Source organism: Micromys minutus (genome assembly GCF_963924665.1).
Source record: "Micromys minutus genome assembly, chromosome: X".
In the NCBI taxonomy this organism is placed as follows: Eukaryota; Metazoa; Chordata; class Mammalia; order Rodentia; family Muridae; genus Micromys; species Micromys minutus.
In genome coordinates, this window is record NC_137970.1 from 120,193,952 (window position 1) to 120,266,040 (window position 72,089).

The 72,089-nt window shown below is 36.2% G+C and overlaps 1 protein-coding gene across 1 annotated transcript; it reads left to right on the forward strand.

Annotated features, from left to right (window-relative positions):
• Positions 1-17,592: 17,592 nt before the first annotated feature.
• LOC308416079 (adapter SH3BGRL-like) lies at positions 17,593-17,922 on the forward strand (the record flags this gene model as incomplete). The annotated part of the gene is made up of 1 exon (XM_080911102.1): positions 17,593-17,922. The coding sequence occupies one exon, from the start codon at positions 17,593-17,595 to the stop codon at positions 17,920-17,922; it is 330 nt and encodes a 109-aa protein (XP_080767228.1).
• Positions 17,923-72,089: the final 54,167 nt, after the last annotated feature.

The window sequence follows — 72,089 nt, forward strand, 5'->3', positions numbered from 1 at the left end:
AACAAGGGCAAGCACAGACAGGGCTCATTTTAGTTTGAGCTGCCAGGAAAAGCCACTCCAAAGATAGGATATTTGATCAGCTCATGGAAGGATGAGAGAGGACAGCCAAGTAAAAATCTGAGGACACTATCCCAGTCTGAGAGAATGACACACACAAAATCTGGGAAGAGCTTGGCATGATCAGGTCAATAATGCTGAAGGCAATGAATAAGAAAAGGGATGGAAAGACACAAGGTCACAGATGTCCTAGAGATGCAGACTTGGCCTGAATTTAAGAGTAAATAACAAGACCACTTCATTGGTATCTATTACTGAGCACCTGTAATGGTTCCATAAGTGCTCAGAGACTGGGGATATTGTAAATATAAATTCTGGAGGTTTGAGTGATAATCCACAAGTAACTAAAATTAGATGAACAAGAAACAAATTCTCTGTATGAGGGATGAGATCAGAAGAGTCAAGGGTAACTTTCTATGAAGCAACCAAAATGGCTTCCTGGAAAATGTAAAATTTGTTGGAAACCTGAAAATAAGGGAAAGATTAAATTCAGTGGGAAAATAAATCCCAATAGCAATGGCATAAACATTGTGCTGGCTAGTGTTACAAATTATGCACTGGTAGCTGTTCATATTCAAAATGACATTGTTTTCCTACACATTCTTATTACTAGAATTTTAATATATTCATATTTTAAATATAAGATGTGTTGCCTGATAAAATCTATTTGCTCCTAGTAGTTACAAGTCAGGTTCTGGACATGGAAGGAATATCTCAACCATGAACTCTACAGGACCTGTTAAAAACAATATCAGTCAACTTTCCAGCAAGGACATGGGAAGGTCTCACATGGCAAGATCACACCTCTAATTATGGAACTGTAGGTTCACAAAGGTTACTGAGTCAGTACTCATTTGAGAGGAGCTCTCTGGTGTTTTGTCCATGCTGCTAATGGTAATGTCAGAAATTCAGACCTAAATGCATGACTGAATAATATATACATACATGCATATATATATATATATATATATATATATATATAAAGCATATACATATGTGGGTAGCCATATACATATAAGCAACACTAGATTCAGCAGGGTACATAGATATATAACAAAATCAATTAAACTAAGGAAGAGTAATGAATTTGAGACAGAGTTGAAGGTATGGAAGCAATTGCATGGAAAGTTGGAAAAGTAGAAATGGTGCAACTATGAGCGAAACCTTAGGATGACAATTTTTACCCTAGTGCAGGAAATTAGTTACTAAGTGGAAATATTAGAGACACATTTCAAGTTCAAGTGTGCATCACAACTTCTAGATCTTTCACAAAAGTCATTTTCTCTGTCTTCGAGGACTTATCTGTCAAATGGGCATGATATTAGAACCCATCTTTTATTTATGTTATTAGTACCAAATGCTTTTCCAATGTTATAATAAGTATCAGAATTTAGTGTCCATAAAATCATCATTTTGTTTGGTACAAAAAAGTGAAAAGTTTTTTTTTTTTTTTTGTTTTGTTTTTCTTCTTTTTTGTTTTATTTTTGTTTTTGTTTTTATTTTTTGGGGTTTTTTGGGGGATTTTTTGTTTTGTTTTGTTTTTTTTTTTTTTGTAAAGTGTAGGTAGTCTTCTTTTCATTCAGGTCATTGAAAAATTAAGATATTTATGACTTTGCCTAGTGAAATGATAGGAGTAACAGTAATTTTTCAAAATGAAAAAGAAACAAGTTTGATTGTTTCTTTACTTCTCAACATTTTACTACACTGCAGCAACTAAGAGATTTTAGGTTTAGAGAGCATATCCTGATATCTGTTACCCAGAAGTTGGAGTTAAGCAATCTGATACTTTGGCTCCCACCAGAGATGTTAAATTCATCTTTGATGGCCTTGTTTCACATTCTTGAGAACAGGGTGTTCTTCTATTGACTCAATTTTGTGATCAACAGTTGGTTTTTGGAATCTGCTCAGAAAAATAAGTAGAAGAAACAAGCTAACAGGGATGTTGATTTAATGAGAATGAGAACATGAAGAATAGGAGAAGACTCAGTCAGTGATTACAAAAACCCTGTGACATACTTAATCAGGCCCTGTCCTTCCTTGTGTCCTTGTATAAGATTAAAAAAAAATCTTGCTGCAGAAGTACAACCTAGAAAAAAAGTTAAATGTCTATAATTAATGAAAACTCTAACTAATTATAACAGAGTTATTATAAGTTGGTATATGATTAGGTATCTATGAGGCATGAAAATATTTAAGATTTCATTGGATTTAGAGGAGAGAACATAAAAACCTGAGAATCTGAGCAAAAATTACACTGGTAATTTGATTACTCTGAGTCTTTGGCTTTGATATTTCAAGAATACTGAAAGGAAAGCTGGGGGTAGTATCACATGCCTTTAATCCAGCACTCAGGAGGCGGCAGAGGCAGGCAGTTAGATCTCTGTGAACTGACATCCTGACTGGTCTACACAATGAGTTCCAGAAAAACTAGGTCTATGGAGAAAAACCCTGCCCCTCCCCCCCCCAAAAAAAACAAACAGAGAGGGAGAATGAGGGAGGGGATGAAGCTAAAGGACATGAAAAGTGGAAGCCTGCCCTCTCACAGACAAAGTTAAGAAAGATTTAGCTGCTGAGGACTAATTCAATACAAGTAAAAAGAAAGAAGATGGAGGTATGTTGAGTATTAAGTAACTAAGTAATGGTAGAGGAATGGGGATGGGTAAGAAAAAAAAGTTCGTGTTTGGGTTATTAAGAGCAGATGAAATCCTGAGTGAATGAGTATTATTGTCATAACTATGATCATGCCAAGAACAATAGTGCCCCAGATCAATAAGAATGATAAGTCTTCTTCTTGGTCAGATTCAGACAAATGACAAAGTCATCACCTGGTCTGATATATAGATCAAATCTATAGATGTTTTTATGTATGCATAAGTAATCATCTTCAGCCTCCTAATCCAGGACGACTATAGCCTGATACTGCTCCCCTCCAAAGACCCCACACTGAGGTTGGCATACCCTCCTCCTCTTCCTTGTCTATACTGTATATAATAAATGTGCCAAAATTCTGGGCTGCAGATGAAAACCACACAGCTCACCTGATACCAGCTTTTTGGTTTGTGTGTCCCCCTTTCTTCATTTCTCATAGCTCCAATGAGGTCAACCTGAAAGACATGTGAGTCATGATAGTGAATCATTTAAAACTAATGATATTAGAAAAATATTTATGAAAATCTACTAGTCAGCAAAGTTAATTTCAAAATATAACAAAAAAAAGTTCAAAGGGCATTACTCTGCATTGTTGAACACTGTACCTCCAAGAATAAATGGGTTATTAAATAAAACGTGTAGTGTAAATCATGGGATACCTCTGAGCATGGAGAACACTAGGATCTCAAAAACAATACAGGTTATTGCCATTGACTTTGACTATCTACCATAACTGTATGTTATTGCTGAAAATACCATACTCTGGCTGCAGGACAGAGAACAATAAGTCTTAAATTGACAAGAAAACTTCTTCCCTGCTGGCTAGCTTCCCTAGTGCTTGAAGTCACTGTTGGTCTGCAGCATATAAAAGGACTTGAAATATGGTAGATCCCATTGTTGGATCCTGGATATCACGAAACCAACTTTCCTCCCAACGTGTGCTTATTGGACTGTTATTCAGTAACCAATGAATTTCTGATTGGATTTGAGACATGCTTCCACAGGAAGGAATGTTATGCCTGGTATTATAATTCTATTAAAAATTCATTGCTGGGGAGGACATAGGCCCTAGGATAGAGCCCGTTACTGTTATTTTGCTAAATAGTCATGTTGTCAAAGTGCCTTTTAAATATTTATGCTGTCTTAGTCAGTCAGTGTTCTATTACTATGAAGAGACACCATGATCGTGGCAATTTTACTCTTATAAAGTAAAGCATTTAATTGGGGTATGATTACAGTTTCAGAGGCTTGATCTATTGTTGTCATGGCAGGAACTTAGCATCATATAGACAGACAAGGTGCTAAAAAGCAAATTTAAGAGTTCTATATCCAAATGTATGATCAGCAGGACAAGATAGACACTGGAGCTGACTTGGGTTTTTTGAGCTTGCACTCATTCACATACTTTCTCCAACTTCACACACTTTCTCCAACAAGGGCACACCTACTCCAACACAATTGCAACTCCTAATCCCTCTCAAGTAGTGCCACTCTCTAATGACCAAGCATTCAAATATATAAGTATATGGTAGGACATTCTTATAAAAATACCACATATGCATATACCTATAGACATGTACTGCTATTGTCTTTAGTCAGAGTTTTTTTTTTTTTTTTTTTTTTTTGGCACTGGTTAACAACATACAATATGTTTCTGGAACAAAGTGCTGGGAACAAGACTTAAATAAGACTTAAACCATAAATAAGACATTTTTATCAACGCTTAGCCTCTTAACCAATACTGTTGGTATAGTGCAGAAGAGAAAGTATAAAGAATGTAAGTGCTGGCAGATGGGGAAGAATGATGTGAAATGATATGTTCTGGGCATGACATACCCATCACATTCATGAAGTCACAGAAGCTGTGATGACCTGCAAGATACCTATGCAATATTCAGTCAAATAAAATCCTGACATAAAGTAGATTACCTCTGAGGTCCCATTCCTTGTAGGGGATGTATGGTGTGAATAATCCTTGGGTAAGTGAGATGGTTTATAGAAGGCATGCTCACTAGTAGGTTTCATATACTCCATTGGATAATCATACACTTGTGCATATATAAACATGAACCTAATTGGGCTATAAAAATATAAACAACAAGCCTGGAGAGTTGTGCTTGCAGACCACACACACAGGCTCTTTTATACCTGGACCAGCAGAGAGCCTGGGGAACAGTCCTGGTAAGGTTCTGCCATGAATACTCAGAGCACAGATAGTGTTTTGCTGTGATCCCTGGAAAAGGTTTCTTTCCAGCCCACAATGAGGGCTGAGCCTCTGTCAGCAAGAATCAGGATCTGCCCAGAAAGGCTGTGCATCCAGACCACAGGCTCAAAACATAGTGAGAGACTTCCACACCCTACTCTCATCAATGGACAGTTCGTGGAAAGAGAAACTGAACAAACACACAGTGAAACTGGAAGAGGTTATGAATAAATTGGAATTAACAGACATCTACAGAACATTTCATCCTAAAACTCCCATGTATCCTTTCAGATCACCATGGACTAAGGCTGGTCTTTAACAACAACAAAGACAACAAAATGCCCACATACACATGGAACCTGAACAAAACTCTACTCAACTATAAGAAGATCAAAGAGGAAATAAATAAAGAAATTAAGGATGCTTTACAATTTAATGAAAATGAAAACACCATATACCCAATCCTATGGGATGCAATGGAAACAGTACTAAGAGGAAAACTCATAGCTCTGAGTACCTCCAAAAAGAAACTGGAGAGAGCATACACTAGCAACCTGACAGCACAGCTGAAAGCTCTAAAAAAAAAAAAGAAGAAGCAGATACACCAAAGAGGAGTAGATGTCAGGAAATAAACTCAGAGCAGAAATCAACCAAGTTGAAACAAAAGAACCATACAAAGATTCAACAAAACCGGGATCTGGTACTTTGAGAAAATTAACAAGTTCAAAATAACCTAGGACAGTCTAAAGAGAGGGCACAGAGTAAGTATCCAAATTAACAAAATCAGAAATGAAAGTGGAGACATAACACAAGAAACTGAGAAAATTCAAGAAATCATCATATCCTACTACAAAAGCCTATATTCAACAAAACTGGAAAATCTGGAGGAAATGGGTAAATTTCTAGATACCAGATACCAAAGTTAAATCAAGAACAGATAAACCATCTAAACAGTCCCATAATACCAAAAGAAATAAAAACAATCACCATAAGCTTCTCAAACAAAAAAGCCCCGAACCAGATGGGTTCAGTGCAGAATTCTGTTAGAAATTCATTGATGACCTAATACCAACACTCTCCAAACTATTCCACAAAATAGAGTCAGATGGAACACTACCTAACTCATTTTTTGAAGCCACAATTACTCTCATACCTAAACCACACAAAGACACTATAAAAAAGAGAACTTCAAACTAATTTGTCTCATGAATAGTGATGTAAAAAATACTCAAAATTCTTGCAAATCAAATTCAAGAACAAATCAAAACAATCATCCACCATGACCAAGTAAGCTTTATCCCAGGGATGCAAGGATGGTTCAATGTATGGAAATCATTCAAAGTAATCCACCATATAAACAAACTCAAAGAAAAAAATACAAAAAACACATGATCCCCTCACTAGATGCTGAGAAAGCATTCCATAAAATTCAACACCCTTTCACCATAAAAGTCTTGGAAATATCTGGAATGTATGGCCTATACCTAAACATAGTAAAAGCAATATACAGCAAACATGTAGTCAATATAAAACTAAGTGGAGAGAAACTTGAAGCAATCCCATTAAAATCAGGGACTAGACAAGGCTGCCCACTGTCACCCTACCTACTCAATATAGTACTGGAAATTCCTGGCCAGAGCAATTAGGCAACAAAAAGAAATCAAAGTGATTCACATTGGAAAAGAAGTAGTCAAAATATCACTATTTGCAGATGTTATGATAGTATACTTAAGTGACCCCCCAAAAATTCCACCAGAAAACTTTTACAATGAATAAGCAACTTCAGTAATGTGGCTGGCCATAAAATTAACTCAAACAATAACCTTCCTCTATTCAAAGGATAAACAGGCTGAGAAAGGAATTATAGAATCGACACCCTTCACAATAGTCACAAATACTATAAAATACCTTGGGATGTTCCTAACCAAGCAAGTGAAGGATTTGTATGACAAGAACTTCAAGATTCTGAAGAAGGAAATTGAAGGAGATCTCAGAAGATGGAAAGATCTTCCATGCTCATGGATTGGCAGGATAAACATTATAAAAATGGCCATCTTCCCAAAAGTAATCTACAAATTCAATGCAATCCCCATCAAAATTCCAACTCTATGAATAATTGAGTTGATGCCCTTCCAGATGTGGCTGGGCCGGGTCTGGCCTTGGGCTGGAAGTGTGCACCCCTGTTCAGTTCTGCTGCTTGAACCACAAGAGCTCTGGGCAGCTTTTCCTGAGGTAGAATGTGGGTAAAAGAAGTTGACTCATCCTTCCTTTTAGGATAGAAAGTGTTCCTGCCAATCTTCTGAGCTCCCAGGTACCTTCCCACTTAGGATGGAAAGCATTCCTGCTGCTTTTCTGAGCTCTCAAGGACCTGTGCATGGGCAGGCCGCCCTTCCAGATGTGGCTGTGCCATGTCTGGCCTTGGCCTGGAAGTGTGTACTCCAGTTCAGTTTTGCTGCTTGAACTGTGAGAGCTCTATGTAGCTTTTCCCAAGGTAGAACGTGGGTAAAAGCTTTCATATTTGTTCTGATCCCCATTCTGAAATGTTTTGTGAGCCTTGGATGGGGTGGCATAGCTGTCATAGTTACAGCCCAGTATTCTACAATCAAATACTCTCATTACTTTGGCTAGTTGTGGGTTTACATATTAACCACTGCAATGAGAAGCTTCTCTAATGAAGATACCAATCTACAGGCATAGACTCAAGGATTTTAAGATATAAGATGATCATTTAACAAAATAATTAACAGGTTTCTCCTGACCGTGACTTAACCTATGATAGGCCATTGGCAACACTTACAGAGTTAGGTGTGAGTTCCCTTTTATAGGGTAACCATGGAATACAACCAAAAAAACAGTTTGTTAAATCTATAACAGTGGTGCCACTATAGCATTAGCAAGCATGTCAGGCCTAGTAGGTCATTATTCTAAGTCATAGGATTCATAGCTGCATAAGACTGTTTTGACAGTCCTCCATCTGAAACCTACATAGAACCAGTGGAAATATAAAGATTAGTTGTAGAGAAGACTCTAGTTATATTTAACTATGGCCTCCTCCTGCTTCTTCCTCTTGACTTCTGAGGTTTTATATACATGAGGTCATCCTTTGTAAAATAAATGGATGTGAGATTTTAATATATCGTTCTACATACATCAAGTACTAAAACCCTTTGACAAATTTTGACGTTTTGTCATCTTCAAATCAGACATTAAAAGCATTTTTTAAAAAACTGAAAGCTGACTTTTATAGTTTTCTATGTGGGCCTGGGAAATCAAAACACTTTGTTCTTTCACCTTATTAGAAGAGACACTAATAGCAAAATAATTAAAAATTTATTATGAAGTGCATGAAAATTGCAGCCAAATTTTAAAAGATACTTAGTCCTATTTATGTGATTTTTTTATTAATAAATGTTACCCATATAAATATTGTTACAGTTATATAAAACAGTTAGGACTTTTTTGACCTTACTGCTCTCCATGAGGCATTTCTATTTTTAGATTCCTGGCATAACATCTACTAATCCTTTTGTCCAAACTACCTCATGCCAAGAAGTGTCTTAGTCTTCCAGAGCCAACATCACTAATATTGAGTCACTCTAAATGGGCCCATATAAAGCCCGTTTACCATTTGTTAAACTGTGTTAGGACTGTATAACAACCACACATTTTTTTTTCTTCTAAACTGAATATGATAACATGTCTTTGAAAAAAATCCCATGTATAGCTCGAAATAAAATCTGTAGACAATTATTTCTATGAAAGCTGAATAGCCCCTAAGGAACCTTCATCTTAATTTCTAGGTACTCTAAATACCATGCATCAAATACTATGTACTCTGTTCATGTGTATATGTGTTTGTATGATCATTTATTCATTTTTTTTTTCTGTGGATCAAAGCTAAGTCCTCAGAAGTACTAGGCAAGCTTTTTATACTGGGCCAAATCTCTAGTCACCAATTACCAAATCTTTATCAAGATTGTGTTGACTAATCTTGTTTGTTAACTTGTAAAACTTTTAAAGAGGAAAGAAAAAAATCCTTATTCCTACTACTTGCTTTATCTTAGACCTCAGTTCTAGCAATAATTCCCTGGAAATCACCAGGTCACTTTAGTCAGGACAGCAGGTAGGCTAGTTGCCAATATTCACTTCCCATACTCCTCTCAATCCAATCCTCCTATCTTACCCCAGATCTGCAGCAGAATACCTCCTGCAGCCTAACTTCTGCCTTCAGTGGATCAGACAGATCTTCCCCTCCAATCTCCCTCACTGCCCTGCATCCCAATCACTGCAGACACACAAACTCATTGTTTATCCCAAATTCAGGAAAATACTCCGTGGGAACCCTCAGGCCACTGTAGCAGGGAAAGCAGGTAGGCTAACTGCATGTCTTTCACCTCTCCCTCAGCTACTCCAAATGCAATATGCTAGTCTCACGCTCAGCTCCATAGTAGACCACTGAATGATTCATGCCTCCTTTCTACACAAATTTCTAGTTATCTCACAGATATTTTTTCCTTTTTCCCACCTGTCATTCCTTTATCTCATCCCCCAAGCCCAGCCATCATTAACTTTAAATTTAATTTTCCATAGAAAAGAATAATGTTCCATGAATTAAATGCTCCAAGATGTGTACTAAAATTAGTTAAGTCTTTATGGACAGAGACAGAATCTCAACACCAGATGGATTTGTAAACTTTTCTCACTGTAATCTTGAAGAACTGCAGAAGAGGCTAAGATAAGGAGGATAAATCTGTAAACGACTACCATAATAAGTTATTCTTGGCCAATCTTTAAGCCTGAAGCTGCTGTCAAATGGACTATTTATGAAATTTACTAAAATTACAATATTTTATATATTTTTCCTCGGTAATTAAACAAAAACGGTACATACTCTTACTAAAGCCAACAATATGACTAGAAAGCTATACACATTCTATTATTACAACAGAAAAAATGAGTAAAGCAAATGCTTACAAAGCTCCTGTAGGCTTTCTTTGTATCATCCTACAAAACCACTGCTGTTTAATTGTGACTTATTTCTGTCCATTGAGGTCAACATTCTCCCTCTATCAGTATTCATTTTGAGAATGTTTTTTAATCATCTAAGTTTTAGGTTGTTATCATTCACTGATAAAACTTAGTACTGGATGTGAGATATAATATCTGTCTTAGTTACTTTTAAGGTGCTGTGATGAAACACTTCTGCTATAAGCAAATTGGGGAGGAAAGAGTTCACATATCCAGAATCACAGGCCACTAAGGGAAATTAGGGTAGGAAAGTAGACGTAGGAGCTGTAATACAGGGGCCATGGAGGAGCGCTGCTTATTGGTTTGCCCATCATGGCTTGTTTAGCTTGCTTTCTTTTGTTTTTAACTGGTTATTTTTATTTACATTTCAAATGTTATCCCTTGTCCCAGGTTTCCCCTATCCAAATTCCCTATCCCATCCCTTTTTCCTCCGGCTTCTATGAGGATGCTCCCCCATCTTCCCACCTCACAGCCCTAGCATCTCCCTATTCTGGGGCATTATCCTCCACAGGACCAAAGGCCTCTACTCCCATTGATGCAGGATAAGGCAGTCCTTATGCAGCTGGAGCCATGGGTACCTCCATGTGTACTCTGGTTGGTGGTTTAGGACCTGGAAACTCTGGGTGGTCCAGTTGGTTGATATTGGTTTTTCTTATGGGGTTGCAATCCCCTTCAGTTTCTATAGTTTTTCCTCTAGCTCTTTCATTGGGGTCCTTGGGGTCAGTCCAATGATTGGCTCTATGTTTTTGCATCTGTATTGGTCAGGTGCTGGTAGAACCTATCTGAGAACAGGCATATAAGACTCCTGTCAGCAAGTGTTTCTTGGCATCAGCAATGGTGTAGGGTATGGTGACTTCAGATGGAATGGATCCCTAGGTGAAGCAGTCTCTGGATGCCCTTTCCTTCAGTCTCTGCTCCCCTCTTTGTCTGTGCATTTCCTTTAGGCAGGAGCAAATCTGGGTTAGTATTTTGGAGATGGGCATGTGGCCCAATCCCTCAACCAGGAGCCATGCCTAAACTCCAGATATGGTCTCTACAGAGATACCTTTGTTTAATCTTTCAGTTAATCTCATCCCCATTGGGTCCAGGAAGACTCTTGCACCCCTGGCATCTGGGACTTTCCAGTGGCTACCCCCAGTACCCCTTCCCCACTGCTACACACCTCCTTTCAAACTCCTGACACTCCGTACATCTCCCATGTCTCCTCCCACACCTAATCCCGCACTCCTTTGTCCCTCTCCTTTTTTAATCCCTAACAGGTCCCTCTCTCTCTCTACCATCAGCAGACAATAGGACAAGATAATAACTAGCAGGCAATCGTCCTGAGATGGCCTGCCTCAGATTATTATATAATCTGAGACCAATTTGCTCTTATTAAAATAGGCTGTGAGCGATTCATTTTAGGAAAGACTCCTGCTATTAAAATACTTTTCTGTTATTATTAAACATATATAACAATCATTAAATAATAGCACACCACTTTGGAGCATATCTATGAAAATGTACTGTCTTGTAGTGATGCTATATAGAAAAATAGATGACTTCTTAAGTCTTAATGATTATCCTATAATAATTTCTAAAATTATATCAGTGATTATTAAATTCTCTTATAGTAGGACTGCTATTAGATCATTTCTGATAGTCAAAACTGCAATGAGAATTCTGTCAGTCTCCCAAGTGTCATTAGTTAATTGCTTTTAGATGATGACCACACTCCTTCCTACTCAGAACATACTCCAAGAGGTTATAAAAAGATTAACCAAGGTTCATAAAAAGGGAACTAATGATTTATTATAGGTGCTACGACAGAAGATAAAATATTGACTGGATTTATTTATACAAAACTTGGTCTATGAGTTGTATCTTGGGTGTTCTGAATTTTCTCCTAATATCAACTTATCAGTGACTACATACCACGTGTGTTCTTTTGTGACTAGGTTACTTCACTCAGGATGATAGCTTCAAGTTTTATCCAGTTATCTGGAATTTTAATGAAGTCATTGTTTTTTTTAACAGCTCAGTAGTACTTTATTGCATAAATGTACCACATTTTCTGTATCCATTTCTCTGTTGAAGGACGTCTGGGTTCTTTCCAGCTTCTGGCTATTATATATAAGGCAGCTATGAATCTCTAGTGAAACATGCGTCCTTGTTATATGCTGGAGCATCTTTTGGGTATATGCCTAGGAGTGGTATAGTGGGTCCTCAGGTAGCACTATGTCCAATTTTCTGAAGAATCACCAGACTGATTTTCAGAGTGGTTGTATCAGCATGCAATCTGACCAGCAAGAGAGGAGTGTTCCTCTTTCTTCCATATCCTCACCAGCATCTGCAGTTACCCGTGTTTTTGATCCTAGCCATTCTAACTGGCATGAGGTGGAATCTCAGGGTCATTTTGGTTTGTATTTCCCTGATGACTAAGGATGTTGAATATTTTTTTAGCTACTTCTTGGTCATTCAAGATTTCTCAGCTGAGAATTTTTGGTTAGCTCTGTACCCCTTTTATATTTTTTTTCATTTTCTTTTACAGTTACACTCAATATTTATTCCCCTACCAGTCCACTCTCTTATTGTCCCAACATCCCGTAACTCCTCCCCACCCCTGTGTCCAAGAGGATTCCCAACCATACCCACCCAAAGGATATCCATAGCTCTCCACCTCTGCCAGACACTTAAACTTCCTGAGGCCTACAGTTTCTGAAGGGTTAGATGCATCTTCTCTCACAGAACCCAGACTTGAGAGTCCTCTACTGTATATGTGTTGGGGACCCCATATCAGCTAGTGTATGCTGCTTGGTTGGCAATCCAGTGTCTGTGAGATCTCAGGAGTCCTGGATAATTGAAACTGTTGGTCATCCTGCAAGGTTACCCTCCTCCTCAGCTTCCTCCAGCTTTTTGATAATTCAACCATAGGGGTCAGGAGCTTCTGTTGATTGGTTGAATGCAGATATATGCACCTGTCTCTTTCAGCTGCTTGTTGTGTTTTTCAGAAGGCAGTTATGATAGGTCCCTTTTCATGAGTGTCCCATAGCCTCAGGAATGGTGTCAGGACTTGGGGCCTCCCCTTGAGTTGGAGCAACATTGGGGCATTTCCCTGGACCTTCTTTTTCTCAGACTATTCTACATTGCCATCCCCACAATTCTTTCAGACAAGAACAATTATGGGTCAATGTTTTGACAGTGCATAGCAACACTATCCCTTACTCAATGCCCAGTCTTTCTGCTTGAGGTGGACCCATCAAGTTCCCTCTCCCCACTGTAGGACATTTCATCTCCCCATTCCCACTTTGATTCCTGAGGGTCTCTCACCTCCCATATCATTGGCACATTCTGGAGGGTCCTCTTCACCACCTACCTCCCAAGAATGCCTGTTTTCATTCTTTCTGTTGGTTCTCTGGTGTCTAACTTCTTGAATTATTTATTTGTAGTAGATATTAACCCTCTATCAGATAATGGGTTGGTAAAGACCTTTTTTCAATCTGTAGGTTGCTGTTTTTTTTCCTATTACCAGTGTCTTTTGCCTTACAGAAGCTTTTCAATTTTATGAAATTCCATTCATCTATAGTTGATCTTAGAGCCTGAGTCATTGGTGTCCTGTTCAGGAAAATTTCCCTCATGCTAATGTGTTCAAGGCTCTTTCTCATTTTCTCTCTCTTCTATTAGATTTAGTGTATCTTATAATATGTGGAAGTCCTTTGTCCACTTCGACTTGAGCTTTGTACAAGGAAATAAGAATGAATCAAATTGCACACTTCTACATGCCAACCTCCACTTGAAGCAGCACCATTTGTTGAATATGATGGCTTTGTTCTACTGGATGGTTTTGGCTTCTTTGTCAAAGATCAAGTAGCATAGGTGTGTGGGTGAATTTTTGGGTCTTCAATTCTATTCCACTGATCTACCTGTTTTTCTCTATACCAATAGCATATGATTTTTATCACTATTGCTCTATGGTACAGCTTGAGATAAGGGATGGTGATTCCCACAGAAGTTCTATTATTGTTGAGAATAGTTTTTTCTATCTTGGATTTTTTTTTGCTATTCCAGATGAATTTGAGAATTTCTCTTTTTATCTTAATTAAGAATTGAGTTGTATACTTTAGGATCTTTGTAAATAGTAAGATTTCAATGCATACTATCAAACCTTTAAAAAATCAAGTACTGACAAAAATATATTAATATATATTTATGCTAAAATTCTTTTAATATGTACATATATCTGTTTTTTAATAAAGTTGTAAGAAAAAAGAATTGAGTTGTAATTTTGATAGGGATTGTCTTAAATCTGTAGATTGCTTTTGGTAAGATAGCAATTTTTTTTCTATGTTAATCCTGCTGACCCACGAACATGGGAGATCTTTTCATCTTCTGAGGTTTTATTCGATTTCTTTCCAGAGACTTGAACTTCTTGTCATAGTGATCTTTCACTTGCTTGGTTAGAGTCACACCAATATATTTTATATTATTTGTGACTATTGTGAAGGGTTTCCTTTCCCTAATTTCTTTTTCATCCCATTTATCCTTTGAATAGAAGAAAGCTACTGACTTGTTTGAGTTAATTTTTTAATTAGCCATTTTGCTGAAGTTGTTTATCTGGTATAGGAGTTCTCTGGTTGATTTTTTGGGGTCACTGAAGTATACTATCACATCATCCATAAGTAATTATATCTTGGCTTCTTCCTTTTCAATTTGTATCCCTTTTACCTCCTTTTCGTGTATAATTGCCCTGACTAGAACAGTAAGTACTATATTGAGTAGATAGGGAAATAGTGGACAGCCTTGTCTAGTCACTGGTTTTAGTAAGATTGCTTCAAGTTTCTCTCCATTTGGATTGATGTTGGCTATTGGTTTGCTATATATTGATTTTATTATGTTTAGGTGAGGGCCTTGAATTCCTGATTCAGCCTGCTTTCTTATTGCATAGAACCACCCATAATGGACTGGTTCCTCCTTCATCAATCATTTAGTAAGAAAATGTCCCAAAATCTTACTTGCAACCACATGCTATGAGTATATTTTCTCAGTTGTCTCAGGTGACTCTAGCTTATTTCAAGTTGATGTAAAATTATCTAGGAAAATATTTATTTCCTACTTAACAAATTTTAATAATATTCCTACTGTTTATTAGGCACATTTCTAAAATACATGAGTTCCTTCATTATTGAGATTCACACTGTAGTCAAGGAAGATAGTAAGTAAGAAATAACAAAATTACAACTCATATACCATACAGAAAATTAAAGCTAATAAAAAATAAGCCATGTCCAATAAGTCAACAAAAGAAATACTTAATCAGAGGCATTTGAGAAAAAAATAACACATGTGAATAACAGAATTTGTAGGCAAATATAAGACAAGGGAATTATTCAGAAAAAAATACCATAAGTTTATATTATTTCTAACAGATTGTTTAACAAGCAAGACATATAATAGAAGTAGGATAAAAATGGTCAATAATAACACTGTTCACAAATATTAAGACAATTAGGGTAATTACAGCATGCTTTAAATAGGAAGAACTTAAGCCAGTCAGGTCATATCATTAAAGTGGACTTTTAAGAGAAACGCCCCAACTCTGGATGTCTCAGTGGACAGTGTTTAAACATCCATATAAACACTACAAGACAAACAATTGTGTAAGTACAAAATAATTAATAAATATTAGTACATGGGTGAAAGAAACACATAACATATCCGGTATCCAGTGATTTGGGGGCACTAATAGGAGTTTTAAGTTGAAATAGAGAATGAATTGGGGCACTGTGTAAGAGATCCACATAGTGGAACATTCAAATCAAAGTGTGGGCTCAATGATCACTATCTTACCTCAGTTCTATAAAATGGCTCAAATCCTTACCGCTTGATTGGATCAATCTCTTTACTATAAAATGATTAGGCAGGTCATGAAGGCACATCTCAGGAGACTTCAGAGAGGGAATATCAGTAACTGGGATAGAGGCCATCTTGTGATATTTTGGGAAAGAGTATGTCTGTCCTCTGTTCATTTCCTTAGATTGTACCTAAGACTAATTAAAATGTAATAGATTAATTTCTATGCAGAGGCAATTTCAAAGCAACATAATATAATTTAACTCTGTGGAATGCTTCTTATGAATAACTATCATGCTACTCTATGAAAAATATGATAAGAAATATTAATTTTGCAAGCCAGGCATTTGATAAAAGAGATAGAAAGATTAGCAGCATTAAGGAGAGTTCTCATATCCTGTAAGAAATAAAGGGGAAAACCCCATATAGCTAAGCTTCTAATTCGTGAAAATGATCCAGGGTCCATCCCAAGCTGAGGGCTGATCTTGACACTATCATGTATGGGCATTAGCTTCAGAGGCATGAAGGATGAAAGAGGGAAGTTATTCCTCCATAATTTCAAGAGATCCTCTGTGTTCAGGCAGTGTGTCACAGGGTAGTTCCTACATGAATGTCCCGGGAGGGCAAAAGGACATGAATAGCCATTACACTAAGCTGTGGATGATTACGTGAAGGAAGGCCTGGGTTACTATGGAGATACCTCATGATTTAAGAGGTGTTGGATATCTTCTAATAAGATATGATGTCTTACAGTTCTATTGCTGTTAACAGAAACCATGACAAAGGCAACTCTTAATTGGGACTTGCTTACAGGTTCAGAAGTTCAGCACATTATCATCATGTCAGGAGCATGGCAGAAACCAGGCAGAAGTAGGGCTAGAGTATTTGAGAGGCCTACTTCTTATTCCAAAGTCAAAGACTGACTTTCAGGCAGCTAGGACTGAGGTATTCAATCCCACACTCACAGTGACTCACTTATGTCAACAAGGCCACATCTCTGAATCGTGTAATCCTTTGGCCCGAGCATATACAAACTATCACATATGGATACAGGTGTTAGAGTCATGGAGGCCCTTTGAAATTTAAACCTCAGACAGGGATTATAAAACTAACCCCAGAAAGCTCTGAACACCCCAGAAACAACTCACAGACTATATGAAGTTCAAGAAAAACAAAGGCCAAAAGAAAAAGAAAACATTATGCTTAATATTTACACACCAAGAAAACTTTGAGTAATTCCAGGTTACATCTTGTTTTACATGTACTTTATGTTCATTATAACTAGTAAGATTTTAAAGCACACTATCAAACCTTTAAAATAATCAAGTACTAACAAAAATGTATTCCTATACTTTTATGCATAAATGCTTTTAAAATCTGTACATTTATCCTGTTTTTAAAATAAAATTGTTAAATTGAAAAGAAAAAGAAAAACTTCAGTATCTGAATGTCTGCCCTGCTCAGTTCGCAGATTTTTTTTTTTTTTTTTTTGCTTTGTATCAGTTTTTCTTCACTATGTTTTCATTCTTCTCTTTTGGATATCTACCAAACTTTTGTTCTATGATAAACTCTTTTAAGTTTGAAAACATAAACCCAAATAAACTCTTCTGTAATTTCCTTGGTCATGGTGTTTTATCAAAGTAACAAAAAAATAAATAGCGAGAGGTTGCAGGGGCAGTGGAGGTGAGAGGTTGGAGTTTAGAGGTCGAGGCAACATGGAGCTTCCCAAGGACCAGCTGGACCTAGCTCCGTTCCAACCGTTGCTGCAGCTGTTTCCCAGCCCTTTTCAAGACTCCAGCGACCGACCAGAAGCCCTTGTTTCCAGGATGGTGATCCACGTATATATCGCATCTTCTTCTGGCTCTACAGCGATTAAGAAGAAACAGCAAGATGTGCTTGGATTCTTAGAAGCCAACAAAATAGGATTTGAAGAAAATGAAGAGAATCGGAAGTGGATGAGAGAAAATGTACCTGAAGACAGTCGATCAGCCACAGGGTACCCATTGCCACCTCAGATTTTCAATGAAAGCCAGTACCGTTGGGATTATGATGCCTTCTTTGAAGCCCGGGAAAATAATGCAGTTTATGCCTTCTTAGGCTTGACAGCACCACCTGGTTCAAAGGAAGCAGAAGCCCAGGCAAAGCAGCAAGCATGAATGTTCCATGTTCTTCCTTCAGCATCTTGAAAAGTAATGAAATTTCCATTGCTTTTATAGAAATCCTTGCTTCAAAAGAAATAGGTTTACATGTTGAAATAATAGATTAGTTGATGTTCTCGCATGCAAAAAAGCATAATGAAAATGTGAACATGGTGGTAGAAAATGAGAGATGAAGTTAAAACTTTAAGTAGATATCATAGAGTAGTATTGTTATCTGCCAAGCATTTCATGTTTTGTAAGGATTTTTTTTTTTAAAAAATATGCTTCTTCTTTTATATTACTGTAGAGCATAAGGATATCTTCATTTCAATTTTGAAAACTTAAAAGAGGACAGAAGGAGAGAGAAAGAGACTCTGAGAGACTGAGACTCTTATTCCAAAAATGCCTCATTATCTTTAGTGAACATGAATATTTTGATGTGATATTACTGTTGTTGAAATGTATTTACAGATTATGTTCATGATATGTTAACCATTGTAATTTCCTATGGTGATTGTGACATTCTCCTTTTATAGAAACAGCATGTATGCCCTGAACCACAAGTATTCCAGCCTTCTAAATGTAACCTTTCATTGCATACTCAATGATCAAAATAGTTGACTTTCCACAAGGCAAGCATTCAGTGCATTCAACTGTCAAATTCCTTGCTTATGCATGCAGTTTCTAAGTTGCTTACCTCAGTAAATGTGGAAGAAGAAAAGTCATGAAGATTGCAGTTTATTTTAAATTGGCCATTCCTTGCAAAGGACACTCTCGTTGTTTAAGATTAATTTTCTTATGGTGTTTGCGGAGATAAGTAGTAGAGTCTATTGTCCTCTGCTTTAACACTGTTGGAGATGATCAATGGTATTGTTCTTAATAGGTAAGCTTTTAGTTTCAGTTTAGTCAGACTGTGTCAACACATTGGTTCAAGTAGAAAGATGCCTTGATCTTTTGAAGTAGTTTGAAGATAAGCATGACTCAAAGCATTCAACCAGAAGATGTTGATATTCTACCTTTGTCTCATACTTAATATTTTTTTTAAAAAATCACCTTTTACTTCAAATTACTATTATCATCATATCTGCTGTTTGCTAAACTGTACCCGGCAAAAATTCAACATATAATAAAGCCATGGCTTTATTTACTGGAAAAAAATTAAAAATAAATAGCGTACACACACACACACACAAAATGTCTATCTTATTTTATTTTTAATACTTATAAGTTTCTTCTTAATTAACAAAAGTAATAATGGTAGGAGGATAGCAGAGGTAAATGGAGTAATGACATCATATATATATATATATATATATATATATATATATATATATATATATTGTATATGTGTATAAAATTGTCAAAACAAAAAACGTAAGACAAAATACATTAAAAGGTCACTGAAGAACTTTTACGGACTGATACTTATTTAAAGAACATTTTGCTAAACTATAAGTAATAAGTGGATTTTATATGTTTCTATGTTCATTAAATGTAATTCTAGCTGGGCAGTGGTAGCAAATGCTTTTGATCCCAGCACTCAGGATGCTGAGGTAGGCAGATCTCTGTGTTTGAGTCCAACCTAATCTACAGACTATGCTCCAGTACAGCCAAGACTATACAGAGAAAAATGTGTCTCAAATCGCTGCCACCAATTTAACAAATAAAATAAATATAATTTCAATCTTTCAATAAAAAAACACATTGTGAATAAATTTATACATTTTCGAATGTTTGGATTTTATTTTATTGTGATAACAATCTAGTTAAAACAGGTTTCTTTTGAAACACTTGTGTAGTTGAAAAAAAAACAGAATACTGATTATATTTACCATATATTTTTGCCAATTTTAAGTTGTATACAGTTTTAAAAGGTGTTATTTTAAGAACTTCTACTTCTACAGTTAAGTAGATGTCTTAGCTATCAGTATGAAATGAGCTGTTGAATATTAATGCATTGCAGAAACAACTTTCTATACATATCTAAGCATTATAAAATAAAAACAGGTGTATACAAGAAGAAAAATAATCTATCAACATAATTATGCAAAAGTGTTCACTTAATCACCAAATGGAGAAAATTAGAGTTTTCTTTTACATTTGAATATATGAATAAGTTCAGAATATTCCATATCATTGAAAACTACAAATAAATCATTTACAGATATAAATATAAACACTGATAAAAATAGAAGTAAATATAAAGTGGTGCACTTTATCTTCTAGAGTTTAAAATATTTAAAATAATCCCTGAATACTAAAAGGCAACGTTAAAGACTTTTCCTTTAGCTCTGACATGTAAGGTGTTTGAAAGTTGTAATTCTCATTCTCAAAACAAGAAAACTATGAACAAACTGAACATAAATTCATTTGCTTACACATGGCAGAAACTGGAGTCACATCAAAAATAGGAAACTGGAGATACTGACAAGTGAGAGCACCTTACACAAAACAGAATTGGGAACACAATGCAGTAAGAAGACTTAAACAGTAATTCTACAGAATTGGTTGAGTCTGAATGTAGACCAGGTAAGAGTAAGAAACTAAAGTCCTGGGGAGGTTTCTACATGTTTATGGAACTTTACCTTTAGGATTATCAGAAGTCTATCATGGCTCTGGCAGCAAGAATTGAAAAGTATACATCCTGAAATAGGCCAATATATTCTTTTACTATGGTTATCAAGAGAAATAATGAATATGAATAGGCTATATATAGAAAGATTTATTATAAAATATCTCTCTATGCAATAATAGATACTCAGTTATATCAAGTTCTCCAATCAACAAACTAGAAATTTAATAGTAAGCTAATGATGTGATTCCATTTTGAGTCAGAACCATGAATATTAAGATTGGATTGGTTACTTTTCTGTTGCCATGATAAAATACCATGACTATTATAATTTAAGAAAGAGAGAGGTTATTTTGACTTGTGGATAAAGATGGCAGAAAAAAAAAGGTATATCAAGAAGTCACAAGCATCATGGTTGTCTCAGTTAGGGTTTTATTGCTATGAACAGAAAACATGACCAATGCAAGTTATATAAAAGACAACATTTAATTGGGGAAGGCTTACAGCTTCAGAGGTTCAGTCCAGTCAGTATCAAGGCAGGAGCATGGCAGCATCCATGCAGGCATGGTGCAGGGGGAGCTGAGAGTTCTACATCTTCATCCAAGGGAAGCCAGGAACAGACTGAGCATCTGCAGGCAGCTAGGAGGAGAGTCTCCAAGCCCACCCCCAGAGTGACACACTTCCTCCAACAAGGCCACACCTTCTACTAGTGCCACTCCCTGGGCCAAGCATATGCAAACCATCACAATGGAATACATAAGAAGCTGAAAGCTTTTTGAGTCCCAAACACAAAAGAGAGAGAGGGAGCTGGAAACAGTTTAAACATTTAAACTCTCAGAGCAGCTTCCAGTAATATATAAACTTCAGAAATGCTGAAGCATCTAAACATATCCAGTGAGCCTATGGAGGACATTTACAATCAAATCTCAATTTTTGGAAACCATAGTTTTGTGGCCATATCACAATTAAAAAACAAAACAAAACATAAAACAAAACACAATTTAGTTAAATTTTAAAAGGCCCCGTGGACATTATATGTATCAACACTGTCCAAAAGTCCCAAGTCTCTCCTAAGACTAAATGCTATCTCTTAACTGCAAACCCCTACGAATTCAAAAGGGAAATCATAGCATGGTGACAGACCATATACATTTCCATACCGAATGAAAGAGTAAACACACTGTGAGGAAATACTGAACCAAATCAAGAAAAAATCTGAGCAAAGCAATATTCAAATCATGAAGTTTGATAATAACAGAGGTTCTCAATCTTCATGATGCTATGACCCTTTCTTACAGTTCCTTGTGTTATAGTGAACACCACCGCATAATTACTAAGTTTTTGCTATTTAATAACTGCAATTTGCTGTTTTATGAATCATAATGTAAATGTTTGTTTTCTGATGGTCTTAGTCGACCTCATAAAAGGTTCTTTGGACTCGCAGGTTAAGAACTACTATTCCAAAATCCATGTCTGGAGCTTTAATTTCAGAAGCCTTTTTACCTCTACATTTTCTCCTTTGATGCCCAAGATATACATATCTCATGAATACCGAATCCATTTTTTGTTTGCAGCTCTCCTTGGAATATATTCCATGACTATTCCATCTCCAAATCTAGATGTATACACTGCAATTCAAGCTTTGCATACATAGCTTCACACACTGGATTCTCTGGGCCTTTTCGGTTATAAAGGTCTCTCATTCAGGTACTGCTCTGCAATATGCAGTCTGGCCCAATTAGTACCCTGGATGGGTGGAAGAAGAATGAACAACCTCTTTATTCTTACATACTTCATGCCTTTAAAGCCAGAACCCATGCAGCACCAAATTTTGCTGCCAGTTTAAGATGCATGTTGGAATGCTTGGATCACATTAATAGACACTCTTTTATTCTGTTAATTTGGAGGAGCAGAAAACACCTTATGTTCTCTTAGAAGAGCAAGAAGCTTATCTGGATGTGGTCATATACTAAGAGCACTATTCTTTTTATTGCAGTGGAGAGAAAACCTCTGATGTTACTAGCAATTTAATAATACAACAGAAAGCTCCAGAGAACAAAAAAGAAGAAAACATACCTAAGAAGAGTAGGTAGCAGGAAATAGTCAAACTCAGGGATGAAATCAGTCAATTAGAAAAAAAGAAGAGATTTTTATCTGCCTGATGTCATTGTCATCTCAGAAGCTTACTGGTGTATGAGTTCACCCTTTCTCATTCTTCCTGGCTGGCTGGTTCAACTCAGATCGTCAGGCTCAAAGTTCTGCCCAAGCTCACTAATTCAATCTTGCTTCTCTCAGCTTTTCACTGACTGAATTGCTCTGCTTGATCTCAAACTTGGGCAATTTGTTCTGATCTTCTGGATTGTTTTTATCCTACTCACTTTACCTGCCTTTGCTTACTTGCACTGAACTACCTGAACTCACAAACTCAACTCAACAGCTCTGCAGTCACTTTACAGATGCTCAACTGATTGACTAAATAAGTGAATTCAACTCCACTTAGCTGAAAAAAAAAGAAAAAAAAGAAAAAAAAGAGAGAACAAGAGGTGATTCTTTAAAAAAAATAAACAATAAAATATATTAGCCAAACTACCTAAAATGCAGAGAGACAGCAATTTAAAGTATCAGAAATGAAATGGAGGATATACCAATAAACACTGAGGAAGTCATAGAATCATTAAATATTCAATGCCTTTACTGCATAAAATTAAAAAAAAATATTAATGAAATGGATGGATTTTCTAGACACATACCACTTACCAAAGTTAAACCAAGATCATATAAACTATTTAAACAGCCCTATAACACTTGAGGAAATAGTAGGAGTCATTAAAAGCCTCCTAACAAAAAAAAAATCCTAGTACCAGCCAGATTTTTTAGTGCAGAACTTTACCAGATGTTCAAGGCATAGCTAATACTCCTCAAACTGATTCCCAAAATAGAAACAGAAGAAACATTGCCAAACTCATTTTATAAGGGCACAGTCATCCTGATACCTAAACCACACACAGACTCAACAAAGAAAGAGAACTTCAGACTGATGTCCTTTATGAACATTGATGCAAAAATACTCAATAAAATTCTCACAAACAAATCAAATCCAAGGAAACATCTAAGACATCACCCACCATGATTAAGGAGGGTTCATGCAAGGAATGAAATTTTCTTAGAAAATTAGAAACAGTTCTACCTCAAGACACAGCTATAGTACTCCAGTGCATATACCCAAAAGTTCCTCCACTACCATCAGGACACTTGCTCAGCTATATTCATAGCAGCTTTGTTTGTAATGGAACTAGAACTGAAAACAACCTATATGTACCTTAATTGAAGAATGGGTAAAGAAAATGTAGTTCATTTACACAATGGAATACTGCTCAGCTATAAAAAAAAAAAAAAGACAAGGGCATTATGAATTTGAAGGCAAGTAGATAGAAGTACATAATATCATCCTCAGTGAGGTAACCCAGGGGGGGAAAAAAAGGACATACATGTTATGTACTCACTTACAAGTGGATTTTAGCCATAAAATCCAGGATAACCATGCTCCAGTTCACAGACTCAAAGAACCCAAATAACAAGAAAGGTCCAAGGGATGCTGCTTGAATCTTTCTCAGAAGGGAGATTAAATAGGTATCAGAGGTGGATGGAGGGACGGAACTGGGTAAGACAGCAGATGGGGAAGGGAGAAAGGTAGAGGAAAATCATGTATAAGAAGAACAAGAGAGAGAGAATGGAAATAATTTTTGTTGGGCAGAGGGGAGGCATCTCTAATATGTGCCAGAGGCCTGTGACAGGAGGTGGCAGGAGTGACTAGTGTTGGAACAGGTTGACTATGGGGTGACTTTAGCTGAAACTCCTGGCAATGGGGGATATGGATCCTAAAGTGGCCACTTCCTGTAGCCAGGCAGGACTCCCAATTTAGGTAAAAAGCACCAACTCACCCCCCCCCCAAAAAAAAAACCTTTGACCTAAAATGTGTCCTCACTACAAGATGTACAAGAAGAAATATAGATTAAAGACTGAGGGAATGGCAGAGTAATAACTGGACAAATTTGAGACACATCCCATGGTTAAGCACAAATCCTTGACACTATTTATGATACTTTGTTATCTTGTAGACAGGCTCCTAGTATAACTGTCCTCTTAAGAGGCTCCACCCTACAGCTGACTGAAACAGATTCAGAGACCCACAGCCAAACATTAGTAAGAGCCTGGGAAAGCTTGGGGAAGAGTCAGGGGAAGGACTGACCAAAGTAGAGGATAGATATTCCATTGGAAGACCAACAAGTCTAAACTGGACCATTGACACTCATAGAGACTGAATAACCAACCAAAGAGTAAACACAGACTGGACATAGGCCTTCTGCACATATGTAGCAGATATGCAGTTCGTCTTCATGTAGGTCCCCCAACAACTGGAGTAAGGGCTGTCCCAAGATTTGTTGGCTGCTTGTGGATTTCACTCCCCTTACTGAAGCACTTTGTCTGGCCTCAGTGAGAGAGGATATTTCTAGAGAAAGGATGACTGATGTGCTGAGAGTTGGGGTGTGGTAATACCCAGGGAACTACCTTCTCAAAGAATAATGCAAGGAAGAAATGATTGTAGGAGCTGAGGGGAGAGTGAGGGGAATATTAAGATGTAAAGTGAATAAATTAATTAATTAATCTGATAAAAAGGATCAAACTCTTAGCCTGACACCTTGGACATACTTCCTCCTGGAAGGCCACACATTCTAATTGTCCTTCCCCTATGTAGCTCCATCAATAGGGAACTTTGTGTTCAATTTTAATCTAAACACAGGTAGAATAGTGTCTTCAGTCTATAAGCTGCCAAATTGAAGACTTAGAAATAGTAGGTTTACATGTAAATTCTGTGCCAAAAGACAAAAAAAAGTATATCCCAGATCAAAGACAAGCATGATTTCTCTTATTCATCATTTTTCTTTTTTTCCTGGCCTTTAGCTCATTGGATAAAGTCCATGTACAAAATTTTTAAAAAATCATCTTTTCTCTAGAAATTATTATTGTGATATTATTTATAATCTGTTCGGTAACATCTGGAATACTATTTCTCTGAACATCTTGCCCAAGATCCCAAACTTATCTAAGTTACTCAAACCAAGCATAATTTCGCTCTTGTTGAGGATATCAACTCGAATTACGATCTCAGAAGAACACAAATAACCTATAACTACCACTTTATTAAAATAGCATAATTCATCACAGTGGCACACACCTTTAAACCTAGCACTCAAGAGTTCAAGGCCAGCCTTGTTAGAATAAAGTATTCCAGCACAGCCAACGCTACAACTGGAAACCCAATCTTGAAAAAAATAAAACAAAACAAAGAAAGCAGCATAATCCCTAACTACGTTCTCATATTTGCCTTTATACCCACCAATATGTGTAGTCCTCACCCCATATCAATAAAACTTCTCTTTGCAACAGATGAAGATCAGTACAGAAAGCTAGAACTAATCAAAATTCAAAGCTGGAAGCTCAGTCTCAACAGATGCATCTACAGAATAAATTCTGCACCTAAGGTTCAAGGAATATTGCAGTAGCAGGGGTGGAAAGACTGTTAGAGCCAAAGGATCAGAGAGTTATTGGGACATCCTGTCTCCTAGTATTGTCAGAAGCTATACTCATGTCTCACAAATATTATTGTCTTAATACAAGCTAAACAAGTACAAGCACAATAGACATGTTGAAGTGGACAGAAGCCCATTGGCCTCAACTCTATACAAAGAACTACTGTCAACTATGGAATGCTGGGAGTGGGAGAAATTATTTTCCCCAGAGAAAACTCATCAAATAGTCAGTTCTGAAATCATATACTCACAAGTAACATATAGACTCAGTAGGCTTATATGCATTCGAAGTGTAAGTGTATACACATATATTCATGAAATAACCATTAATAAAAACAGAGACCAGGAATTTGAAAGAGAGCAAAAAGTGATATATGGGAGGGTTTGGAGGAAGGAAAGGGAAGAGTAGTAGGGTGTAATTATATTATAATCTCAAAAAAAACAAGCAAAAAATACACTGGCAGCCAAAGGTTTATAAAAGCTAATAAATAAAACAATCTATAATAAAGACCTATTCTAAAATGGAAAAAAAAATATTTTGTTTTAGTCTCATCAGACTCAGGGAAAGACCAGTTTTCCAATTCCACTATACTTTAGCTTTCAGGTGTCTCCCAATGCGTAGGAGAACCAAAACTAAAATTTCTTTAAAAAGACCACATTTCAGAAACAAACTAGAAAATATGTTCATATATGTATATAATGTTCTTAAGCACATTCAACCCTATCAACTTATGTCTATTGTTTCTGCTCTACTGATTTGCTTCCTTTTATCAAATATCTTCCCTTCTACTTTTATAACATTGAGCCTCAATCAGATAATAGTTCATTATACATGAAAGAGCAAGAACCTGCAGACTCTACTTAAAGTATTTTTAGAGGACTGGAATGTCAAAATCATGACATTAGTATATACACAGGTTCTAGTATAGGCTCACAATGCATTGATTTAATCAGAAGGGCAAATGCATATGGGGAAAGAACAGGTCAAAATGCCATTCACATGATAAATATTTTAATATATGCATGAAAGTCTATCTCATTACATAACATCACTTCTTATACTCTACTTCCTTTCAGCAACTTTCCATTAAAGAGTAAATATTTCAATATAAAATTTGATATGCAAATATCATGTCTAAGGGTGGTTCCTCAGAAAAATGGACATATTACTACCAGAAGACCCAGCTATTCCAGTTCTGGGCATTTACCCCAGAGATACTCCAACATACGACAAAGATACATGCACCATAATGTTCATTGCAGCTCTATTTATAATAGCCAAAAGCAGGAAAGAACCCAGACATCCTTCAGTAGATGAATGGATACAAAATTGTGGTACATTTACACAATGGAGTACAACTCAGCTATCAGAAACAATGGCCTAACAAAATTCTCAAGAAAATGGATGCATCTAGAGAATATCATCCTGAGTGAGATAACCCAGTCACAAAAGAACAGACATAACATGTAGTCACTGATAATGGGATACTAACCCCAGAAAGCCCTGAACACCCCAGAAACAACCCACAGACTGTGTGAAGATCAAGAAAAAAAGAAAAAAAGGAATATATTTTAATTAAAATAGAACTGTATCACATCCCCTTTTTTTTTCCTAAAGCCTCTCCCAGTTTCTCTCCTATCTCCTCAAATTAATAACCTCATAAAATACATAAAAATAAATGAAGAATACTTCCTGTTCTTACAAGACCTAGGTTAAACTTCTAGAACCCATGCAAGGGTACTAGCATTTGTAACTCCAGTTCCAGCGGGTCTTATTCCCTAGTCTGGCCTTCATGGTTATCAGAAATACATGCAGTATGCAAAAATGCATATAGGAAGAATATACATATATGTGAAATTAAAAAAATGGATTTAAAAACATATCCAGTTGATAACAGATACTACAAGTATGGATTCTCAAGGACCTAAAAAGCTAAAGAAACATTTAACAAATCTAAGAGATAACATGACTAACATCAAACCTGCAATATTGAACATAATCTGAAAAAAGTCAACACTAAGAAACTGTTACCTTCACAGAAACCCTACCAAACGCTGTTCTGTGAAACAGCTTACAACAATAAAAAAACACCCACTTCCATGTGTCTGAGCTAAAACTTGCCAATGACCTCATAGTTTACATATTGTAAAGCCAGTCACAGGTCCATCAAAATCCCATTCATCATCTTGCAAATACCAAATTAGATGAACTATTTGTCCTATTGAAAACAAAAAAAAATGTCTATTATCTCTATTTAAACTAAATTAGTTAAGCTTCTCTCTTTCCCATGGGTTCCTGGACTCTGATTTAACCTTAAATTTAAACAAGAACTAGATGGCATAATACTCTTTTCTTAATGATTCTTTCTCGAAGCTGACTGATTACAGTCCAATAAATCTCTGACTCCTATTGTCAATCTTATTTCATTACCATGAAAAATGTTTTATATTGAATGACTTTATTTTAAATAAACAAAGATAAATGTACAGATTTTAAGTATTTTTGCATAAAAGTATATGAATATATTTTTGTCGGTACTTAATATTTTTAAAGGTTTGATACTATGCATTAAAATCTCACTAGTTAAAATGAGCATAAAGTACATGTAAAACAAAATGTAACCTGGAAATAGTCAAAGTTTTCTTTGTGTGTAAAGACTAAGAATAATGGTTTTTCATTTTCTTTTTTTTTTTCCCTTTGGCCTTTGTTTTCTTGAACTTTATATAGTCTGAGAGTTATTTCTGGGGTGTTCAGACCTTTCTGGGGTTAGTATCCCATTATCAGTGACTGCATATTATGTCTGTTCTTTTGTGACTGGGTTACCTCACTCAGGATGATATTCTCTATAAGCATTTTCTTAAGAATTTTATAAAGTCATTGTTTCTGATAGTTGAGTAGTACGGCATTGTGTAAATATACCACAATCTTTGAATCCATTCATCTACTGAAGGACATCTAGGTTCTTTCCAGCTTCTGGCTATTATAAATAGGACTGCTATGAACATTGTGGTGCATGTGTCTTTGTTGTATCTTGGAGCTTCTCTGGGGTATATGTCCAGAAGTGGAATAACTGGGTTTTCAGGTAGTACTATGTCCAATTTTCTGAGGAACTGTAGACTGATTTCCAGAGTGGTTGTACCAGTTTACAACCCAACCAACAGTGAAGAATGTTCCTCTTTCTCCACATCCTTGCTTCTGTGACTCCTGCTTTCTTTTTTAGGTGTTCTACCTCTAGGGTTATCTCTTTTAGTGTTTTCTTTATTGTGTCAATTTTCGTTTTAAATTCCTTCTTCCATTCCTTCATCTCTTTGGTTCTGTTTTCCTCTAGTTCTGAGTTCGTTGAGTGTTTTTCTTGTTTCTTCTTTAAAAGCTTCTGATTCTTTTTGCTTTTCCTCCCGTTCTTGTTTAAGGATCTCTATCATCCTCTTGAGGTATGGTTTTCGGTCTGCATCTTCTTTTTCTGGCGTGTTTGGCATTCCAATGTTTGCTTTGATGGGAGAGCTGGGTACTGGTGTTACCAGGTTGTCTTGTTTTCCTTGGGATAGGCTCTTTTGCTTTCCTCTTGCCATCTTGTTGTCAGTGATATGTTCTTGCCTTTCCCTTGTACCTGGTCTGTGTCCCTGCATCTCCACTGGTCCAGGTGGCGAATGGTCTGAGCCCTGTTCTGTGCCCCAAAGCCGCCGGGTGGGAACAGAGGTCCCAATGATGTGTTCCTGTTCCCTGGATCAGGCAGGGCAGGGGCGCGCTTTCAGTGTGCACTCGGCAGAGATCTCTCTGATCCCTGGCTGATCAGATCCCCTTCTCAGCAGTCTTTAAACCTTTGGGAACTGCTGGTCCAGGTGGCAGATCTTTTATTATTTTCATTTTATTAAAAAAACAAGGATACATTTACAGATTTTTAAAGGCATTTTGGCATAACATTATATGAATATTTTTGTCAGTACTTAATTCTTTTAGAGGTTTGATAGCATGCATAGAAATCCCACTAGTTTCCATAAGCATAAAGTACATTTTCTTTACTTACATTTCAAATGTTATCCCTTTTCTTGGTTTTCCCTCTAGAATCCCCCCATCCCATCACTTTTCCCCCAGCCTCTATGAGAGTATTCCCCCACCCATCCATCAACTCCGTAGCATCTCTCTGTCCTGGAATTCCCTTACACTAGGGTATTGAGCCTTCACAGGGCCAAGGGCCTCTCCTCTCATTGATGACTGACAAGGCTATCCTCTGCTACATATGTGGCTGGAGCCATGGTTCTCTCCATGTGTACTCTTTGGTTGGTGATTTAGTCTCTGGGAGTTCTGGAGTACCTGGTTGGTTGATATTATTGTTCTTCCTGTGGGATTGAAAACCCTTTTCAGCTACTTTACTCCTCTCTCTCTCTCTCTCTCTCTCTCTCTCTCTCTCTCTCTCTCTCTCTCTCTCTCTCTCTTCTCCCTCTTTCCCTCCCCATCTCTCTCTTATTAGATACTCTGTATTTACATTTGAGATGTTATTCCTTTACCCTGCCCTACTCCTATCCCCCTTCACCCTCCATTTGCCTTCACAAAGGAGCACTCTATCCTAATCACCCTCTCCAACCCATTGCCTTGGCATTCCCCTACATTGGGAAAACATGCCTTCCCTGGACCAAAAGCCTCTTCTCACATTGATGCTAAACACTCCTATCTTCAGCTACATATGCTACTGGATCAATAGGTCTCTCAATGTGTGCACAAAGGTTGGTGTTTTACTCCACGGGAGTTTTGGAGGGTTCAGTCCTTTTTATAACTCCTCCATTGGGGACCCTAACCTCAGTCCAATGTTTGGTTGAGAGCATCAACCTCTGTATTTGTCATGATCTGGCAGAGGTTCTCAGGAGACAGCTATATCAGGCTACTGTCATCATGCACTTCTTGGCATCCACAATATTTTCTGGGTTTGGTGACTGTATACAGGATGGATCACTGGGTAGGGCAGTCTCTAGATGACCTTTCCTTCAGTCTCTCCTCCAAACTTTGTCTTAATATTTTCTTAATTTTCTTAATATTTCTCCTGTGAATATTTTGTTGCCCCTTTTAAAATGGACTGAAGCATCCACTCTTTGGTCTTCCAGCTTCTTGAGTTTTATGTGGTCTGTTGGTTGTATCTTGGGCATATATTTTATATACATAACTATACTACATATATTTATTTGTATTTGTGTACATTCATATTTATATATACACATATAGGTATATACATATATACATCTGTATGAAACTCATTCCACCAAGGCCAAAGAACATCCTGGATTAAGGTGATGAATTAATGTAGGAGGTAGAGGATGAGGAGTGAATGAGGAGTGCTATAAAATTATTATCTCTGGATATGACATCTTTGCTGCACACACGAACTCATAGCATCAGTGTCACCTACATATGACCGGTACAACATCAAACCATTTTAAAATTTCATTGTGGAAATGAGAAAGTACTCCTGTCTACCAAAGTAGGAACTGACAATTGAAGGCTGATAGAGAAGGGAGAGTCACTTTTCTTTATAAATATAGCCATTGATAGGTTACCTATTTCACTGTGGATGACACACCCATGCATATATGGGCAGCACTATTTGGCTTTGGTGTGTTAAACAAGTAAAGAAAAGTATACAAAATGAGGACATGGTACTGAATGTGAGAAGTTACAGTGGCAAGCGTGTGGGCAGTTAGAGACGGTACTGATAGGTGGATATGATGAAAATACATTCTATACACATATTAGATATTTTAAAACTAAAAAATAACCATTTTAAAGAAAACACTAAGTAGCAAAAATTTAAAAATATATACACTGAAATACTTTTGAAACTACAGAAGACAAAGTAAAGGAACTCAAAAAAAAAGACAAGAGAAAATAACAGATATTGGTAATAAACTGGTTATAAAACTATCAACTCCACTACAATAATTATAATAATAATATATTAATTAATTAACTATTATTGGTCAAAATAGACTAACAGATACTGCCATATTGAAGTTTAAAAGATAAGGCCTAATTACGTGTCGAAATTGACAAAGTATTGTATATTCTAATGAATTAAGAAAAGATCAAAATGAGTGCAAATTAAAACACCTGACTCAATATAACCCAGAAACTTTTAAAATAATATTTAGTTTGTAATTTAAGCAAGAACAAGATGAAAACATATGGATCTTTAAAAAGCATAAGCATTGTAGAATTCAATTATTTCACCTCATTTTATCCACAGATTACCTAAGAATATGATTAGTAGTGTTCAATCATGAAAAAATCTAAGTATTTAAGTCCCCACACTAAATAGATCAGCTGTACAATAGTCATAGTACAGCTGATAGGTAAGAAACTCAACATTTTAGATTAGAAAAATAGCTAATACTTCAATTAGAAAGTTTCAGAAAATAGGTAAAGGTTGATTAAAGGTAGTTTCTTTGTTTTATTTGACTTTATTTTCTATGTATATTTAAATATAAAATGTAGATAATACAGGACACTGAAAGTTCCTCTCATTTATCTTGTACAATTTCTACTTTGTGTAATTGATATTTGTCATTCAAAACAATATTGTGCATAAATGTCATCTAGTATTGTATTTGTTTTTACATATGTCATCATTATAATATAAAAATTTAATGACTTTAAAGTAAAATAACACCAAATTCATTCATTCATTAATTCATGAGCAAATATTAAATGCCCATATTGTTGTAAATATTCTGTGATATACCATGTCTTAACAATACATCAGCCCTGTTTTTCTATTTAACTACCTTGTAGAGGACTAATCTATTAAATGCTATATAGCATATTTAAATGGTTCCTTATCTCCTGTGATGTCAAGTTACTTATGAACATCACATACTGTTGAAAATAAAATCTGGGCCAAGTTTATAACTCATTTTTGTATTTGACCTTCAAAATAACTTCAGGAAATGACATTGTTCTTGTTACAGGAATTATGTACTATATTTGAGTGACGAGTGTTACTGAAAGCAAATTGGAAAATGACCAAAAACAGCTACTGAACCCAATCTTGGCTTGCTTAATTGTTTAGGATTTAATGGTCAGTCATTGATTTCTGTGTCTCCCTTTCTTCCATCAAATAGATACCGAAGTTTCTATGAGAATTTGAATAGCTAAGATATTTAAAGCTAGTATTTGGGAAATGAGATTATTTACATAAATTTTAACACAAAAATGTAAGTGCTAATTTTGGACCTTAAATCATAACAGAAAACATTTTAAGACTACCATAAGTTGACAATAAAGTTAAGCAGTGCATATTCTTAACATGATGTGTCCTAGTCACATCACAGATCAGGTTACAGAGTTACCATCATAATTATATAAGAAGGTAACATTTTAAAATAATGACATAGTCATTGGTGATATATTTCTACAATCCTGGTTTTGAGAAGAATAATAGCCCATTATCAAAATACTGTAATGAGAACAAGAGTACTAACCAATCTTTCTATAGAAAGTTTTACTCATATCTTTCCTCTCAGTTTCTTGTTTTTTTCTATAATATGTGCTCCCTTTTTTATTAATATATAAATATAGCAGTACCTGAATATCCTTCATTAAATCATAGAACTGTATTCTGACATATCAGACTGTTTCCAACTGCTAGATGGACTACTCAATCTGTGAGACATAGAGACAGTATTTCTGTTTAACAACAAAAATAATTTTCACCAATATGTCTGCTCCTCATGTACTTATCTAAAGTAGATGTTACCATTTCTTTGATTTCCTAAAATATGTGAAATCTTCTGATCTGTACCATCTGTAAAGCTCACTACCAATATTTGCTAAAAAATCAATTACTCCTTCTACCACAACCATTATAGCTGATCCCAAGAAGTACTTACTGGTAGAAACCAGATAGAGATGCCTCCTCAGGGACTATGTTTAGAGTAATATAGATACAGCTGAACATGTTTACAGCTAACCATCCATCTGAACTCGGGGATACCAATGAGTGTGCTAAAGAAAGGACACGAGGACCTGAAAGGGGGCTGCAACCTCATGGGAAGTACATTATCAACCAACCAAACCCTCCAAAACTCCCATGGACTAAAACACCAACCTTTGTGCACACATTTGAGAGGCCTATTGATCCGGTCGTATATGTTGCTGAAGATAGCAGTGTCCAGCATCGAGATGAGAAGAGGCTTTTGGTCCAGGGAGGGCATGTTTTCCAATGTAGGGGAATTCCAAGGCAATGGAGTAGAGAGGGTGATTAGGAGAGAGTGCACCTTTGTGAAGGCAAATAGAGGGGGAGCGGGATAGAAGCAGGGCAGGGTAAAGGGATAACATCTCAAATGTAAATACATAGTATCTAATTAAAAACTGAAAGAAAAGGGAAAAAAAAGAAAGTTTAAAATCATAGGCTCAAGATTCCCCTAAAAAAGAATTAAAAAATACTCTATTTTACATGCAGTGTTATTCCAAAATATTCAATAAATACCAAATGTACATGTTTTAAAAAAAAGAAAAATAAAAACCAAACAGGCTTCTAAAGGATAATGATAAAACAAAATAAAATGTTTAAATAATATAAAACAAAAACCAACACATCAGAATAGAACAAAAGGAGTAGCAGGAAAAGAACTTAACAGACACACTCATTGACAAATTCAGGAATCCCATAAAAACACTTACCTGGAAACCATAATATACATACAAATATAATTTTTTACCTGTGCTGGTAAAAGGAGAGAAAGAAAAATAAATGCATAGTATTAAAATAAGATAAACTAATAAAAAATAATCTGTTATGCTATTATGAAAAAATGGACTTCCAAAGACGCCATTGACTTCATTTTCTATTGACCATCTACAGGTGGGCATGTAGGCTACCTTTAAGAATAGTTTGTTTTCCTAGTGAAACTCCTTGGAGAAAAGCATTTATCAATTGGAAATAATTTCTGGGTCAGGGATGAGGGTGTGTTTACATGTCTCCTCTCAGCTTTAGAGATTCATCTGGTGCAGACCCTTGCAGGCTCTGTATTCTGTCTCAGTTTCTGTGAGTTCATATATACATTCATCATGTTGATTTAGGTGTCTTTGTTTTTTTTTTTTTTTTTGTTGTTGTTGCTGTTTATTTGCATGTTATGGTTGTTGTTGTTGGGGTTTGGGTTGGGTTTATTTTGGGGTCTTCTTCCCCTCTGGCTCTTTAAACCTTTACACCTTTTTTTTCTGCAATGTTCCTTGAGCCCGAAGCCTGGGGATAGGTGGATTTAATGGAGGCTTCCCAATTAGGGCCGAGTGTTCCAAAGTTTCTCACTCTTTGCATGGTCTGGCTGTACTTCTATGTACTTGTTTCCATCTGCTGCCAGAGCAAGCTTCTTTGATAATGGCTGAGCAAAGTATTGATCTAAGAGTATAGCAAAAAGTGAATAGGAATCATTTTATTGCTATGTTCTTTTAGTATTTTGTTTTACTACAGGTCTCTGAGCTATCTAATCTCAGGTTCTTGGTTATCCTAGCATTGTAGGGTATGGGTTCCTTGCTCATGGAGAGAGCCATAAGTCAAATCAGATAGATTGGTTACTCCCACAAACTTTATGACACCATTGCACCAGCCGAACTTGTGGGCAGACCATGATTGTATATTACAAGTTGTTTTTTTTAATTGAACAACTTTATTTTAAAAAACAAAGATAAATGTACAGATTTTAAGCATTTTTGCATAAAAGTATATGAATACATTTTTGTCAGTACTTGATTTTTTTAAAGGTTTGTTACAAGTTACAATGAGCATAAAGTACATGTAAAACAAGATGTAACCTGGAATTAGTCAAAGTTTTCATGGTGTGTAAAGATTAAGCATAATAGTTTTCCATTTTCCTTTTTTTTTTTGGCCTTTGTTTTTTCTTGAACTTCATATAGTCTGTGAGTTGTTTCTGGGTTATTCTGAGCTTTCTGCGTTTAGCATCTAATTATCAGTGACTGCATATTATGTCTGTTCTTTTGTGACTGGGTTCAGGATGATATTCTCTAGATGCATCCATTTTCTTAGGAATTTCATAAAGTCATTGTTTCTAATACAATTTTTGTATCCATATTATATGTTTTGTGGAGGGTTTGGTGCTTATGTTTCTCTTTTGGTAACATGCAGGATACATTCCTGAACCAAAAACTCTGAAGACTCTATGTAGTAATCAGCTTGATTTCTATGTTCAATGAATTATATAAGTATTCTCAGCAATGTGTCCTTATCAATTTCTACAGGGAAGACTGTAGTTGGGGGTTCACCCTGGGACCTCTTTGGCTGTCAACTCAATTAGATGTAACCCATTAAAGGTATTGGAAGGTATGCTTGATAATAATAGATATCCAATTGTGGCTCTCAATCTCCCATTATTTGGCCGTTTCATAAATATCACTTTAATATATGTATATATTTCAAGTAACTTCTATATGTATTAGGTTTTCATATTATGTTTCAAGTGGACCTTATTATTAAGCATCTCTCCTTGTATTCTGTCCCTTATCTACACCCCCTTTAATTGATCACACCTCTATCCTAAGGATCATAGTCTGTATGAGCTATTCACAAGAGTATAAGAGAATAAAGAGACTAGTATGAAGATCTGTGATGTAAGTCACACGGTAGAGAATAATTGCATAAGCTATGGAAAAAAGCAGTGAAAGCATGGAGATGATATCAGACACATTTTAAGGATGAGCATAACAATATCAAGAATGCAATTACATATGGCATTTAGAAGCAGAGTCTAGTGAATTTCAAAGTTCTGCACACAAGAATGTTATAGAATTTTATCACCCCTTTCTGTACAGATAAATTTAAGAGAGGCATAATTTGGGTAAAGAATATCTAGAGCTCAGCATTTGAATATGTTAAATGTAGTGTTCTTTGTCATCTAAATGGTTATGAGAAAATTACTACACCACTAATTGTGGAGCCCAGAGGAGATGACTGAACAGGAGAAATTGGATATCATCAGCATCTAGATAATATTTATAACCTGAACCTAGATAAAGGTACAAAAAGGAGTACTTGACAATGAGTAGTGGGTCCAAGATCACTTTTTGAAAGAAGCAATGTTTAAAGGTCTGTGAAATGTGAGGGAAGCAAAGGAAACCAAGAAGGGAACCAAGATCTGAGATACTGAAGTTTAATTGGCAAAATACATTGTTCTAAAAACAGTTAGAAAACTATCTCAAGGTCCCGGTGTACCACACTCTGAGAGGGTGCTATACATTTTTTTTTTTTTTTCCTAAGCAGGACTGAGGCCTTCATGTTTCAAGAACTAAGAATATAGCCTTGTGGCAATTTTTGGTATTCACAAATCATTATGCTTAATCTATACTCACCAAGAAATCTGTTTCCATGTTATGTTCTGTCCTATATGTACTTCATGCTTATGGTAACTAGTGGGATTTCAATGCATGCTATCAAACCTCTAAAAAATTAAGTACTGACAAAAATATTCATGTAGTGTTATGCCAAAATGCCTTTAAAAATCTGTATGTGTATCCCTCTTCTTTTTTTTAAAGAAAAGTTGTAAGAAAAAAAAAAGAAAACTATCTCAATGAGGAGAGAACTTGGGTAAAATACTACTGTCTTAGTTAGGGCTCTTACTGCTGTGAACAGACACCATGACTATAAAGGAAAACATTTAATTTGAACTGGCTTACAGTTTGAGGTGTTTAGGACATTATTGTCGTGGAAGAAATCATGGTAGCATGCAGGAAGGCATGATACTAAAGAAGGAACTGAGAGTGCCATATCATGATCTGTAGACAGCAGAAGTAAAGGCCACACTAGGTCTAGCTTGGGCAAATGAGACCTCTAAGACTGCCCCCACAATGACACACTTTTTTCAACGAGGCCACAGTTATATCAACAAGGCCAGAGCTCCTAACAGTGCCACTCCCTGGGTCAAGTATTCAAACACATGAGTCTATGGGGGCCATTCCTGTTTACCTGCAGAATACAGTAGGCCAGTAAAGTTTGTGCCTATGATAAAAGTACTGCCCTGATTTTCTGTTGTAACATAATTAATTAATTCCAAGCATAATACTTTAAAAACAGTGATACTCATTTAATTGTCCTCCCTTACTTTTCTGGTATGACTGGACTCTCTTAGACAATTTCACATAAGTTTACTCATGTTGTTGTGGTCAGATGTTGGCCAAGATAGAAGTTATTTCATACTCTTCTACATTAATATTGTGTGTTGCATGCTGGTTAGCTCTTGAGACTATCCACCAAATACCTTTGAGTGAGCTATTAATAAACCCACAGCTTCTTGCTGCATGACCACTAACTAGCTTCCAAAAATGGATTTGTTAGAAAAAAAATACAAGATAGAGAGTAGCACTCCTCATGAGCATAATTGAAAATAAAATAACACATTATTTCTGTGGGCTTTTCTACATTATAACTGAGACAATAACGCCATCCCTACTCAAAACAAGACAAATTAATCTCTAGTTCTCTGTGGGAGAGGAATAAGAAGAAGTACTTTAAGCAGTACAAACAGATTGAGCAGGAAAATGTACATGATGTGGGAACTAAAAGGAAATTGGAGGGTAAATTAGATCAATAGAAACAAGTATTGAGGACTTTGAAATCTTCAGGGAAGGCCAAGAAATATAGTAACAGTTAGAAAAAAGAGAAGTCAAAGGACACATTTTGTTTTGAAGATAAAAAAAAAACAGCATGTTTTCACAGTGATTGGTAATGACTGACTGACTAATAGAGGGAAAACAAAACAATGATGAAAAAATGAATGTCCCAGAAGCAAATTATCTGGAAAAGAGTAGTGAGGTTGGATTTAGCTAGGAGAATTAATTAATTCTTTCACACAAAGTCGTATGAATGAGTTTAGATATGTAAACTGTACTAGCTGGTTTTGTGTCAATTTGACACAAGCTGGAGCTATCACAGAGAAAGGAGCCTCAGTTGAGGAAATGCCTCCATGAGACCCAGCTGTAAGGCATTTTCTCAACTAGTGATCAAGGGCGCAGGGCCCAGCCCATTGTGGATGGTGCCATCCCTGGGCGAATAGGTCTGGGTTCTATAAGAAAGAAAACTGAGTAAGCCAGGGGAAGCAATCCAGTAAGTAACATCACTCTATAGACTCTGCATCAGCTCCTGCTTCCTGTCCTGCTTGAGTTCCAGTCCTGAATTCCTTTGGTGATAATCAGCATGTGGAAGTGTAAGTAGAATAAACCCTTTCCTCCCCAACTTGCTTCTTGATCCTGATGTTTTGTGCAGGAATAGAAACCCTGACTAAGACTTAAACATACAGTTAAAGCATGATTACTTTGGGAGTTGTTTCTATCTTTGCATGAATTAGGGAAAAAGTCATCAGGTAGAGTGGTGATGATATGAGAGGTGTTAGAAATTTGAAGGGAAAGGAAAAACTCTGGCATAGTTACCAGAAGGAGTGAGAGTAAAAAATTAGGGATTCATAAGGGTTAATCACAATTGAAGTTATCTATTTATATTCAATGTCTAAAATGACATATCTACATGGCTGTGAATGTGTTTTGGTTTATGTTGATTGATTAAATGGGTACAGGTTAAATGCAACAGGCAGTTCCATGGTCTTCCTAATTGACTACCAATTATATTCTGGCTATGAAAGTATTTGAGAGTGTGAGCGACATGACAGATACTTTTTATAGACTCAGTACACTACAGAGTTTAGAGGTCTCAGAGGAGGCTGTTCTAGTTACGTTCTGTTGTTTTGACAAATGCAATGATCAAAAACCAATTCTGGGAAGAAGGCTTTTACTTGACTTATAATTTATCATCTATCTTTTAGAGAAATATGATAGGAACTAAAGCAAGAACTTGAAACAGAAACCAAGGAAGAGTGCTGCTTTTTGGATTACTCATAAGTTTATTATTATGCTTAATTTTCTTAGATACCCCAGGACTTCTTGCCTAAGGAATGGTGCTACCCACAGTGAACTGGGCTTTCCTATATCAAATAACAATCAAGACAACTCACTACTAACACATTTCCATCGTCCAATCTTATCAGAGCAACCCCTCAATTGAGATTTCCTTCTCAGTTAACTCTAGGCTAAGTAAAGTTGAAAATTAAGCTAACATGAACAGAGAACACTGTTTTCCCCAATCCTCCTTGACCTCTGATGTTTACAATCTTTCCTCTGCCTTTGTGTGATAATCCTGAGCCTTGAGATGACTCGATATCATAAAAATGCCTCATTTATAGATGAGTACTCCATAGATATGTATTCTCTGCAGTTTGATCAGTTGTAAGTTTCTGTATTATTCTGAAGGACTGTTCACTACAAAAATAAGTTTCTCTGATGAGGAATGAAAGCTGCATTATTCTCTAAATATAGAGATAAATATTTGAAAGGTATTTTGACATCATGCCCATTTATCAAAATAATTGCTCTAGATTCACTCCTAGGACCTATGATCTGGCCATGAGTAGGGGGCTTCTTTGGATCTGGGGCATACATGTTCCTTATATATTTTGAAAATTAGTCTTCTAATAGCTTTAAGTCTCAAAAGTATTTTCTTGTGTTCTCTGGATTCTCTCTTTTGTTGACTGATCTCTTAGTTGTTGATGTTGATCTCTTAGTTTTAGATGTAATAGTATTTAATTTAATGTCTTCTGTGGTTTTGTTTATTCTTGTTTTACATTTGCCAGTGTTTTGAATTTTATACTTAAGAAAATCTTTTTAAAACAATGACATAAAAATTTCTTCTTATGTTGTCTTCTATATTTTTATTGTTTGGTAGTCCATATAAATTTTTAATATGTTTTGAATTCATTTTATGTATATGATGTTCAGCTTCATTCTTTTGCATGTGATTACCCAGTTTCCATAGCACCACATGTTGATGATAAGGCAATATATTTATGAAATACATTGTCAAATAAGGGAAGAATGATAAGCCTATAGAACAATGGGTTGGGTTGACTTGCCAGGAGCATGTAGCGTTCTAAATCTACTATTTGACCCTGATGATGAATTGGTCCATTCCTGTTCAGAGGTCTCATTTTCAGCACTAAATTTTCCTTGACCTTTGTGAAGGTCTCTGGATTAGGAGTATGATGCTCTTCTTTACAGTCTCTTCATATCTGCTATGGTATGCTGCAAAGAACACTAAGAACATGATGTTTTCATGGATTCATGATAAAGGAAGCCTCTGATTTTAACTCCATTTGTCTTTTACTCCACAAGTTCTTTATATTTTTCTTATTTATTAAAAAATTAAGTTTGCAGAAGAGTTGTCCTATCAACCTATGTGATGCTATTTCAGAAAATTATTATATTTTGAAATTTCACTGTTGATGTTCAATTTTACTCCTTTGATGAGTTTCACTTTTATATAACTATAATAGTAGTGAACCATATAAGGTGTAGTATAAATGTGTTCAGAGAATAGAATGTTAATACTTGAGTTGATAGAAAAAAAAATGTAGTTAAACTTTAGACTAAATTTGAAAGCACTTATTGTCTTGACAACAGAATAGGATAAATATGAGAAAAGAACAGATAAATCTTAGGTGAAAATAATGTAACAGTCATTGTTTACCTGAAGTACATGTTGCTGGGACATAAGTTTATCAATATGACTAAAAGGTTAAGTTTGAGCTTGTAATGGACCTAATGGAAAACACTTTAAAGAGTCTGCATACTCTTCTGTAAGGTTTAAAAAGCAAATAGAAGTTTCTGAAACAAGTAGGGGTCATAAAGCATTATATGATTTTTAAGAGAAACCATGCTTATTTGATACTGATCTTTTTATTGTTCTACTAAATATTTATTTCATCAATTTTGGCTTATTTTTTTTTAACGTGTATCCCCAAATTTATTATTTTTTATTTTTTTTATTTTTTTTATTTTTTTTAAAGATTTTAAACATTTTTTGCTTAAAATTATACATTTTTGTCAGTACTGTTTTTTCAGACATTAAAATAAATTTTACATAAAACCATGTGAATATGTTTTTTAGTCAGTACTTGATTTTTTTCAAGGGCTTGACAGTATGCATTGAAAACGTACTAGTTGCAATAAGCGTAAAGTACATGCAAAACAAAACGCAACATGGAAATAGTCAAAGTCTTCTTGTTTTGTGAATATATGTATAGTTTTTGTTTTCTTTATTTCTTGGACTTCATACAGTCTGAGAGTTGTTTCTGGGTGTGCAAGCCTCTGGGGTTAGCATCCCACTATCAGTGACTGCATATTATGTCTGTTCTTTTGTGACTGGGTTATCTCACTCAGGATGATCTTCTCTAGATGCAGCCATTTTCTTAAGAATTTGGTTAAGTCATTGTTTCTGGTGGCTGAGTAGTATTCCATTGTGTATATGTACCACAATTTTTGTATCCATTCGTCTTCTGAAGGACATCTGGGTTCCTTCCAGCTTCTGGCTATTATAAATAGAGAGGCTATGAACATTGTGGTGCATATATCTTTGTTGTGTATTAAAGTGACTCTGGGGTATATGCCCAGAAGTGGAATAGCTAGGTCTTCAGGTAGTACTATATCCAATTTTCTGAGGTATCGCCAGACAGATTTCCAGAGTGGTTGTATTAGCTTGCAACCCCACCAACAGTGAAGAAGTGTTCCTATTTCTCCGCAGCCTCGCCAGCATCTGCTGTCATCTGAGTTTTGGATCTTGGCCAATCTGACTGGTGTGAGGTGGAATCTTAGGGTTGTTTTGATTTGCATTTCCCTGATGGCTAAGGATGTCGAGCACTTCCTCAGATGTTTCTCGGCCATTCGGTGTTCCTCAACTGAAAATGATTTGTTTAGCTCTGTACCCCATTTTTTAATAGGGTTATTTGATTCTCTGGTGTCTAGCTTTTTGAGTTCCTTGTACACCTTGGATATTAGGCCTCTCTATCTGATGTGGTGTTGGTAAAGATCTTTTCCCATTCTGTTGGTTGCCGTTTTGTTTTCTTGACGATGTCCTTAGCCTTACAGAAACTTTGCAATCTCATTAAGTCCCATTTCTTAATCTTTGACCTTAGAGCTTGAGCCATTGGTGTTTTGTTCAGGAAATTTTCTCCTGTGCCTATGTGTTCTGAGGTTTTTCCTACTTTCTCATCTAATAGTTTCAGTGTATCTGGTTTAATGTGGAGATCTTTGATCCACTTACACTTGAGCTTTGTACAAGGAGATAAGAAAGGGTCTATTTTCATTCTTTTGCATGTTGAGTGCCAGTTGGACCAGGACCATTTGTTGAATAGGCTGTCCTTTTTCCATTGAATGTTTACTGCTCCTTTGTCAAAAATCAGGTGACCATATACATGAGGGCTCATTTCTGGATCTTCTATTCTATTCCATTGATCCACTTGCCTATTTCTGTACCAGTACCATGCAGTTTTCAGCACAATTGCCTTGTAATATAGCTTGAGGTCAGGGATAGTGATTCCCGCAGATGTTTTTTTGTTGTTGAGGATGGTTTTCGCTATTCTAAGTCTTTTGTTATTCCATATGAAATTGCACATTGATCTTTCCAATTCCATGAAGAACTGGGTTGGAATTTTGATGGGGATTGCATTGAATCTGTAGATTGCTTTTGGTAGGATGGCCATTTTTAAGATGTTGATCTTTCCAATCCATGAGCATGGGAGATCTTTCCATTTTCTAAGATCCTCCTCAATTTCTTTCTTTAGAGGTTTGAAGTTCTTGTCATACAGGTCCTTTCCTTCCTTAGTTAGAGTCACACCAAGGTATTTCATAGTTTTTGTAACTATTGTGAAGGGTACCTTTTCCCTAATTTCTTTCTCCACATGTTTGTCCTTTGAGTATAGGAAGGCTACTGATTTGTTTGAGTTAATTTTGTATCCGGCCACTTTGCTGAACTTGTTTATCAGCTATAGGAGTTCTCTGGTGGAATTTTTGGGGTCACTCAAGTACACTATCATGTCATCGGCAAAGAGTGATGTTTTTATCTCTTCCTTTCCGATTTGTATCCCCTTGATCTCCTTTTGCTGTCTAATTGCTCCAGCCAGGACTTCCAGTACTATGTTGAATAGGTAGGGAGAGAGTGGGCAGCCTTGTCGAGTCCCTGATTTTAGTGGGATTGCTTCAAGTTTCTCGCCATTAAGTTTGATGTTGGCTGTTGGTTTGCTGTATATTGCTTTTATTATGTTTAAATATGGGCCTTGGATTCCTGTTCTTTCCAGGACTTTTAACATGAAGGGGTGTTGGATTTTGTCGAATGCTTTCTCAGCATCTAGTGAGATGACCATGTGATTTTGGTCTTTAAGTTTGTTTATATGGTGGATTACATTGATGGATTTCCTTATGTTAAACCATCCCTGCATCCCAGGGATGAAGCCTACTTGGTGATGATGAATGATGGTTTTGATGTGTTCTTGGATTCGGTTTGCAAGGATTTTGTTGAGTATTTTTGCATCAATGTTCATAAGTGAGATTGGTCTGAAGTTCTCTTTCCTTGTAGGGTCTTTGTGTGGCTTAGGTACGAGGGTTATTGTAGCCTCAAAAAATGAGTTGGGTAATATTCCACCTGATTCTATCTTTTGGAATAGCTTGGCGAATATTGGTGTTATATCCCCAATAAATGTCTGATAAAATTCTGCACTGAACCCGTCTGGACCTGGGCTTTTTTTGGTTGGGAGGCTTTTGATGACTTCTTCTATTTCTTTAGGTGTTATAGGGTTATTTAGATGGTTTACTTGGTCCTGGTTCAACTTTGGGACCTTGTATCTGTCTAGGAATTCGTCCATTTCCTCCAGATTTTCCAATTTTGTGGAGTATAAGTTTTTGTAGTAGGATCTGATGATTTCTTGAATTTCCTTAGTTTCAGTTGTTATGTCACCACTTTCCTTTCTGATTTTGTTAATTTGGATACTCTCTCTTTGCCCTTTAGTTAGTCTGGCTAGGGGTTTATCAATCTTGTTGATTTTCTCAAAGAACCAACTCTTTGTTTTGTTGATTTATTCAATGGTTTTTTTTGTTTCTATTTGGTCTATTTCTGCCCTAATTTTGATTATTTCTTGCCGTCTACTCTTTTTGGGTATATCTGCTTCCTTTTGTTCTAGTGCTTTTAGCTGTGCTGTGAGGTTGCTGATGTGAGCTCTCTCCAGTTTCTTCTTGGAAGCACTTAGAGCAATGAGTTTTTCTCTCAATACTGCTTTCATTGCATCCCATAGGTTTGGGTATGTTGTGTTTTCGTTTTCGTTGAATTCTAGAAAATCCTTAATTTCTTTCTTTATTTCTTCTTTGACCCTGCTATCCTTTAACAGAGTGTTGTTTAGTTTCCATTTGTATGTGGGCATTTTGTTGTCTTTGTTGTTGTTAAAGACCAGCCGTAGACCATGGTGATCTGAGAGGATGCATGGGAGTATTTCAATCTTCTTATATCGATGAAGGCTCATTCTGTGTCCAATTATGTGGTCAATTTTTGAGAAGGTGCCATGGGGTGGTGAGAAGAAGGTGTATTCTTTTACTTTAGGATAGTATGTTCTGTATATATCTATTAATTCTAGTTGGTTCAAAGTCTCTGCTAGTTTTGCAGTGTCCTTGTTCAGTTTCTGTTTCCCTGATCTGTCCATTGGTGAGAGTGGGGTGTTAAAGTCTCCCACTATTATTGTGTGGGGTGAAATGTATTTTTTGAGCTTTAGTAGAGTTTCTTTTATGACTGTGGGTGATTTTTTATTTGGAGCATATATGTTAAGGATTGAGAGTTCCTCCTGACAGATTTCCCCAGTAATGAGTAAAAAGTGTTTTTTTTTATCTTTTTTGATAACTTTTGGTTGGAAGTTTACTTTATTCAATATTAGAATAGCCACTCCAGCTTGCTTCTTGGAGCTGTTTGCTTGGAAGTTTTTTTCCCACCCTTTTACTCTGAGATAGTATCTGTCTCTGTCTCTGAGATGAGTTTCCTGTATGCAGCAAAAGGCTGGATTTTGTTTATGTATCCAGTCTGATAGTCTATGTCTCTTTATTGGGGAGTTGAGACCATTTATGTTAATAGATATCAAGGAATAATTGTTTCTGTTTCCTGCCATTTTTGCTTTTTTGGGTTGAGTTGTGTCTGTGTTTTTTTCTTTAGTTTTCTTGTTTAGGAGTTTTCTTGTTTTTACTAGGCTGTATTTTCCCTCCTTGTATTGGGTTTTCCACCTATAATTCGTTGTAGTGCTGGGTTTGTGGTCAGATATTGTGTGAATTTTGATTTGTCTTGAAATATCTTTGTCTCTCCATCGATGGTGATTGATAGTTTTGCTGGGTATAGCAGCTTGGGCTGGCACTTGTGCTCTCTTAAGGAGTGCATGATGTCTGTCCAGGCTCTTCTAGCTTTCATAGTCTCTATTGAGAAATCGGGTGTGAGTCTGATTGGTCTGCCTTTATATGTTACCTGACCTTTTTCCCTTACTGCTTTTAGTATTCTTTCTTTACTTTGGGCACTTGATGTTTTTACTATTATGTGTCGGGAGGTATTTCTTTTCTGGTCCAACCTATTTGGAGTTCTGAAGGCTTCTTTTATGCTCGTGGTCATCTCATTCTTGAGGGTAGGAAAGTTTTCTTCTATGATTTTGTTGAAGATATTTACTGTGCCTCTTAGTTGATACTCTTCTCCCTCTTCTATTCCTTTTATCCTTAGGTTCGGTCTTCTCATTGTGTCTTGTATTTCCTGGACATTTTGGGTTAGGAGCTTTTTGTTTTTTGCATCTTCTCTGGCTGTTTTGTCTATGTTTGCAATGTTGTCTTCTGCCCCCGAGATTCTCTCCTCGATCTCTTGTAATCTGTTGGAAATGCTTGCTTCTGTGACTCCTGATTTCTTTTTTTGGTGTTCTGACTCTAGGGTTATCTCTTTTAGTGCTTTCTTTATTGTGTCAATTTCTGTTTTAATTTCCCTCTTCCATTCCTTTATTTCTTTGGTTCTGTTTTCGTCTCGTTCTTTGAGTTCTTTGAGTGTTTTTCTTGTTTCTTCTTTAAAAGCTTCTGAATCTTTTTGCTTTTCTTCCCTTTCTTGTTTAAGTAACTCTATCAGCGTCTTGAGGCATGTTTTCAGGTCTGTGTCTTCTTTCTCTGGAGTGTTTGGAATTCCTATGTTTGCTACTATCGGAGAGCTGGGTTCTGGTGTTGCTAGATTGTCTTGGTTTCCTTGGGATATACTCTTTCTCTTTCCTCTTGCCATTTTGTTGTCAGTGATATGTTCTTGCCTTTCCCTTGTATTTGGTCTGTGTCCCTGGTACACTTTCCGCGTGCACTCCTCAGAGATCTCTCTACTCCCCAGCAGCCCAGGTTCCGGGTGGCAGCTGGGACAGGCTCTGCTCTGCGTCCTGAAGTCGCCCCCGGGTGGGAACAGACGTTCCTAAGATCTGTTCCTGGTCACAGATGCTCAGCCTCTCTGATCCACCTTTCCGGCTGGCTGTTGGGCCAGGCCCTGCTCTGTGTCCTGAAGTTGTCTCAGGGTGGGAACAGAAGTTCCTAAGATCTGTTCCCGGTCACTGGATCGGGGAGGACAGGGCAGGTCAGGGCAGGGGGTGCCCTTTCCGTGTGCACTCTGCAGAGATCCTTCTGCTCCCCTGCAGTCTAGGTCTCCCACTCACCAGTTGCTCAGCCTGTAGGAGCCGCCTTTCCGGCTGGTGGTTGGGCCAGGCTCTGCTCTGCATCCTGAAGTTGTCTCTGGGTGGGAACAGAAGTTCCTAAGATCTGTTCCAGGTCACAGTAGCTCAGCCTGTACGAGCCGCCTTTCCGGCTGGTGGTTGGGCCAGGCTCTGCTCTGCGTCCTGAAGTCGTCTCCAGGTGGGAACAGAAGTTCCTAAGATCTATTCCCGGTCACTGGATCGGGGAGGACAGGGCAGGTCAGGGCAGGGGGTGCCCTTTCTGTGTGCACTCCGCAGAGATCCCTCTGCTCCCCCGCAGCCTAAGTCTCCCACTCACCAGTTGCTCAGCCTGTCAATTTTGGCTTATTTTATTTACTTTTATTTTAGTGTTTTCACCCCAGCATGAATATTTTTAAAATTTTAAGTAGCCTTAACTTTTTTGGTATATGTCAATGGACATTAATATGTTTAATTATTTACCAGAGCTTTTGGAAGCAACATAGCCTTACCCTGAAACCACAAAAAATGTGAGTACATCATATAAAAGAGCATAAAAGTTCAAAGGTGGCAGATTGTTATAATATATGCAGAGGAAACACAGCAGCACTGTTATACACTAGGACATTAGTTCTCTCTGTCCACATCATGTGAGTAGCTGCTTGAGGTAATCGATTTTCTGCAGAGGCATGAAAGTGTTTTCTCTTGCTTTGAAAGGACAGCACACCCAGGGCATCTTTCACTCTTATTGATTTTAAATCACATTCAGTGACTGACTTTGAATCATCAAGAGGGTTTCCCTGGAGTTAAAGCACCAGAAAGATTTAATTAGAGACTTGCAGTCTAGATGAAAGACACCAATAATATCAGACTTAGAATCTGAATGAAAATCTCTTTTGGTGCTGATTGATAGAGGAAAAAAATGTGTCTTAATTGTTTCCAAAATAATTGCTGAGGAGACGTGGAGCACCTTAAGCTTAGGGTCTCTGCACTACATTATCTTCTCGACAGTAAAGTCCAACAGATGCCCTGACCCAGACCAGCTTTTCTGGGCAAGTTTTCAGTTTATTTGACTAAAATTTTGGGTAGCATTTTAAAGGCATTGCAAAAGACATGCCATCCCTAAATTGAATATTCCATGGTCTGAAATTATTTACAGAAGTCTAGTTCATGGCGTATATAAATATCTCACATTTAAGATTTAAAAGTAGCCAAGCATATTACCTGCTAAGCAGTTAAAATGTGCAACTAGAAGAAGGTTTCCAGTGTCACCTAAAAATGATTTCAGGTATTAATTTCAGCAATATTTATACTTCCTGTCACCTTATGATACTTTTCCTTCAAAATGTGTACATTGTTTAAAATTTATGAACCAGTAGGAAAATTTCTCTGGGACAAAACTTCCATGATTATAATTATTAGAATTTAGGATATGCATCCATTTGCTAAATTAATCACTGTCAAATTACTTTCCAAAATAGTTGCATCTGTATGCAGTCTGCATTCATATTGACAGTACATTATCCCATCATCTCAATCAAATACCACGTTACCAAACTTCCTAATTTTCTACTATTAAATAAGAAGTACAACTCTGTGTATTTCTATGTTATGTTATTGAAGTAAATCAGATTCTTTGTCTTGAAGTCACTTGCCTAAAGAAAGTCTCAGATCTAGATGTATCCCTTATGATTTCCCGTTTCATTTAACATAAAAGATGGGCAACTTCTTCAAATAATTTCTTTCCATAGGGAATTGCACTCTATAGAGTATTGAAGAAGGTAGATCCCCAACTAATTGCCCACCAGTTCTTAATCATTTGGGATTCTTAACAAGCGTTAAAGTAAAGCTACAATTGTGGGTTTTTTTTTTTTAACATTAATCACCTAATACAGTTTGATCAGTTACAACTATAAAAAGATCATTCGTTTGCTTCATTTTTATTAGTCATATAAACAAGAACTAGAGAACAAAATAATTAACTCGGTGGGTAAAAAATGTGTATTGTACTTCAAAAAGACACAAGTTTGGTTATTAGCAACTCCATAGGGTAGCTCCGGATCTCTATAACTCTATCTTCTAGAAATATGAAACCCTCAATTAAATATAAATTGTAATTCATCTGGAGGTAATTCAGTGATTAAAAACTCTGGTAAAATATACATTTGATCCCTTGTAAGCAGTAAATAGATGTTTTCCAATGTAGTTGTCTAATTTCCTTCATAACTCTGTGCAGTGAGTTCTCTTGAAAGGTTATAAATTATGTTTAATGTATATGTAAAAATCAAAACATGAAGCTAATGTGTAATGTTAACCTACGATAGTGATTTTTGTGCAAAATTAAAGTGAACTATTCACACAACTCCCCAGTCAATTGTTTTCAGAGGAAAACCTTTACTCTTTTTTTAAATTTACATGTAAAGTAAATATTATGCTGAGTTCATAAACATAGATTAAATATACTTTTGTGATTTAACATTTTACTATAATCATATTTTAAAAACATAACTTTTCAATGCATTAAATGCACCTGGATGGAGAGAGGTAAATATCCAATTACTGTTAATGTAGGGGAAATGTTTTTGTATTTCTAAATAGCAAACACTCCTAAATTCTAAACTCAGGCAATGTATGTAATATCACTATATAGAGAATTCAGAAAAAATTATAAGGAACAGCTTTTCTAAAACGGTCTTAAAGGACTGTAAGACAGCACCAGCTGCATCATTTTGAATGTAATTTTTTTACAAATAACTTTTAAATAATTACAGGTGTTTTTGTAGACCAAAATGATAATAATATTCAATAAGAGAATCCCTGTACATAAATGTAAGCTAATAAGTAATAATATCTGGTTATTAAAAAAAGTCTGCTATAAACATGGTATAGCATGTGTCCTTATTATATGTTGGAGCATCTTTGGGATATAAGCCCAGGAGTGGAATAGCTGGATTCTCAGGTAGTACTATGTCAAATTTTCTGAGAAACTGCCAGACTGATTTCCAGAGTGGTTGTACCAGCTTGCAATACTGGAAAGAACCCAGATGTCCTTAAACAGAGGGATGGATACAGAAATCATGGTACGTTTACACAATGGAGTACTACTCAGCTATTAGAAACAACAACTTCATGAAATTCCTAGTCAAATGGATGGAACTAGAAACTGTCATCCTGAGTGAGGTAACCCAGTCACAAAAGAACACACATGGTATGCACTCACTGATAAGCAGATTAAAGCCACATAAAGCTCTGAATGCCCCAGAAACAATTCACAAAGCTTATGAAGCTCAAAAAGAAGAAAGGCCAGAATGTGGATGCCTCAGTCTTTCTTAAACACTCATGGGTAGAAATACAGGGTCAAATAGAGGAGCAGGGATTGAAGAAAAGATCATCCAGAGACTGCCTCCCCTGCGGATCCACCTCATATGTAGCCACAAAACCCAAGCACTATTGCTGATGTAAAGAAGTGCTCACTGGCAGCAACCAGATTTGGATGCCTCAGAGGCTCTGCCAGAGTCATACCGTTACAGCTGAGGATGCAGCTAACCATCAGACTGAACACGGGGACCGCAATGAAGGGCTAGACAAAGGATAAGAGTTTGCAACCTAATGGGAAGAAAAACATTATCAACCAACTGAACACTCCACAACTTCTGTGAACTAAACCATCAATCATTGAGCACCCATAGCTCCAGGTGCATATGTAGCAGGCTCCAGTTGCCTATGGAGTAGAGGATAGCAGTGTCTGGCATCAGTGGGAGAAGAGGCCTTTGGTCCAATGAAGGCAAGTTTTCCCTGTGTAGGGGAGTGCCAAGACACTGAGGTGGAGAGGGTGATTGGGAGAAGGAGCATAAAAGCAAGTGGAATGGGAGGGTGTATAGGAGCAGGAGGGTATATAGGAGCAGGAGAAAGGGGATAAAAAATGTAAATACAGAGAATATACAATAAAATAATGAAAAAATAAGTAATAATAATATTTCCTCTGAAGATATTTTTCTAAGCAATATAAGGAATATGTAACTTTATTGTAATGTTTTATTACAGAAAAATGACAAATACAGATCATAATTATAAAGAGCTCTCGTGAAAAAAAAACATGCATGAAGATAAATACACACATGTGTTTGGTTTACTCCTGGTTAGAAAAATATATATACAGGTTTTATTATACAACAGGGATACTAGTTATTTTATTTTTCCCTTGCGGAATTCATGTATTTATACAGCATTTGCAAGTTAAATTCAAGTTTTAAAATAACTTCATTTTATGATTGATTCTGCAATTTTGTAGTTATTTTTAAAAGTGTTCTAAACACAAGGGAACTCAATACTTAAACTATGTAACTAGCTGCTGAAATAATATGTGATTATTTGTCCTAATGTCGATTTTCCATTGCTTCAATTCTTCAGTTTTTAAAATGTGTCCATTTACTCATTCAGAAATAACACCACTATTCTCTACAATGTGACTATAAATTATTACCACAATAACACTATGAAAAATGGTTGTATTTCCATTTTAATGAGCTCTAGTATATTAAATCCAACTAATATCTAATTATTTAATAGTCATTTTGAGATTTAAAATCACATATTTAGCAAAAATAATTAATAAATGAGTGTTAAAGATTAAATAATTTCAACTGACTCAAACATTATCTAAATGACAATGTGCAATAATTTAAAACAATGAATTTAATACCTAAAAAGGCTGAAAGAAATACTTGACACGTTAAATAAATAGAAAAGGTATAAAATTTACTCAAAAGTAATTTGTAATGATAAAAATTCAGTTAGGTAAAGATAAACTGGATGCTATCAACAGTTGATTAAGTATTAATGATTAAAATACTAGTGAACCAATAAATAAGGATAAAAATATCTGGAATGAAGTAAAACAAAGAAATGGAGAAATGAAATTCAAAAAAAAAGAAATTCAAATTCAATAGTTATTAATAGAGTATTTGGAATACCTATATTAAAAAAAAGATAGAAAATATATTTGTAACAGAATAAAGCTGAGATTCCTTAAAAGAACATCATATAATATAGAAGATAAAAAGCTATAATAATCACTTCCAAAAGAAACATCAAGAAAAATGTTCGAAAAAACAAACTAACCAATGTGTTCAAAGCCTTTAGAGTGGGCATTAAAAACTCATACTAAATTCACTGGATTAAAATGTAAGAATATTAAAATGTGTTTAAAAGTCATACTGAAGTGAGTGTAATTGCACTTGACTGTAATTCTAGCAATTTGAACACCAAGTCAGGAGGATTTCTGTGACCTAGGGGTCAAATTAGAATCTATAGTGTGTACCACAATCATCCAAGCCTACACAGCAAGAATATGTCTTTCACAAGATAAAAGTAAAAGAAAAAGAAGTCATATGGTATACAAAAAAATTAGGAAGTTAAAATATCAGCAGACTTCTCACCACAAACAATGGTGTGAAATATAAACTAAGAAGAAAATGCAGCAAAAGTTGTCTACCTCCAATAGTATAAATATTATGGATTTTTGGATTATATTTCCATAATTATTAATGATGCTGACCATGTTTTCATGTACCTATTGGCCATTTTGTGTTTTTGAGTTATGTCTGCCATAGATATTTTGCCCATTTTATTAGATTTTTGTGCTTTTGTTTTATATTACATGGGGGGACAGAGAGAATCAAGAATATATGTGTGTGAATCACTTGAAAGAGGAGGACTATATAAGTTAATTTTTCCATTACTTTGACAAAACACCTTATCAAAGGAATTTATGGGAAGAAAATGTTTATTTATTACTCTCTGTGTTAAGAGGAATGGCATGAGTTAGAGACATTATTCTGTGGGATATGTTGTAGATTAAAGCCATAACAAGGACTTTATAATAGAATAAAAGAGGAAGACTTCAGGTAGTACTATATCCAATTTTCTGAGGTATCGCCAGACAGATTTCCAGAGTGGTTGTATTAGCTTGCAACCCCACCAACAGTGAAGAAGTGTTCCTATTTCTCCGCAGCCTCGCCAGCATCTGCTGTCATCTGAGTTTTGGATCTTGGCCAATCTGACTGGTGTGAGGTGGAATCTTAGGGTTGTTTTGATTTGCATTTCCCTGATGGCTAAGGATGTCGAGCACTTCCTCAGATGTTTCTCGGCCATTCGGTGTTCCTCAACTGAAAATGATTTGTTTAGCTCTGTACCCCATTTTTTAATAGGGTTATTTGATTCTCTGGTGTCTAGCTTTTTGAGTTCCTTGTACACTTTGGATATTAGGCCTCTATCTGATGTGGTGTTGGTAAAGATCTTTTCCCATTCTGTTGGTTGCCGTTTTGTTTTCTTGACGATGTCTTTAGCCTTACAGAAACTTTGCAATCTCATTAAGTCCCATTTGTTAATCTTTGACCTTAGAGCTTGAGCCATTGGTGTTTTGTTCAGGAAATTTTCTCCTGTGCCTATGTGTTCTGAGGTTTTTCCTACTTTCTCATCTAATAGTTTCAGTGTATCTGGTTTAATGTGGAGATCTTTAATCCACTTACACTTGAGCTTTGTACAAGGAGATAAGAACGGGTCTATTTTCATTCTTTTGCATGTTGAGTGCCAGTTGGACCAGCACCATTTGTTGAATAGGCTGTCCTTTTTCCATTGAATGTTTACTGCTCCTTTGTCAAAAATCAGGTAACCATATACATGAGGGCTCATTTCTGGATCTTCTATTCTATTCCATTGATCCACTTGCCTATTTCTGTACCAGTACCATGCAGTTTTCAGCACAATTGCCTTGTAATATAGCTTGAGGTCAGGGATAGTGATTCCTGCAGATGTTTTTTTTGTTGTTGAGGATGGATTTTGCTATTCTAGGTCTTTTGTTATTCCATATGAAATTGCACATTGATCTTTCCAATTCCATGAAGAACTGGGTTGGAATTTTGATGGGGATTGCATTGAATCTGTAGATTGCTTTTGGTAGGATGGCCATTTTTAAGATGTTGATCTTTCCAATCCATGAGCATGGGAGATCTTTCCATTTTCTGAGATCCTCCTCAATTTCTTTCTTTAGAGGTTTGAAGTTCTTGTCATACAGGTCCTTTCCTTCCTTAGTTAGAGTCACACCAAGGTATTTCATAGTTTTTGTAACTATTGTGAAGGGTACCTTTTCCCTAATTTCTTTCTCCACATGTTTGTCCTTTGAGTATAGGAAGGCTACTGATTTGTTTGAGTTAATTTTGTATCCGGCCACTTTGCTGAACTTGTTTATCAGCTATAGGAGTTCTCTGGTGGAATTTTTGGGGTCACTCAAGTACACTATCATGTCATCGGCAAAGAGTGATGTTTTTATCTCTTCCTTTCCGATTTGTATCCCCTTGATCTCCTTTTGCTGTCTAATTGCTCCAGCCAGGACTTCCAGTACTATGTTGAATAGGTAGGGAGAGAGTGGGCAGCCTTGTCGAGTCCCTGATTTTCTGGGCATATACCCCAGAGACACTTTAATACACAACAAAGATATATGCACCACAATGTTCATAGCGGCTTTATTTATAATAGCCAGAAGCTGGAAGGAACCCAGATGTCCTTCAGAAGACGAATGGATACAAAAATTGTGGTACATATACACAATGGAATACTACTCAGCCACCAGAAACAATGACTTAACCAAATTCTTAAGAAAATGGCTGCATCTAGAGAAGATCATCCTGAGTGAGATAACCCAGTCACAAAAGAACAGACATAATATGCAGTCACTGATAGTGGGATGCTAACCCCAGAGGCTTGCACTCCCCCAGAAACAACTCACAGACTGTATGAAGTCCAAGAAATAAAGAAAACAAAAAATATACATGTATTCACAAAACAAGAAGACTTTGACTATTTCCATGTTGCGTTTTGTTTTGCATGTACTTTACGCTTATTGCAACTAGTACGTTTTCAATGCATACTGTCAAGCCCTTGAAAAAAATCAAGTACTGACTAAAAAACATATTCACATGGTTTTATGTAAAATTTATTTTAATGTCTGAAAAAACAGTACTGACAAAAATGTATAATTTTAAGCAAAAAATGTTTAAAATCTTTAAAAAAAATAATAAGCTGTTAGTCTTTTGTGTAGATGGAAATATCTCAAGAAACACTTCTTGTTATAATTAATAATTTGAGTCTTATTTGTAACAGATAAGAGACCAATGTATTTTCCATGTATTTTCATGTTAAAAAAAAATAAATCTTGTTTTGAAGACAAAAAAAAAAAAAAAAAAACAATTTATTAGAAAATAAAAAAAAAAAAAGAGGAAGACTAATGGAAGAGTGAACAGAGAAGGCAATGGAAAACAAATATAAGCAGTTTATATGACACATGTGTAAAGATATAACAATGGAACCTATTTTGCATACACATTAAAAAGATGTGTTCCTTAAACCAGACATATCATGCACAAATTTCAGTATTATCCTTGCATCATCTGACACATATCAATAGTCTTCCATCTGCAATGCAGACTCTGGTGTCACGTTCAGCCCTACATGCATATGTCAGTTGAACCTCCTTTTCTTTTTGGTTTCAGATGTTTACTATATAGAAGAAAATATACTTTTAAAAATTAGTGTCTAGTTTCATTATTGTATGTCTCAAGATCTGTCTTAGAAACTACCCATTTAATAGCTACATTCCTCATGCACCTGCATTTTCTCTTATGTCTCTCTCTTCCCACCATCACAAAATTCACAGAAACATAAATATTACCTTCCTAGAGCTTCATTTTATTTTCATCACCATCATTATTATGCCCTGTTGCTATATGATTCAATCTTTTTATACTAGGCCATTTTTAGGCTCCACAAAATGCTACAAATGTTTGCAAGTTCTATTATCTTTTTGTAATGTTGATCTTCAATTGAAGTGATGAACTTATCCAGGGCTTTATTCTGATGATAGCTACATATGGGTCTTATTTTTTATTTTTTTTCTTACTTTGACATCTTCTCTTAAGTTGACTCCTTTTCTTAGACTGATACTGTCTTTTATTTTGTCTCCTTTCCCTTCTTTCTTTCCATTTCCTACTTAACATATGATAACAAACATATATTGTTGGTCTTATTTCTCTTTTAGGAGTTTTTGTCTTCATTCTTGTCCTTGGTACCTGGAAGGTTGACAAGGGAAGCCCAGAAAGACATTAGTTTACAGAAAATGGTTAAATACTTGATTTGAATGCAGAATGTACAGAAATATATAAATTTATACAATAATAATGCAGAAGCTTGGGATAAAGTTAATGGAGAAGACTGATTGCCATCATCCTATGTAGACTGTCCTGAAGCTGTTTGTATTTTAATTTTAACTCCACTTCCCCAAGAAGGACTGTCCAATCATGTACTCCTGAGGTGACTTCATCTGAACCTTATCATTTTAACTAGTAAAATAAAAGAAAGCCAGTGACTGGGTAGGGTGAGGGAGGTGGGGAGAGGAGAGGTCTGAGGAGGTCAGAGTAAGAGAGGAGGTAATGGCAAGATTCCCAAGGACCAGCTACACCCAGGTGGTATCAATTGGCATTAAATAGATATTAGCATTAAATATTTTACAGGTCTAATATCTCATATAGAAGGGCAGTTTTTATCTCTGTCTATTTGATACAATCTTGTTGTGTAGAGGGTTTGTGGATTGAGAGTTGAACATATAAACCTGTATGAAAAGCTATCAAACGGTAGAGTTGTATTTATGTGGGATTTTGGGGTAGAAAAACACCCTGTGACAGAGACAGAGAACAGGCGGTAGAAAACCACCAGGGAAGGGATTTGTGTGGACAAGTTGGGCCTTGGTGGTGGCTCAGACTGGGGGCCAGAGGTTTGTGCCGCTCTGTATCAGGGTCTGGCCTGAGGAGTGAGACCTCAGGGCCGGTAAAGAGATAAACATTATATATTTTAATATTTACTTCAACAATCTTACCTTGAAATATAATCGACATCTTAGTGGAATAAATGGCTTCTGCTTCTTCCTTCTGTTAGTCCTTGGAGTCAATGTGATTTTAGCCCTGTTTAGCTTCAGTGATTTTCTAGTCACCTTAGTCATGATGAAACCAAGGACCTGTCTGCCCAAGAGCTCCTGACACACCTACATACTCATTCTTAGAACACTGAAAAGCCATTTACTTGAATTTTATTGGTTAGCAACTTGTTCACTCTGACCAATGATGTCTTGGGGAGCCATAGACATCACAAAGCACTACTCACATCTCCAAAGTGTAGAGACTTCTAGCAGAGCAATTATGAGTCTTCAACATCACAAAGTGAAATTTGCATGGAGAATCTTAAAGGAAAAGGTACTATTAGTGGTTATGAAAAGGTGAGATTTTCTGATACCCTTTGAAGATTCTTCCAAAGCTGTCATTCCAACTCTGTATCTCTCCAGGTTCAACTATAGAATTCCCTCAGAAAGAGAAAAACATTTTTTCAAAGCATTTTCTACTCTAAATATTTTTACCATTACATTTTGCACCTTATTTTTAAATCTGTATAAGCTAATATGGAGATATTTAAATCTGGATGAAGAGGTAATTTTTAAGAATTTATTTGTTTTATTTATTGTATGTTAGTACACTGTTGCTCTCTTTAGGCACAGCAGAAGACAGCATCAAATCCCATAACAAAAGGTTGTGAATTACCATGTCATTGCTAGGAATTGAACTCAAGACATATGGAAGAGCAGTCAGTGCTCCTAATGGCTGAGCCATCTCTCCAGCCCCAAGAAGTGAATTTTTTTTATTCTTTGAAAATTTCATAAATGCATACAATTTGTTAATCATAACTGCTAATCACCATATTCATCCAGTTTCCACTAGACTCCACAATTCAGTCTACCCTGACCTTTATGCTTTCTGTTTTACATTAATGACCCACCAAGCCCAATTAGTGCTACCTTAACTGGCTTGATTTTGTGTAAGTAACAAGAGTTATTACACAAACTTATTCATATCATTATGCTATGAATAAATGCCTATAAAAGCCATGTCATGTACAGAGCACCTCATTTCACAGGACTCCTCCTCATTCTTTCTAACTGCTTCTCAATTCTTCTTGAGCCTATTCATTAATGAATAGATTGGTATAAATGACCCCTTAATAGTTTGAGCACTCACAGTCATTGTTTCTCATGACTCTAACTAGTTAATAAAGTAAGAGCAGCACACATCCATGAGTATAACTAGAAACATAAATACAAGTATATAAATATAATAACTATAATTTAGAAGACACTTTAAGGACACAACCATTTAATAAAACAAAACCTGTAGATTTATTTCTTGGGCCTATCACCTTTTTAAGCTTGGAGTTTTTTTTCCAGAGGTACATACAGTACCAGTTATAAAACCACTTTTGTAGATCAGCTCTCAAATTTAATGAGAAACAGTTGGTTACTCTATAACCATCGAAGCACTATTGCACCAGCAGACATGTTTTGCCTGGCAGGTTTGACATATAGGATGCATGGTCCAGTACTCACTAAGACCACTGATATCTTCTTTCTCCAGCAGCCTGCATTCCACTTTTCTGGGCTATGAAAACTTACCAACAGATGGAAAGGTTCTAGGTTAAAGATTGATTTTTTTTCTATTTCCTACAAGTGATGTTTAACAGTAGGCTCTTACTATCTTCTTTCTACCTCATCTTCTCACATATTTCTGCACCATCGATGACATTAAAAAAAATATAGCAGCTCTATTTATAATAGCCAAAAGCTGGAAGGAACCCAGATGTCCTTCAGAAGACGAATGGATACAAAAATTGTGGTACAGTTACACAATGGAATACTACTCAGCCATTAGAAACAATGACTTTATGAAATTCCTAAGAAAATGGCTGCATCTAGATAACATCATCCTGAGTGAGATAACCCAGTCACAAAAGAACAGACATAATATGCAGTCACTGATATTGGGATGCTAACCCCAGAGGCTCAGACTGCCCCAGAAACAACTCACAGACTGTGTGAAGTTCAAGAAAAAGAGAAAAGAAAACAAAACAAACAAAAAAAAAGTCATGCTCAATCCTTACACACCAAGAAAACGTTGACTAATTCCGGGTTACACCCTGTTTTACATGTACTTTTTGCTCATTGTAAATAGTAAGACCTTAATGCAGAGTATCAAACCTTAAAAAAAGAAAAAAAGAAAAAAAAAAGCCAAGCACTGACACATTTGTATTTGTATACATTTATGCAAAAATGTTTAATTTTTTTCTTTTATCTTTGTTTTTTTAAATAAAGTTTAAAAATAGTAATATTTAAAAAATAATAAATGCCAAAAAATTAATTTTGTATAAAATGATAAACGCAAAGAGTTAAAAATAATCACTTTGGGAAATTGCTTGGTAGGTGTTTGCTTGTTCTTTCATTTGTTTGCTTTAAGATTGAGCTAAAGTCCCATATGGCCCAGCTAGTGAATGAAAGTATAGCTATACAAAGACCTATGTGAAAATATACATATTGGTTTTATGTATAAAATTCAGTTACTCCAAATAATATAATCAAATTTTCACCAATTAGATGAGCAGGTCTTTGTAGTGACATACAATAAAATAGTACAGGCAATAAGCTGGTAACAGGTAATAATTTTATATTTTAGCTTTACCAAGTTTAGGGCATCTCATCTACTATAATCTCATGAGTCATTTCAATTAATAAATTATCTCTATAATAAGTTCTAGGACACCCAGAGCTACAGACTTTGTCTCAAAATTAAATCAATAAGTTATATTCAAAATATACAGACTGCATTTGTGAGGAAAGGAAAAGATAGATTTCTAGAAAAGGTAGAAGGTGTGATTATGTATAGCTGTGATTCCTAATATAAAGTTCTTCAGCTAGACATTACCATAAAGGTATACATTAAATACCAAACAAACTTCCTTTCACAATAGTTTATCTACAATATTTGCTTTCCTTTTTGGAGAATCTTGACCAGTAGTTATTTCCATAAAAGAAATGAATCTAAAACAAATTACAGTAACTAAAAGGGGCCAGAAGGGTAAAGTATGATTACAGTTTTATGGAACTGCACAAGGAAACTAATCTGTAGTGAAAGAAAGCAGACCATTAGCTTCTTGGACACGTGGGTGGTTGCAATAGAGTGGAGAAAGTTATAAATGACAAGTTAAATATACACAGTTAATTATGCCAATTATAGTTCAATGTTGGTGTTAGAATATAAACAAAAAAAAAGGAACAGCAACAACAAAGCACTGGAAGAGATAAAAGGGACAACAGTCTGACTGGTTGCCTTTAGCTTTCATCTTCATATACAGAGGCTTACAGAGATACTGCAGCCTAAGGTCAGGGATCTGTGTGAAATCATTGCCAATTACCTTAAAGCATAAGAAATGGTTTCTAAAGGCAGAGGCTGCAAGAGGATATGAAGTACACAATAATAATCCTGGGCCTGTTTTCTCGATGCAAAACAAACTTTGACTTCTGCCTTCCAAATCTCACATTAATATATACTTTATTTTGATCAAGATCCATATGAATCTCAGCTTGCAAAGCAGTCTGACATGCACAGCAAATTTACATAGTGCTAGGGAAAATAAGCTAGGTGGTAAAATAGGAAATACTGAATGCCAGTCAGGCTCAGCATAAAACTGTGAACATCAAGGAAATGTGTGTATAGTTAAATATAAGAGACAACTTATTAGATAACTACTTAGGCAAAGCATGGAAACGAGTACCGAATTTCTTCAGTACTTGGATGTTTAGCTTTTACTATCCTAATTCCCTGTTTATAGATAGTTATATCATATTATCATACAAACTGGGACACATTTTCCAAAATAAAATGATAAGATAATGAGATTGGGTAAATAAAAATAAACTTGTTTATTGGTTGTATTGACCAAGACAGGAGGCATAGTCAAGCTGTTCAAATGAGCAGTACCTTCTGGGCAACTTATTTTATATAGTATAGGTTCAAAATTATGTATGCTACATATATATGGGTACATACATATATATGTATGACTACAGATGGCCATAAAAGATCTCTAAAGTTAATAGGAATACTCTAATCATAGAGTCCTGAGAAAATTGTTTCCCCTACAGTGTAAAGTTAAAAGCCAACTGATTTGTCAGAATCATTTCATCTGTTTTTTATTATCAAGCCTTTCAAGGGACAAACTCCAGTCAGAGTAAATAATAATAAATTTGTGATGAAAATTAAAGGGCTAATATTTGAGGAAATGTAAGTAAATGTTCTTTGAGTAACCACAGTCAAGATACATATTATTTTAACTTGGATGGGTCTTTTCCATGCATTTATGTCTTCAAAATATATGTATGTCTTGTGTCTACATAGGCCAGAAGAGCAGTAATGTAAGATTCACCTACATGTACAGCGAAAGGTAGTAGCATAGTTGATTTCAATGTGTTCACAACATTTGAGGCAATAAACATTAACCATAGTGAAGGAATTAATATTAGAGTGGCTGATTCTAAATGAGATAAAATTTAGTTTCCTTTAGTCTATTCTTTAACAAAAGTGTAATACAGGTAAAGGTAAATCAGTTTTGAAAATAAATGACAATTCCAGAAATAATACAATTTGCTATAGTCCAAAGGGCTAGTGAAGAGTCAGAATTGAGCATCAACTGTCCTTGACCTAAATTTATGGATCATTCTACAAACTCAGTGCTATTCTTATGACAGTCTTTTACCAACATTTCTTTTCTTTTTCCAAAGATGATTCTGTATATGGGCCTGTTACAAAATAATATACTGATCCTCTTTGGAATATTTTCAGTGTACTTTGAAAAACATCATTGTAAATGTAGTTGCCAGAACTTTGTGACATTGCTTTTCAAGGTTTGATGGGTTTAGGAAACACATGTGGACCACATATGATAAAACCTTGCAGTCACCAGGTGATGCTTGAGAACCTACATTTCAACAGGCCTATGTATGAGGCTCATATACCTGGCCTATCAACTTTTTAAAATGAGGTTCTAGAATATGAATTTACCTACACTATTTTGAAAGCACCTTCAAGACATTTTAATTTGGCCATTGACAGAAAAAAAAAATGTCTGCTTCTTTTGTGCCTAAAGTGAATTAGACTTAATATTTTAAAATATGTGTGAAATGTGATCATTTATCATTCTTGTAGTATATTACTTCTATGGAGTGGTAAGCGAGCTATGGATGAAGGCAGACATACATATTTTAGCTGGTTATATTTTTTATTTACATTCCAAATGTAGTTCCCCTTTTTGGTTTGCCCTCTGCAAATCCCCTATCTTATCACCCTCCCCAGTGCTTCTATGAGGATACTCCCGCTCCCACCGATTTCTGTCTCACCATGCTAGCATACCCTTACACTGGGACATGGAGCTTCCACTAGACCAAGGGCCTCCCATTTATGCCAGACAGTGCCATCCTCTGCTCCATATGCAGCTGGAACCATGGGTCCCTCCATATAAACTCTTTAGTTGGTGGTTAGTCCCTGGGAGCTCTGGGGGTTCTGGTTAGTTGATATATTTGTTCTTCTTATGGGGTTGCAAACCCCTTCAACTTCTTCAATCTTTCCCCTACCTTCATCATTGTGGTCCCTGTGCAGAGTCTGATGGTTGACTGCAAGAATCCCCATTTTTATTTGTCAGGGTCTGGCAGAACCTCTCAGGAGACAGCTATAGCAGGCTCCTGTCAGCAAGTACTGCTTTGCATCACCAACAGTGACTGGGTTTGGTGTCTGCAGATGGGATGGATCCTCAGGTGGGGCAGTCTCTGGATGGCCTTTTCTTCAGTCTCTGTTTTACTTTTTGTCCCTATATTTCCCTTAGATAGAAGTAATGCCTGGTTAAAATTTTGGAGATGGGTGGGTGACCCATCCTTCAAACAAGGGCCATGCCTAACCTCTGGATATGGTCTCTACAGTTTCTCTCTCCCCTTTGTTTGATATTTCAGATAATGTCATTCCAGTTGTATCCTGGGTGCCTCTTGTTTTCCTGACATCTGGGACTTTCTGGTGGTTATCCAGAGTTCCCCCATTGCTACAGGGTTCAATTTCCTGACCCTCTGTACATCTCCAGTCTCCTCCCACAACTGATCCTGTTCCCCCTTTTTTTCCTCACCCCATTCTCTCTCTCTCCCAAGTCCCTCCCCCTTCTACCTCCTGGATTACTTTGTTCCCTGAATACTGAAATATTGAAAGACTTGGGATGATAAACTGGAGAATATTCTGTTGTTTGCTTATTTAGGGCTCTTAAAGGGCTGGTTACCGAATGAAAGTTTGATAGGGTAACTTTCAAGATAACTATCATCTCTTTCAAATTATTAAACATAGTTAACTAATTTAATTATTTAAGACAAACTCACTGCATTATAACTCCCTCCCCAAAGGATAGTGATCTTAAACTGACATTTAGAAAGTTGTGTGGGAAAACTATAGATATGACTTTGAGAAATGAAATGTTTCTAGGAAGAGAAAAAATATGAATACATGATTACTATAAAGTATTTTCCTTTCTCTTTTTAATGATGAAAAGAGTAAGATTACCAATACTTTATCTCAGAGCAAACAATAGCAAAAGAACCCTTATGGACCTTCATGCTCTACCAGCTACTCCCTCTCTCTACGTTTTCAATCTGCCATGAATTACTTCCAAACTTACATGTATTTAAATGTATTAAATTCTTCTGGAAGTTTTTCTATTCTGATCTCAACAAAAAAATATACTGGCGCTTACCTTAAAAAAAATCTGTCACCTCTTGGAAACGAACACTTGAATGAACTGATATTGCTTAGGTCATTTATTTAATGTTCATTCTCTTCTAAATATCACACTGTGCTGCCTTTGTCATCAGGCTCTCACAGTTCCAATAAATGTAATGACATTTTTATTAGGAAAACATAACCTAGACCCCGAGGATTTTAAAATATTAACTCACTGATAATTAGAACCCTCATGCTTCACTTGGTGAAATATATATGTTGGGTACTCAAAGGATTTTCAGAATTCACTAGTTTGTAAAATGATCCTTGAGATCATAGGGGAATCCTAGTTTCATTGAAATTTCAAAGTGTTTTCATTTACATTTTTGAAGGATCATCAATTGTTAGAAGACCCTTCAATGGCCCTCTTTTAGCTGTGCATTGTAAAGAACCTGTAAATAGCCAGGAGGGTAAGTAGAAGAGGAATTTGAATAGGTCTTTTATAATGTCAGTCTTTGAGGTTTGCTATTTCACATTTTGCTATATCATTTTGGGTTTCTGTGACATTCCCCTACAATTGGAAGAAAATCAATAATGTCACCCTATTAAATCTTGTAAAATCATCAGGGAAATTTTAGTAGTAGACAAGGACTTTGTTCGCCTCTCCTGACACTCACTTATCAGCTACATTTCTGAAAGTGTCTTTGAAGTCACATCTTTTTGGTCAGTGCTAAAAGAAGAGGACTTTCTAACTGTGAAATCTGCTCCTTCTTAGCAACTGATAATACACACAACTCCAGAAAAGCTACAAGCTCTGTGCTCCATCTCTTTTAAATAATCATTGACAATTTGCTTAGTCTCCCTTCAACTACCTTCTAGTTAATAATTACCTAGAGACAGAATCTTTAGGCAGCTTTGATTTACAGCTATTTGAATAGGATGTAATTGTGCTCAGCATAATTGATATGAGTCCCATTACCCTTACATGGCCAACCTTAAACCAACATGTGACCTACCTCATTAAATTTTGTCTACAACAAAAATGAAAGTTATACTCTCTGCTGTTCCTGTCTTAAAGTATTTAGATATATATATTACCTGAGATATCAAAATATACAATGTCATTGAAATGCATAGTCCAAAATTCCATGCTCTGAGTGAATAAATTGAATTCCCAATATAATGCAGATGAAAGTTATAGGCCATACATACCAAGAATTCTGAAACATCTGATTTTAGAAAGAGCATTATTCTGAGATTCTCTCTGTCCAACAGTATAGCCTGACCTTTCCAGATTGCTGGACTCTGTGCCTCAGTACACAAATGTTCTCAGTATGTAAGTACAAGCGCCAAGCCACACAGTTTGACTCTTTTCTTGGTATGTTGCAGTACATTTCTTTGTAGATATTTGAGATGCAGTACAGAAAGAGCACTGTATTAACTTCTCATCTCAGTTTAGGACTCAAACTGTCAGGTAAATAGGAACAAGGAGTGTATCTACTTTGGGCTCAGTGCACCCATTTTCAATTTTAAATAATGGCTTAGGTTATATCTCAGATCATGTCAAAGTAAAACTATCAATATAGTCTAGCACCTGATATGATTTCTACAAGGATATCTGAGTAGAGTGAAAGCATATTACTTGTCCTCTTCTTATAAGGACAAGACTAACAGATTCAGACAAACATCTGACAACCACAATTCAAAAAATATTGTAAGGAAAGAGATACTTTTGGAGACTGACAATTTTTAAATGTTATAGAAAATTTTAAATCTGCTGACTTGAAATGTTGATGCTATATTAGCATTATGTATCTATTTAACTAGGAAATAGAAATGCAACAATAATACAGGTGTTGTTTATAAAGTTTTCATTTTCTTATTTTGTAGCTGATGTTACTTAACAACTACATATACTTGACTGTGTGTTAATGTTAAGATGATATATATTTGGACAGTGGAGAGGTAGGTGGAGAATAGGATCAGAAAATGGAAAAGGAGGAAAGGATGGAAATTTCAGGAGGAATGGAAATGGAGGCAGATGTGTATGTTTCTCTTAGTACATCTCTAGCTTAATGAGGTTGTTATTATTATTTCTAAGGGTTTCCATGAACCTTTTTATCTCATATAGAAGAGCAGTGTGTATATTTGTCCATTGGTTGTAAGCTTACTGTGTAGAGGGTTTGTTGATAGAGAATTTAATATGTAAACCTGTTTGATAAGTTACCAGGCTATGGAGTCTTGTTTGTACTGGGTAGTAGGGAAAAGGAACATGTGAAGGTGGTCTATCCACCTGGGACAGAAGCAGCAGGGGCAGTAGGATGAACCATGGCAGAGTTCACATAGGCAGTATAAGGCTGCCAAATTCGAGATCCCAGCAGTGTCAGATGACCCTGTATTGGAGCCTGCAAGGTGTGGGATAAAAGGTTGAACCATCTTTTAATATTTACAACTCGACAATTATTAAAGCAGGAAGCAGGTTGTCCTGAATAATTTAGGTGTATCTTAGGCAGTGAGTTAACTTTAATAGAAAAACTGGAGTTTCCGTCAAGAACTATTCTTGTTCGTGGATCACTACACCACTTCCTGTTCCAAAGTTCCCAGCCTTATGTATGTCTCATTTGCCTAGTAAACTTCTGTAGTTACCGAATCCAAAGCTCTCCCTTTATCTATGCATCATCCTCTCCTTCTTCCTCTCTTTCTCCCTCTCCTTTTTCCCCCTCCCTCTCTTTCCCTTCTAATGTATATGCATATGTTGGACCATTCCCTGAAATGTTGAGAACCTATCCACCACATCTAGTCTATGAACATCACCTTACTTAGAAATAGAGGCTCCACAGAGACATTCATTAACATTGGGTGATTCCAGAATAAGGTGGGCTCTAAATCCAATGACTATGTGTCCTTATGAAGAAATGGAAGTTTGAATCAAGGAACACAGGGAATAGTTATACAAAGATAAACTTGATTTTAATGATTGTCAATGAACAGGAGAAAATATAGGAGTCTAGATAAGGCTAATTAAGTATGGGTTGCTGACACCTTTTTTTTTTTTCTTCATGCTTCTAGAAGTGGGACCAAGCAAATTGTTTTATTGTTTCCATCTAGAGTGTGTTAAATTGTTACAACAATCAAGGATAAAATAACATAGCTAATAATTATACCTATTTTTTTTCAGCTCAGACTGATATACTGCTCCTACGGTAGAAGTATAATTTATGAATATAATCACAAGATTATTTTCTCAGTCTTTCTCTATAACCACATTTCACATCTAGCACTACATAGGAAATTATTAGTGGGGGGCGCAGAACATGACTCGGCCCATCTGCCACCTGGACCAGCAGTACTCAAAGGTTAAGGTCTGGTGAGTAGGAGATCCGAGCAGCTAGGGGGCAGAGAGATCTCTGCCGAGTGTGCACGGAAAGCGAGTCCTTGCCCTGTCTGATCCAGGGACCAGGAACCCAGCATTGGGAACTCTGTTCCCATCCACCGGCTTTGGGGCACAGAACAGGGCTCGCCCATCTGCCACCTGGACCAGCAGTTTCCAAAGGTTAAGGCCTGGTGAGAAGGATATCCAAGAAGCCAGGGGCCAGAGACAAAGACAGACACTATCTCAGAGTAAAAGGTTGGGAAAAAAACTTCCAATCAAACAGCCCCAAGAAGCAAGCTGGAGTGGCTATTCTAATATCAAATAAAGTAAATTTCCAACCAAAAGTTATCAAAAAAGATAAAGAAGGATACTTATTACTCATTACAGGGGAAATCTGTCAGGAGGAACTCTTAATACTTAACAGATGTGCTCCAAATACAAAAGAACCCACATTCATAAAAGAAAACCTACTAAAGTTCAAAAAATACATTACACCCCACACAATAATAGTGGGGGACTTTAATATACCACTCTCACCAATGGACAGATCATGGAAACAGAAACTGAACAAGGACACTGTAAAATTAACAGAGACTATGAACCAAATGGAATTAATAGATATCTACAGAACTTACCATCCTAAAGTAAAAGAATACGACTTCTTCTCATTACCCCATGGCACCTTCTCGAAAACTGACCACATAATTGGACACAGAACAAGCCACAATTGATATAAGATTGAAATACTCCCATGCATCCTCTCAGATCACCATGGTCTAAGGCGGGTCTTTAACAACAACAAAGACAACAAAAAGCCCACATACACATGGAAATTAAACAACACTCTGTTAAACAATAGCAGGGTCAAAGAAGAAATATAGAAAGAAATTAAGGATTTTCTAGAATTCAATGAAAACAAAAACACAACATACCCAAACCTATGGGATGCAGTGAAAGCAGTACTGAGAGGAAACCTCATAGTCCTGAGAGCTTACAAAAAGAAACTGGAGAGAGCATACATCAGCAACTTGACAGCACAGCTAAAAGCTCTAGAACAAAAGGAAGCAGATACACCCAAGAGAAGTAGATGGCAAGAAATAATCAAAATTAGGGCAGAAATAGACCAAAAAGAAACAAAAAGAACCTTCAAAAGAATCAACAAAACCAAAAGCTGGTTCTTTGAGAAAATCAACAAGATTGATAAACCCCTAGCTAAACTAACTAGAGGGCAAAGAGAGAGTATACAAGTTAACAAAATCAGAAAAGAAGGTGGAGACGTAACAACTGAAACTGAGGAAATTCAAGAAATCATCAGATCCTACTACAAAAGCATATACTCCACAAAGTTGGAAAATCTGGAGGAAATAGATGAATTCCTAGACAGATACAAGATCCTAAAGTTAAACCAGGACCAGGTAAACCATCTAAATAATCTGATAACACCTAAAGAAATAGAAAAACCATCAAAAGCATCCCAACCAAAAGAAGCACAAGTCCAGATGGGTTCAGTGCAAAATTTTATCAGACATTTATTGCAGATATAACACCAATACTCACCAAACTATTCGAAAAGATAGAATCAGATGGAATACTACCTAACTCATTTTTTGAGGCTACAATAACCCTCATACCTAAACCACACAAAGACCCTACAAAGAAAGAGAACTTCAGACCAATGTCACTTATGAACATTGATGCAAAAATACTCAACAAAATCCTTGCAAACAGAATCCAAGAAAACATCAAAACAATCATTCACCATGATCAAGTAGGCTTCATCCCTGGGATGCAGGGATGGTTTAATATAAGGAAATCCATCAATGTAATCCACCATATAAACAAACTCAAGGAACAAAATCATATGGTCATCGCACTAGATGCTGAGAAAGCATTTGACAAAATTCAAAACTCCTTCATGTTAAAAGTCCTAGAAAGAACAGGAATTCAAGGTCCATACCTAAACATAGTAAAAGTAATATACAGCAAACCAACAGCCAACATCAAACGTAAAGGTGGGAAACTTGAAGCAATCCCACTAAAATCAGGGAATCGACAAGGCTGATCACTCTCCCCCTACCTATTTAACATAGTACTACAAGTCCTGGCTTGAGCAATTGGACAGCAAAAGGAGATCAAGGGGATACAAATCGGAAAGGAAGAGATAAAAATATCACTCTTTGCAGATGACATGATAGTGTACTTATGTGACCCCACATATTCCACCAGAGAACTCCTACAGCTGATAAACAAGTTCATCAAAGTGGCTGCACACAAAATTAACTCAAACAAATCAGTAGCCTTCCTATATTCAAAGGACAAACATGTGAAGAAAAAAATTAGCGAAAAGATACCCTTCACAATAGTCACAAAAACTATGAAATACCTTGGTGTGACTCTAACTAAGCAAGTGAAGGACCTGTATGACAAGAATTTCAAACCTCTAAAGAAGGAAATGGAGGAAGATCTCAGAAAATGGAAAGATCTCCCATGCCCATGGATTGGAAAGATCAACATTTTAAAAATGGCCATCCTACCAAAAGCAATCTATAGATTCAATGCAATCCCCATATAAATTTTAACCCAGTTCTTCATTGAATTGGAAAGATCAATGTGCAATTTCATCTGGAATAACAAACGACCTAGAATAGCGAAATCCATCAAGAAAACATCTGCGGGAAACAATATCCCTGACCTCAAGCTATATTACAAGGAAATTGTGCTGAAAACTGCATGGTACTGGTACAGAAACAGGCACATGGATCAATGGAATAGAATAGAAGATCCAGAAATGAGCCCTCAGGTATATGGTCACCTGATTTTTGACAAAGGAGCTGTAAACATTCAATGGAAAAAGGACAGCCAATTCAACAAATGGTGCTGGTCCAACTGGCACTCAGCATGCAAAAGAATGAAAATAGACCCTTTCTTATCTCCTTGTACAAAGCTCAAGTGTAAGTGGATCAAAGATCTCCACATTAAACCAGATACACTGAAACTATTAGATGAGAAAGTAGGGAAAACTTTAGAACACATAGGCACAGGAGAAAATTTTCTGAACTAAACACCAATGGTTCCAGCTCTAAGGTCAAAGATTAACAAATGGGACTTAATGAGATTGCAAAGTTTCTGTAAGGCTAAGGACATTGTCAAGAAAACAAAACATCAGCCAACAGAATGGGAAAAAATCTTTACCAACTCCACATCAGATAGAGGCCTAATATCCAAGGTATACAAAGAACTCAAAAAGCTAGACACCAGAGAATCAAACAACCCTATTAAAAAATGGGGTACAGAGCTAAACAAAACATTCTCAGCTGAGGAAAATCAAATGGCTGAGAAATATCTGAGGAATTGCTCGACATCCTTAGCCATCAGGGTAATGCAAATCAAAACAACCCTGAGATTCCACCTCACACCAGTCAGATTGGCCCCCCATTGGTTCAGGGAAGTAGGAACCCTGGAATAAGAACTTGGTATCTGCCCAGAAAGCCATCCAGTGCGGACCAAATGCTCAGGCCATTTGCCACCGTGAACAGCAGAGATCCAGGGACACAGGCCTAAGGAGACTGCACTGTGAGTAGCCTGGGCTCAGAGAGGGCTAGGCCTAGCATGCAGTAGGCACAGCTTCCAGTTGGTCCAGGAGAGCAGTAACTCTGCCATAGGGACTCAGGGTCCACCAAGAAGGCCCTTCTGCATGGACCAAATGCTCAAACCATTTGCCACCTGGAACAACAGAGATACAGGGACATAGGCTTGACAAGACTGTGCTGTGAATGGCCAGGGTCCAGAAACAACTCACAGACTATATGAAGCTCAAGAATAACAAAGGACAAAAAGAAAAATGAAAGCCTCAGTCCTTCTTAGGGAAAAAAAATAAATGTATAGAACCCTCTCAGAGTGTGGTACACCTGGACCTCAAATCATTAATAATTCAAGAGCTAAGATAAATAGCCTTGTGGCAATTTTTGGTATTCACAGATAATTAGGCTTAATCTATACCCAACAAAAAACCTGTTTCCATGCTATGTTCTGTCCTACATGTACTTCATGCTTATGGTAACTAGTGGATTTTCTATGCATGTTATCAAACCTCTAAAAGAATTAAGTACTGACAAAATTATTCACATAATGCCAAAATGCCTTTAAAAATCTGTAAATGTATCCCTCTTTTTTAAAAATAAAGCAGTAAGGAAAAATCAATCAATCAATCAATCAATCAAAAAAAGATAAAAATCATAGAGCTTAAAGTAGGTATATAACAAGATATGCTACAGATCAGTGTGCTTCTGTACGATATAGCAGTTCTTGAAACTTGTGATAAAACTGAGAAACTCAGAAAACATACTCAGAAAGACTATAGGTGTTAAAAGTGAGAAATATTGAATTAATAGTGACTTTACTGAACAAAAGTGAAA